Raw genomic sequence first — 71,772 nt, 5'->3', positions numbered from 1 at the left:
TACCTGTCTCATTTTGGTTTTGAAAAGTCATACTGTGAAAAACCGTTCTTTGGAATTTTACCTTTTTTCCCCGTCATTATTGACAGTGACGATCTTCATGCATTTGCGTAACTACATGTGAAAATATTACAAGATCAGTTTTCAAGGCACGTCCCATCAAATCTATGAACTCACAGCCAAGAATCATTTCTATGGGATGGTGCAATGTTTGGCAAAGGTGCCCTGATTCCCTGATTTGGAACTGTAAAGGAACTACTGAAACACCAAACATCTAGTCAGATATTACTATGGGAAAGAAAAACACTAAACTTGCTACTTCATAAAACAAAGACAAACCTCACTCTTCCTACTCTGTAACAAATCAAAGAACTAAAGCTTGATTCCACAAGCAATCCAGACGCTTCCTTTCCACCCTCCAAAAAACCCACCCAGGCACTTGCGTTAATACTTATCTCAGCAAACGATAATCTAATTTTCTTCCATTTCCATATTCTTACTTTGCTGATCCACCAGTAGAAATACTGTACTATTGTGTTTGACCAGTGGTAAATGGCTACAGCAAATCTTCTAAACTGTTGCTGTCTAGGGCTGTATACACAAAGAAGAAATTTCAAAGGTCAGAAGGGTCTTTTCCCTAAGAAGTACACAAAGACGCATCCCCAGTCCAGAATTAAAAAGTTCTATTTTCTCCATCTTCACTGGTATGTATAAGCTGCACCTGTCATTGCACCAAGGTCCCCAAGTTACAGACAGATTGAACAAACCACCCTAAACTGTGTCCACTATTTACTTTGGACTCCGCTTTCTCCCGACGATGGATAACTTACTTTTTGTAAATGGTTGCCTGTGCAGATTTAAACGCCACCTTACCACAGAACCCTCTTCTTCGCAGTCCATTTCTTCTCCAGCTCAGCTAGGGAAGAAGAGCAGCTTGGAAATCACAAAGCTTTTTGTCATCTCGTAAAGACGCCGATAGAACAGCAGGTGTTACAACTCTCCCGGGCAATCCACCATAATCATCTCAGAAGACCACAGAGCTGGGTAGGGTTCCCTTGTGTATCTACAGGATACTGGCACAGCGAATGCCAAGCTCTGCATAGCCATGAAGGTGCTTCGATGAACATCGCTCATGAAAATTGGAACAGTCATCAACTTCTACAACTTGATGGTATCTCTTAACAAGCTTTTAGTAAAGAAGCTGCTGTTGGTTAATCTTAAATCTGCCTTCCTATTTGCAGGAAATGCTGCTTTCACATTTAGTTTTAAAAAAAAAAAATTAAAAAAATCACAAAACTTATTGTAGCATTGAGACTTGTTAATAACCTGAATTCTTTCCACTCGCTAATTCTGAGTAACAGGCCTTCGCAATTCATTCATTAAGCACACTCTTCTACTTGACATAACCCAAACTCAGCCAATCCCACTGCACAGCTACAACTTTCAACCTACTTTTTCTCCCCTGTCCTGTTCAGGAAACACAGGAGAAGTGCTGCTAAAGAAAACAGCAGTGGAGAAGCCTAGCTTTGCTAATTCTAGTAAAAAATACTTTCTAACCTCACCACACTTGTAAGGACTTCTCATACCAACTCCATTATAATTTACATTTTTTCATGCAGAGCTTCTGTTTGTCTTGTTTCCTAACGATGCAAAGCTGGACACCCTACCTTTTCTACATTCCCGCTGGTTTTCACTTCATTTCAGACACATACAGCAAACAAGATTTTTAATTATTTTTTTTTTTTAATTTACAGTATTGATTGCTCCGAGTTATGCCTTACTGTCGGTATACAGTAAATACATTCATCTGAACAATTCACTTAGTATGAAAAAAAAAAAATGCAGTTAGAACATTAAAAATACCGCTTTACACTGTGCGAAACAGAACCTTCAGAAGTAATGACATCAGCTACAGCCAGGCACAGAGGAAGACTGTTTCCTTTTAGTCTACCAGAGCATTCATTCCTGTACCCCTTCATCTGAAACAGTGGATTTTAGGTGAATGCTTCCGCTGAATTAACAAGATTTAATAACTCTCAGTCGGTCTTTAGCACTTGCATTTCCAGAACAGGATGTTTCTCTGTTCATTACAACAAGAACGGCTGGTTTTGGAAGATTTACTGAAGAAAAGGTTTCAATACCATGTAAAAAACTGAAGATGTTTCTGAAGGGGAGTTATACTCTACTGGTGCACGCAGCTGTCAAAGGCTGGATAAATCAGGTAACATGCTTCCCCAAGATAAAAGAAAAGTGGCTGGGCACAACTGCCATTTCACAAATAGTAGTGAAGTCAGATGAAATGAATCCTTATCGCAAGCTTTAGACAGATTAATATATACCACAACACCTAGCACTGATTAAATTTAGAAAAATATTATCTTGTTGGGGTGGGTTTTATTTTGGGTTTTTGGCTTTTTTTTTTTTTTAGCCTTTGTTGTTCCGTTTTTTTTAAAATCTTTAAAGTCATGTAACAGAAGATGTATGGTGGAAGATGCCAAAACCCACCCTGCTTTTTAATCTGGAAGAGCTGGGCTGTCAAAACTATTATGCTGTTGATAATTACTCATTTGATTATTAATAGATATCTTTTTAAACAATGAAGAGGCAGGAAATGCTTATTTATATTTTTTTTTTAATTTGTGATCAAGAATGACTGAACATTATAGTAATTTGAATCAACCCAATTACATAGTTTTCATTAAGTTAATGGCTGCCAAACTCCAGTGACCCACCACATCTGACAGGTGAGACAGATTTTTAGGTAAGACACAGTACATGTAAAAATAGAAAGTTTAAAAACCAATCTCATCACAGACATTTCCATTGCCATCTCCTTTGTGAAATAAATAAGGCAGCAGATAACTTTTACTTTGAAGTGGCATCTTTGAGGTATGCTATTAAGTCTGCTCTCTCAGACTTCTTCTTGATACCCGCAAAAATCATCTTTGTTCCTGGGATATACTTCTTTGGGTTTTCCAAATACTCCATCAGAGTATCCTCACCCCAGGTGATACCTAGAGAGAAGAAAAGAGTAGTTAGTGACTTATAAAATAACAGACATATTTATATTCTTTTCCTCCATATTACTTCACTTTTGGGCAGATCCCAGTACTTCCAGAACTATCACTGAGGACTGAGTATTTTTGTCCATAGTAACCCATAAGAACAGCTTTAAGTTTACCTTTATTCTTATTAGCGTCCGTGTAAGAGAAGCCTGCAGCTTGTCCAGTCTTGCGTCCAAATAGGCCATTCAGGTTGGGTCCAGTCTTGTGCTTGCCTCCCTTTTCAACTGTATGGCACTGGGAACATTTCTGGACGAAGATCTTCTTGCCCTTCTCAATATCTCCCATTTTCAGTTCTAGACCAAGAACACACATAGAGGTCAGCATTGCAATTTCAAGGTCACCTATTCAAAGTGTCCTGTCCTGTATATACGGCTTATGAATCTAGGAATTCTCTGGCACACTTTCCATCCACAAGCTATAGCTCCTGGGTTTGAGTATTAGCATAGAATCATTAGACTATGTAAGAAGTATCAAGGTGATAAACATGCTTGAAGAGCAGGAAGAAATCTGCCCTCAGCCAAAGCAATTGCCCCACAGCATTTAAATAGTGCAGAGATAGTTTTTGAAGAGTAAACTGAATTTCCATATATAGCTTTTATATCTATAATAGGAAGCTCCCTAGTCACGAGTAACCTTGTGTGAAGGGTCAGGGCTCTTTGCACGTTTTTCCTTTCCAGCTGGAGAAGCCCACCAGCACATCACCTCGGAAGGGGCCGAGGGCTGCAGGCACCGAGCCGGCCCGCTCCCCCCCAGCCGGGACGCCCCCCGCCAGCACCAAGGCTGTTTGCACCCGGCGTGGGGAGAGCGCCCAAGGGCAACCGCACCCGCGGGCTCCGGCTCTGCCCCGGCGCAGGCTGACCTTGGGCGGAAGAGCGGGCTCCCGGCGCCGGAGGGGACCCTCCAAGCGAGCGCCGCGACCCGGGCCCGACCCCGGAGCGGGGACCTGGCGCACTCACCCCGCAAGGGCGCGGGGATCGGGCCCCGCCACCCCCCACCTCGAGCGGCCGGCAGCGGAGCCCGGGCAGGCCGCCCCCTCCCTACCCCGCGCCGTGCCTTCCGGCCGCGGCCCCCCGAGGTGGGACGACTAGGCCCCACCGTGACCTTCCGCCGCGCCCCGGCCGCCTCCTTAGGCCGCGGCGCCAGGCTCCCCGGCCTCAGAGGCGACAACCACGGTCTCGGGACAGAAGAGACAGCCGCCCGCCCCCCCTCGTCCCTCACCCTCCCGCCCGCCTCACTCTGGCCTAACGGTCCCGCGGGCCGCGGCGCTAGGCCCAGGCCGAGTCCGGCCCAGGGCCGGGCCGAGCCGTAGCTGCCCCGCCGGCTGCTGCTCGCACCTGTCTGACCGGCCGCCCCACTGACACTGCGCCCGCGGCGGTGACCGCAACCCCAGCAACTCCTGCACCGTCCGGCGTCTGAGCCCAAGGACACGCCGTACTCCGCCCTATGTAAGCCGGTGTTGACGCAACCAACCCGCGCCGGCACCCGGCCCGCCCCTCCCGAGGCGACACCCAATCCAGTGCCACCCGGTGGACCTCTGATTGGTTACGACGCCTGTCCGCCATGGGGGACGTCACGGCGCTGCCGGCTAGCGGTGTAGGTTGCGGTCGGCGGGCGCCGGGTTGCTTCCCCCCACCCCCTCCCTGCGGAATGACGTCAGACGTAACTCTGTACGTAAGGGGCGCCGAGGCGCGCGGGAGGTCGTGTTCCGTGCGCATGCGCAGAGCGGAAGGCGCCGCACGGGTTAGGCGGCGCCGCGAGCGGGCTGCGACCTCAGCGGGGGGGTGGTGCCGGCCTCGTGGCGGCGGGGCGGGGCGGGATGGGCGGGGCTCGGGCTGTGACGTTACGTGCGGGAGCCCCGCCCCTTCCCCCCGGCGCGTGCGGCGGCCGTTGCTACCGGGGGTTTGTGGCACCTTCTAGGGGCGAGGAGGGGAGCCGTGAGGCGGCCGGGGGCAGGTGTGGGTGGGCTGAGCGTGGAGTTCTAAAACCTTCCTGAGGGGTAACGAGCCTAGGGTCCTGTGAGGAGAGGCTGAGGGAGCTGGGGCTGTTCAGCCTGGAGAAAAGGAGGCTGAGGGGAGACCTTATCGCTCTCTACAACTCCCTGAAAGGAGGGTGTAGCCAAGTCGGCGTCCGTTTCTTCTCCCAAGTAACAAGCAATACCTCAAGAGGAAACTGCCTCAAGTTGCACCAGGAGAAGTTCAGATTGGATATTAGTAAAAATTTTGTCACAGAAGGTGTTATCAAATGTTGGAACAGGCTGCCCAGGGAAGTGGTGGAATCGTCATCCCTGGAGGTATTCAAAAGATGGGTAGATGCTGCATTTAGGGACATGGTTTAGTGGTAACTTGGCAGTGCTAGGTTAACAGTTGGACTTCATGATCCTAAAGGTCCCTTCCAACCTAGATGAGTCTATGAATCTATGAAGGGAGCCTGGAGAACAAAAGAGGTGGAAGCATCACAGGTATAAGAGTGAGGCTAAACCCTTCCAGAGCTGAGAAGGGCTGGCCCCGAGTGCCGGCCAGTGTGTGGCCACAAGGAGCTGGAGGGGCTGCAGATGCGTGGCTGGATCCCACATCTATAGGATACTAAAATCTTACAGTTTTGAAGTAGATTAGAGTGTTATCAAAGGGATGCTCCAGATGTTTTCCCAGTAGACTGGGCAGCGTTGTGGTGCTTGGAGAGGATGTGTCAATATCCATACATTGTGGACATTAAACAGAACTGGAAGTAGTGAATTTCAGATGTGACCACCATCTCATTCTCCTTGGCAGGGAGGAAGAAGAGCTGCTAAAAAAGCAGTAGTGATTTGCACACAATCCATAAGAATATTCAGCAAATTACCACTTCCTAGTCTGGAGAGAGTGAATTGTTTTCCAGTGCTCATGGTGTCTAGAGCATGAGACCTGTGTTTGTCCAGTTTCTAACGTTTCATCACACGGTATATACAAAATATTTTAGTAATACGCTCCTAAGCTTTAACAATTAACACTGTAATCTTGACAGTATGCTTACCACAATAAAACGAATTTGCTTAGGATATACAGCTAAATTCATACACTTCATGGGGAGTGCAGTAACATACATGCAATGGAGCCACTTTAAAATGGCACCGTGACTTGCCCTGTTGTTGCCCAACTCAAATCTCAAATCATGTCACACCCCCAGAATTATGAGGTTAACTGGAAAGATAGTAGTTTAAACTGAAGACATTCTCTGTTTCTTTGATTTGCCATTTGGTTTTGAACCTTCAGCGTGCACTTCACTCATGTTTTTAGATTTTTTCACCATGGTTGTAAAGACTGTAATTTTTTTTTAGTAAGGCTTCTGTGTCTTACAGGATTCCAGGAGCCAGATATATGTAACTTAATATCACAAGACTCACAATAAGACCCGTGGTCTCTCTTGTCTTTAAACAAGGAAGGAGCCGAAAGTACCTTTTAAGCTGCTTTAAGAAATTACAGTAGTGTAAATTCTTAACCCTCTTCAAGCAGTTGATACGGATGCCCACTGACATCCATTCAAAGGTTCTCCCTGTCTTCACAGAATGCAGACTTCAAGCATCTGTAACTCTCTTAATTTCTGTTGGGTTTTGCCTTCTAAATATGTATGCTCCGTACTGAGCATTGCATGTTGAACTTCACAGTTAACCCTTCTGATGCATGTGGAGGGATATTGTAGCAATGTTATTTTGATTTTTCTCCAGGAAGTTGTTTTTGAAAACTGTGTCCTAATTCAAGACAGTCAAATCGTTTTTTGTTAAGCTTTTGAAATAAGGAGATAATGCTCGCAGGACAAATACTGAACCCGTGAAGTTTTCAGCACTGAAGATTAATATACTAAAGACCAGTCTGTAAAATGGCCTGTTGTCTTCTCTGCCTGACCACACAGATGTCTGCTGTGTGAGTGACTGCCAGCAGTCACAATGCAATACCCTTTCATGAAGGTGTAAATGATACAGGGTAATTGTGGGTTTGCATTACTGTATTGTTAGTGGAAGCAGAGGTTCTATCTAATATAAAAATATACTAGTTTAGAAGACTTATTTTCACCAGTAAGAAGAGGTATCTCAAATGGAGAAGACTTGACTTAATGTGTTTAACCCATTTGGGCATTACTGAGTGTGAGTCTGGAGCAACACAGTGGCATGAACTGGTCTGTAAGTAGATGGTGCAGGAAGGGGGATTGTTGTTCAAGGTACCCAGTGGTTTAAATTTTGAAACATTCTGCAACAGGACAGAGCAATAGTGAAATTTTGCCCCTGTCTGCTAATTATAACATCTGTAGTGTATGTTAGCACGAATTCCGCACATGTTGTATGACTTCCTCTGTAGGACAGAATATGTTGTGGGACTTCTAGAGGCAAAGCTGAAGACAGTCAGGGATTTTGTGGGTTTGCATTGCTGGAATAAACTGAAATGACTTGGGGCACATATTCAGTGCGCTATTACTTTCCTACATGTATTAACATTAATTAGAATGTTTGCCTTGTTGTGGTTTGCCTAGAAGGTTTGTATTTTAGTCTTTCAGTTATTCACTGTGGTTACACCTGAAATACCTTTGTCTTTTTACTACATCAGGCCATTACACACTAGAATAACGATTCTTTTGTAATCAGAATTATGGCTGTGTAATTCTGTCCCAAAGGAAGGAAAAAGAAACCAAATATGTGCTGCAGTCCAGTACTAAAGGAAATGTGGCAGAATAGCCAACCCGTTCTCTCTAAGAGGTACACTGCAGATGAAAGAAGAAAGATGGCCTTGTGGGCCTAGACTGGAACTCAGACAAACATGCGTTGTTTTTTTCTCAGTTCTGTGTTAAACTTCTTGTCCGGTCTTTGACAAATACCTTAGAACCTATTTCTTGTGTTGAAATCATCACGGATTAGGTGCTTGAGTACCTTTTCATCCTGTTACCGCATGGAAGTGGGCCAAGCCTGAGCTGCTGCTAGCTACCACCAAACTGTGCCAGTGTTGGCGAGACCATGGTTTGTGCTGCAGTCATGGTGCTGTGAACTGGTTTTAGGGAACAGCTTTACCCTGAGCCATCTTACCACATCACCGTTATGATTTTTGAATTGTACAGAAGCTGTTCAGAGGACCTGCTTTTATATATATATATACATCTTTGCCTTTGAAAATGTTCGGGAGAAAGAAGTATCTCTCCATAGTTTTTTCAAAGTCTGGTTTATCAACAAGAAAGAACAATTCTGGGCTGGGCTTCACAAATTCTTGATGCTAGGATCCTTCAAAAATATTCTGCAGTGGCAAGTGTCTGCTTTGAGGATTACTTTTCAACACTTTTAGGGTGCAAGTCCTGTCATTTGGAATATACTGATGGCCTTATGTTTATTATGTCTTTTACAGGGCATTTGAATGGAAGACAGGAACTGATTCACCCAAACAGGTGAGGAACAAAGATGGAAAACATAGACTGAAGAGTAAATGAAAAATCATAGAATACTTAGAGTTGGAAGGACCTTAAAGATCATCTAGTTCTGACCCCCCTGCCGTGGGCAGAGACATCTCCCACTAGACCAGGTTGGTCAAAGCCGCATCCAACCTGGCCTTGAACACTTCCAGGGATAAGGCCTCCACAACTTCTCTGGGCACCCTGGAAGTGGAAAGGACACATAGAAAGGACCCACGCTGGAGCTGTTTATGAAGAAATGCAGCCCATGGGAAGGACCCACATTGAAGCAGTTTGTGAAGGACTATCTCCTGTGGGAGAGACTCCGCACTGGAGCAGGGGAAGAGTGAGGAGGAAGGAGTGGCAAAGACAACATGTGATGAACTGACCACAACTTCCATTCCCCATCTCCCTCTGCCGCTGGGGGGAGGAGGGAGAGAAATCAGAAGTTGAGCCCAGGAAGAAGGTGGGGCTGGGTGGAAGGTGTTTTAAGATTTGGTTTTATTTCTCATTATCCTACTCCGATTTTGATTGGCAATAAATTAAATTAATTTCCCCAAGTTGAGTCTGTTTTGCCCATGACGGTAGTTGGTGAGTGATCTCCCTGTCCTTATCCCTACCCACGATCCTTTCATTATATTTCCTCTCCCCTGGCCAGCTGAGGAGGGGACTGATAGAGTGGCTTGGTGAACATCTGGCCTCCAGCGAAAGTCAACCCACTATAATTAAGAAGATCCAGGGTTCCAAGTCACTCTTCATCAACCTAAAACATTGACTCGATGCTGCTCTTTTTGGTGTTGAGGCACTGGACTACCCTGCTCAAGCATTTGTTCTAGTAGCTGCTTGTAAACTGATAGACGTCTAGTTATCTGTAGACTTGCAGAAGCATATAATGAGGCCTCGGACCTCAGTATATGATAGACAGAAGTGTGGGATACAACTTCTCTGTAATCAGTTCTTGGTTGGAGGCAGGTAACACAACAGCGGCATCTCTTTTGGATGATTATAGAGAAGTAGTGGGTACAAAACATAAATACATAAAATCAGGTAACTTGCAATGAAGCATGGAATAACAAGAAAGGACTTAAAAATGCAAGAGCTGTCCTAGGATAGGACTGCATCAACTTCTCTTTTACTATCAGAAAACTCAGTCTGAATCCTAATAAACCAGTTCCCACAGTGAAAGTAGGCTAAAAACACAGGTGATTCAAGAAAGTAATTTTTAAAGAAAACATTTTTGGACTGAAGGTCAAAGTTCATTAACTTAATTCACAAGGACATTCACATTTGAAAGATTCGGGACCTAGAAATTTTTCAGAAGTTTAGCTTTTCTTAAAAACATAATTTTGTTGCTTTTGAGGTTTTGGAAACAAAGTTTAAGGGCTCAAGAATTAAAAGACAAATAAAAGGGTATGCTTTTATTAAGTCCACTATGTTTTCAACTTTAAATCTAGTCTCATGCTATTGTGAAATCTGCCGCAGTTTACTGGAAAGCTGAAAATAATAGAGGTATAATAAATATCCTTGAGCATTGTCTGAGAGGCTGATTCTATCTGACAAAAAAACCACAATAGAAAGCCAGTAATTTCTACTAGCCTCGATTTCGATTTTTAGGTGTCAAGTAATTGGTCAAAGCTACCACATTTTCAAGTTATTTTAAAATTATTTTTCTTTCTAATGAATCAAACAGATGGAACAATTTCAGCCATATCCTGTTTGGAGGGGCTGGCAATTGCCTACATTGATAATATGTTTGTTTTGTGTATCTGTGGGAGCCAAAGATTACTGTCCTCTCATTTACATGATCAGATGGGACATTATCTTTTGAATAATCCAAGCTATAGAGTAAGAAGTACTTCTGCAGCAGTTTAAATGAAGATGTTGTCAAATTAGCTTCCAAAGCATCAATTTAGCCCTGAGAAAAGCTCCAAATTAAGACTCCCTTTGTAAGGAGATTTGTATGGTTAGGTCTGCTTATGTCATGATGGTATGCTAATCTAATGTAATCTGGTAAAGCCTATACAGTTCTTGTATTTAAACTATAGGCCAGACAGCAGGACCTTTCATGAAATAAGAGCACCAATGTGCATGAGAGCTTACCTTAGTATTTTCAAAGGAGAAACCATCTATGACATAAGTAGAAATAAGGCCATAAAGTGGTAAATTTTGCTGTGCTCTCCCATAGAAATAAAATTAATGTGCTATGGCAGGTTTCATGCTTTTAAGTGTATATCCAGTTCTCCGCAGAACTACAAGGGCTCTGTGTATAGCAGCGGGAAGACCTGTTGAATGTGAAGTCTGACTAAGTCATGAGATATGTTCATGATCTATAGATCTACGGCCCTTTCTTCATTAAGAGGAAATCACTGCTGCAGGTGGTAGCGCCCATGGGGTTTTTCTGTCAGTGGAGAGGTGGGATTCCTCCCTCCAGAGATCTTATGCTAGTTTTGCTGCTTGTTGTGTCAAGTTTTCAAGATTTTTGTAACCAAGGAATCGCCTGGCTGGTAATTCTAGAATCAGGTTTTAATATCCCAGCTTGATTGTCTGCTTCTTTTTACATATGACTTTAGGAACGTGTCAAGTGTTATATCAGAGCAGATTAGTGGTTTAGCACTGTTTCTGACAATGATCAATGCTGGATGCTTTGTGGACGCTACAAACTGCCCAGGATGAGTTTATTATCCTGAAGCATGGAGTCTCAGAGCACTGAGAACACTTAATCCAAACTACAAGCATTACAGATGTTTTTCTTATGCTTCTAGGATATGTCTCTAAACCTCTTTTTTCAAATTATATTAAGCTCTTTGCTTTTGTCATATTCCAAACAGAAAACTAAACAAGTAAATTAGAGTGTACTTTCTAAGTTTCTTTTGTCTGATGAATTTGACCAAACAAAGTCCCAGAGCTTTTTTGTTTAGGGGCTTGATAGATATGTGATACAAATGATTGATGAAACTTTTCTGTAGTAAATGTGTTATGTACTCATTGCTAAGTTGTAGTTTATAGCTTTGGGTTTTGGGGTTTTTTTTTGTTGGTTGTTTTTTTTGTGTGTGATTGCTTTTCTTTTTAGTTTAGTTTTGGTTTGGTTTTTTTTCCCCCAGAAATAGCAAGTTCAGTTTTAACATATCTTTCTTGGGGTGTAACTAATCCCCTGGTTTTAGTAATTGTTGGTTTTTTACAGATTTTTTTTTTTATTTTTTTTTTTTTTTTGCTTTTTATTACTTACAAAATGTGCTGGACAAAACTAAATGCAAGATACACAAGGATTCTGAAATAACATAATATTCTGTCTTCTCTGCAGTTTAAGATTAATCTCTCCTGAATGGTGCAAGAGGCAGAGCAAAAGGCAGGAGTCTGCACTTTTTTTGAAATCCAGGAGGTAAAAACTATTTTAAAACCCATTTTTGGCTGAGTTTTCAACAGTTCTTTGCAGCATGTTTCTTCATACTTCACTTTTAAATTTCATCTGTTATTATGCTGCCCAGTTACTTTTGTGCTAAGTTATCTAGATACTCTCCTGGACTCTTCTTGTGTCCTAGTAAATGCATTAATAATCTCTGTTTTAAGAACCAAAAGTCTAATTGTTTCTGAGATGTATAAAGTTGGAATAGAAAGTGAGTATCCTCTCCTAATGGAAAGTAAGCTCTCTGACTCCTGCCACATCATTTTCCTTATATCCTCTTGGTAGCCACTGAGCCCTTTGTACTCTGAATACTTGCACAGAAAATAGTGCGCTGCTGGGGCACTGTGTCCTGACTGGCCTCCAGAAGATCTCACACATGAATACAGTAATCAGGGATTTATGTTTCTGCCAGGATTCTTTGCTAGTATCTCTTCCTGTAAAGGGGAGTCCAGTGGATAATGACTAGCTGGAAGTATGGTTCTGTTTCAGCTGTATATTCCGTGTATGATCCTGGCAGTCTCCTAAACTCTGGTGATTTGCCTGACGGGAGAGGGGAATATATCTGATCTCTTAATGGGACAGCTTAGAAGACTTCAATGAAAAAACTCTCAATGAAAAATACAATGGCATTTTGCTCCCTCTTCAGGTCTTTTCTGGGAAACAACTGAATAATCCCTCATTTAATTAAGCAGTTAAAAAAAACCCTGTGAATGCCCATGTGCTGTTTCTGCTTCTCTAATCCTCACTTGGCTGCAGCTCCTTAAGAAATTAATTGAACGAATATTAGCTATGTTCCTGAATTCTGGGTAGCAGCAATATTAATCTGTTAACACACAGCAAATTAAAGCTTATTCTTTGCATTCCTCTTGCAAAGCCAGTTACTAATCCATGAGATAGCTTTCCACTAAAGTTTCCTTTGCTGCTTTCTTATCTTCAAAAGGCTTTAAAATTATTTAAGATGTTTAAATATATTCCATTTGGGGACTTTTTTGTTTGGTTGGGTTTTGCTCACACTTTTGAGGAATCCTAAACAGCTCAGTAAGCACAACACAGCAGCGGAGCTGTTCTATCCCTATCTCTTGCTCTTAACTATTTTTATAACCACTAAGTTAATGCCTCCTATTAATCCTTAGCTACTATATTGACCATTTGCAGCCATCTAGGGCTAGCTTCTAATAACAGATTACATGTTTTCTGCAGCTTACCTGCTTCATTTTAAAGGGAATGCTAAGTCCCACTCTCCCTCTACCAGTCTTCCCTGCACAGTTTAAATACAGTCTCTGTGGCCTTTCCTGTTCTTTTAAACATTTCTGTCTTAGACAATGAGTGAAAAAGGAGAGAGAAGAGTCTGAAATGCAAGCCACGATAGATCTGACATAGGAATGTAGGCTCGGAGAGGCCACGGGTAACCTTAGAGCATGGAGGCTTTGGGAATACACTGTGCGCAGGCAAAGAGACTGCACAGCTCACGACCCTCGTGTTCGTCCCTGTGTGTGCGTGGTAGTGCTGACGTTATTGGAATTTTCCTTCCTGCAGAGTAGAGAAGGGTCCTTTAGACCTGAAAGCTTGGTGCCTGTGAGGGCCTGCAAAGGTCCTTATTGGGTCACTAACTGTAACTCCCAGCTGTTGCTGACAACTGTGCCATAGCTCCTTCCGTGAACCGTCCAGGTCCATTCTAAAGCAGCCTGTGTTCTGATCCTCTCCTCATTTACTGAAGAGCTAATCTTCTTTCAAGTGACAAGTGATAGGACAAGAAGAAATGACCTCAAGTTGCACCAGGAGAGGTTTAGATTGGATATTAGGAAAAATTTCTACACTGAAAGGGTTATCAAACACTGGATACTTAGTTATCAAACCAGTTTGATAACACTGGTTATCAAACACTAGGCTGCTTAGGGAGGTGGTGGAATCTCCATCCCTGGAGGTATTTAAAAGATGGGTAGATGTGGTGCTTAGTGCATGGTTTAGTGACAGTTTTGTCAGTATTAGGTTGATGGTTGGACTCGATGATCTTAAAGGTCCCTTCTAACCTAGACAATTCTATGATTCTATGATTCTAATCCTGAACCTCCCTTCTGTTACTATTAAAAGTCCTCTTGTGATGCCCAGCTTGATTTTATTCTCTATCAGACTGTAATACTCATTTGTGAATCCATTTGGCCTTTAATGAACCAGCTCTTTCACTAACCAGTGTTTATCCCACTAATGTCTTTCTCGAGAAGTCATGTTTTCACTTGTAGACCAAGACAAGCTCTTCTAGTCTTCTCTTCTCAAATAGGCTGCACATGTCCTGGGCTACCCTAGCTGGTCTTCTCTTTACTGTTTGAATTTATTGAGGAAGGGACAGACAGTTTGTATTGAGGTACTTTTTATTTGTTACTCTATTTTTAAAGGAATGTGTCAATTAAAGAAATAAAAAGCATTGAAACTGTAGAATTTGTCTCTCATTCCCTTGGTAGTGTTATCTCTGAGGTCTTTTGTCTCTCCTCGTATGGTATGAAAATGTTTTTGTGCTGCTGTCTTAGAGAAGGAACGCTGCAGCTCCAGCAGGCTTGGCTGGCACCGAGGAACCTCACAGCTAGGGATCCATTCAGACAGTGCTGTCTCTCTTGGCCCATCCGCTGGTCTGCATGCAGACCGACATGTTTCTTGATGCTGAACCTTGTGCAACAACATTCTGTTTTCCTTAATCTTTACATCCAGCGGTAAGCCTTGCTGCTGACTGAGACTGGCAGCTGTATTTATTCGACTCAGCATTGTGTCCGAGTAGCTGGCTACAACAGTAGGGACTCTGCCTGAAGGCAGAGGCATCTGAACACTGGAGGAGTGTTCTTGCAGGATTGATTGACGGGGACGTCGACCTTGAAGTAAGCATGCAGTGCGCCCTTCAAGAGGTCTCACTTGTGAGAGACTAGGCAGAAATGTTTCTTTCTGTATGGAGGAAGGAGGAAGATTTACACTGTCGTCTAAGTCTCTTATTTTAGCAGGGCCTGGTTATTTTAGCAGACCATTGTCTGAGACTAGTGAAATGGCTCAGTTAGGGGTCTCCCAGGCAAAGGGAAGCAGCCCATTCGTTACTGCCTTGCCACTTAGGGAGCTTGGAGTCGATCTTTATGCTTTGGAAAAGAAAATATTCTGCTCCACCCCTATGCGTAAGATATAAATGGGTATAGATGTACTCTCTTCTCCTTTGTTCTATAAGCATAAGTCTTCTGTTTGTGGTCTCATAAGCGATATGATAGTATAAATGGTGGCTTGCGTTAGTGTGTTTTTAAATTCTTTTAGGAACTGTTGCAAGTGGGACTGAGGATGCTCACCGGCACGTGGCTGTTTAGCGCTCTCACCCACTGCTTGAATCCTATTGCCCTGTAACCATTTGTACTGTTGAGGCTTCAGGTACTGGTGCAGAGTCAAAGCCGCGTTTATAGGGACTGTTTAAACATAAACTACATTTGAGTCCTATAGCCAAAGAATGGACTTCAGCAGTTACTGTGCTGAACAATCTGAGTGTTTGATGTTTAACGTATATATGTTTTAAACGGAATAACGTTGTTCAGATAAATCAGCGTGGCCCAGGGTAGGCCTCTGCCAATCACATTTTGGAAGCTAGAGGGCAACAAAACGGCCCAGTTTTGAATTAATGTAAGATGCTAGTTTGGATTTCCATTTCCAGAGACCAGCTGTTGAAACTGTTCTTTAAGGTGTTCATCATCATAAAGTGAAACATTGTTTCTTCATCACACTAGAAAAAAAGCTAAACAGCTTTTCCATTTCAGATACAGGCATTCGATTATCAGAAAATTGTAAATGCTATTTCAAAAGGGATTTCCTTACTTGGATTTTTTGAATCCAGTATTAAAAAAGCAGAACAATTTGGGGACTTTTTATCCAGGACTGCTTTTGGACTATAAGAAAATGACAACATCTTACTTAGTTTCCCTGCTTTTTATATGTCTGTGCAGTTTGAACCCATAAGTGCTGCAAAGCCAGCAGGGCTGTGGAAGGGTGAGCAGGAATCCATTCCTTCTGTTTTACCTGCAGAGTTGCTTAGTCAGTTAGAATAACTTAGATGTTGTATGTATTCTGTATGACAATGTGCAGGTGTCACTGAACAGCTTAAACCATTACAGGTAACGATGCATTAGCAAAAAGCAGCTCAACTTGATTTGCTATGCTTATATACCGTGTTATGCTTTGTTTGCATGAGTAGCATTTAATACAAGTAGTATCTTTTCACTTTTATACAGAATATAAAAATTGTTGAAGACAATAAACATGGAGTTTTCCAATATAGTTTTATACATTCTTTAAAGTAAATCTTTGCATTAAAATAGAATCTGATAATGTTACTGATACACCCTTAAGGAAGAAAGGCAAATCACTCACATAAATGGAGAAGGATGAATCATAGAAACTCTGCCAAACTTAAACTGGTATAGTGAGTAAGGAGGCAATAGCCTGCAATGATAATGGGTCACTTACCAAATAATACAATGTGCAATAAAGACAGTAAGTTAATGAGTTCAGTGGAATTGTCCTGATTAACATGAGCTGAATATGTAGCCAATGTTTTGGTCTCTGCAGTGCTGCACCATTCACATGAGAGCTGCCAACTCATTTTATGGAGACTGTTACTCATACTTCTCAAGGCAAAAGGTCGTTTGAATTGCTGTCATGTGTTGGTGGCAACTTTAAATGATAAGATAAAAAATAAGCAGATAATCACAATAACTTTCCCCTCTGCAAACCCTGAACAAGTGATTAATCCATTACAGAAGTTCTGTCAGTCAGCTGTGTCAGGACTGATTTAGTACACTGAATTTTTTCTTCTGTGTTAAAGGGAGCCTTGCTCTGTGCTTAAGTATTATCAAAGCTTAATTCAGCTAGCTGAATCTGGTAATCTCTTGCCAGTATTACTTGTGGTGGAAGCATGAAATTCTTAGTAAATGTAATACTTACTAGTTCCACGTCTTCACCTAGTTCTCTAGTTAATCTGCCAATGGCTTTCAGGTAATGGTTATCCAGCATAAGGGGATTCATAGGACCTCTTCCTTAATGGAGACAGATTTTATTGTCACACATTTTTATTGCTTAGGAAAATCAGAAGTAATGCACAGTCCCCCTGAAAAACCTCAGATAATTTGCAGTTTGTGTGGCCTTTGCTACTGACAAAAAAAAATGTTTTCTTTAAGAAATTTAGTGGCTAACAATTTGTGGTCTTTCATTGCTATCCCAAGTAAATTAGTTTAACAAAAAATGCTTGCCTGTGAACTCCCAATTATATGTTGTGATCCCCAGAGTCCTTTCAGTGTTCCGTAGCATATTGGTTGTTCTCCGAGAGAGATTATGTTCCAGCCCTTCAAAAGTGGAGTTAGGGGCCACTGTTTTTGGTGGATTCGGATAGTATATTTGACCCTTTTCTTCAGCAATCTTAGGAAGCTAAAAGATAAGAAGAAATAGGTAAGGTATAAGCCATGTGTGTGCTGGATGGAAAAGACTATTTTTAAGGTTTGAAATAACACGTGTCGTGTTGCCCTCCCCTCCCCTCCCCCAATTATATCTTTTGTAAATGGTGATAAAATAGAAATGTGGTGGAAAAATTTCTTCAGTAGAATATTACTACTCAAGTAGAAGATACAACTGGTACATACAATCAGCTGAACTCAATTCAAATAACTTGGAATCAAGTTGTCCGTGGTAGCTACACCTAGGCAGAACATTACCTGCTATATAAGCTTTCTTTTTAGTTACGATTATAGACTGCCTTAAAATGGACTGGTGCTTATTGTTTCCCTTGCCACATGGCTAAGACTGTGTGTCTGCAAAGGATGTATCTTTCTTTGTTCACTGCTATTTTTTCCTACGCTATTCATGACTTTTATCCGTCATCAAACTTCAGGCTACATCCCTTTGGAAAGAGAACTAATGTTTAGCCAAGCTGAAGAAGAGTAGAAACATGATGATTCATGAACAAATTCATTTTTTTATGGACCAGCCCAGCCTCCATCATTACACTGGGGAAGGCAAGGTTGGAGTCAAAGACCATCCACAAAGAGGACATCTATTTTCTGGAAGACATGGAAATAGAGACACCAGCCTGTCAGTGTGTTGGCAGGGCTTGTGGGGAGGTTAAGGAGGACCAAAGATCTACTGCTGCCCAAAGCCATTTCTTTGAAGGGCTGGAGAGCGTAATCTGGGCTTCTGAATGAAGCCCCCCCTTCCCCTCCCCAAAATGGATGGTCAGCAGCTATTATTGCTCCTTCTTGCTCGTCTTATCTCCAGAGCTACTTGGCTAGGTCTTGTGAGAGCTAGTTACTGCTTAAAGGATTCAGTCACAGGACAGCCTGCTAGCTTCTCATCTTGTTTATATTTTGCTGAGGTGGCTGGAAACTGTCTCCAAAGCTTTTCACTCTTTGTATGTGTGACGCCTAATTCATGGCCTGCAAGTGTTTGGAACAGTACAGGAGCTCTCTATGTAGAAATGTCTCCCATGAAAGAGATGCAGAGAAGTTTAATTAAAAAAAAAAAAAGGGCATTTTTTTCTTTTCTGTATGAACTACGTACTTGGAAGTATGTGTGCTGTCCTGGCCAGTGCACAGCCTTCTTCTGGGAGTCAGAGGGAATACTGACAACTTCATGCCTATACGGATTACCTATAGGGGAAATATTTAACATGTTCTAATGGAACATTATTGATCAGAATGACAGATGGATTAGCATTTTAAGCTGTAGATGTACACTCACTATAAAGTCAGCTGTGCTGGTGGAAGAGGTTCTTTCTGTGAGCTGTTGCTTGGGAGACTGACCTCATGGATCTGCAGACAGAACTCATCTTCACTCTTTTGGCACAAAATCAGCAGGGTTAGATCAGATCATTCATTAAACTGGCATAAGTTAACCCAGCTGTCTTTTTGGAAGCACTCAATGTGATTAGATGCACCACCAGACTTGCAAGGCTAGTTGTCTCAGGCAGAGAGGTGGTGACAAGGAGCTGAGGGCTGGATCTTGCACCAGATAAAGCTGCCTCTGCAGCAGGCCACCTGCCCATGGCCAATTGCAGGAGCTCTGGATTCATTCACACACCAGCAGGGGAAGATTCTTACTGCATTTTCTGTGCATGATTTTTACAATCAGCAACAACAAACAGTAAAGCTTGGTGAATTGTGAAGCTGGCTCTGTACTCATAGTGTCACCATCAGAGAATAACTGAGTGCTACTAGATGTCTTATAAAAATGAAACTGCAGTGCACGCTTGGAAGAGCTTGATTTCCAACTCTGGTTCTATCACTGCTTTTTCTCTCCAGCCTCAGTTTCCTTATTTACCTCACAATAATGCTGTAACATTTGCTACGTAATAGCTACTCTGAGTTTTGCAAAGGTGAGATGTATAAAAGACATAAAGCCTTTAAATACAACCTTCCAGTGGTAAAAGTCACCAGAGTGTGGTCTGGGTTATCTGGACTTAATCAGAGATTTCTCTTTCAGTCACTGGAAGCTGGAGTGTCCTGGTCTCTGAGGAAGTCAAACCATATGGAGGGAACAGCAAATGAAGTTCAAGTACTTTCTAAGTGCCAGTGGTAGCTGCTGCCTTAGGTACTAATTCTGAACCTGCTAAGCTTTGCTGGAAATAGGCCTTGGCCTTTGATGGACCTCCTGTGTTTGTAAGCCCACCTCCACAAATGATTAGCGTTTCTTAAATTGACCAATGATCAATGAATACTGACTAAAAATGTCTGCTCCTAGCATTACGTTTTCTTTGGAAAGATTTTTGGTTTGGATGGACAAATACTCCCCTAAAAATGGCTAATGTACCCAATTATATACATAACTGTACAGCACAGTGCCCATGACTGGGAATGGCAGCTAATTAATGCAAATTGACCTCCTACGTAACATTATCAGCTTTTACTTGCTGAAAAGCTTCTTATCCTTGCCAGTGTATGCTTTTTCTGTTTCACACAGTTATTGCCAAACCCTTCCTAGCAAGCACTGCCGTGGTACACAGACATGCTGGCTTTTTACTGTCCCAAATTCCCCGTAACCCTGTGTGGTCAGCAGCTGCCAAGGACTCCTCATCAGTTCATGCAGGTGATCTTTAAAGCCTTCCAAAACAAAGTACCTGTCAAAATCCCAATGTAGTAGAATGCCTCCAGGAAAAAAGCAGAAAAAGAAAAAAAAATTCATGCCCTTTTCCTCCAATATATTATGTAAGCCACTCTCAGGGTAAAATGATGCTGGGATTAAAACCAAACACCTCATGATGGCTTATATGGTGTTCTGTAAATAATGAATCTCTAGGGCTTCATCTCAGTCTTCGTAAGGGATAAGAAGAGTTGCTTTTTCTCCCTGGACCTTGTTCTATCATCTGTGTAAGTCATTTAGCTCTCATTTCAGGGGTCCCTCTGTTGTTCTCAGCAAAGCTATAGCAGGCGTTACTTTGGCCCCCAGATTGCTAGTTCTTGATCTCACCGATGCCTTTTTTTTCCTTTCTCTTCCACTCTATTGGACTGTGAAGAATTATTTGCCTGACAGAAGATATCAGATACACTAAATGATCCATCTGGCTTTTGTGGGGAGTAGCAGCTATGTTAATAGCTCTGTTGGCTTCTGAGGCTACAAGGTGTTCATGTGAGTTGGCTTTATTCATCATTCTTAGTGCTGAGGTATCCTCCATGGAGACTGCAACTATCAGCACATAGAGCTCTAATTTAAGCCAAAACGCTTAGCTTGACCACTGATATATTCAGATTCTGGCTCTGTTAAGCTTCAGTAGAAAAGAGTGTAACTTCAGTAGTGTTTCTAAGTAAGTTTCAAGAATAAATAGTAAACCAGCAGAGTACTGCATTACCTCTGGTCTTTCCCAGAACAACCACATCAAAAGCCTTGGTGGGGATATTGGGATGAAATGGCTGATGACTGCTTGCATCAGTCCCAGTGTCTTGATCCTCAGGTGATCTGAAGTTTGGGAACATGGCGTACCTAGAGATGTGTGTCTGGTAGGGATGACAGATGGGAAATGGCAGGCACAGTGGTCTTGGGTTGGTTTGAGTTGGCAGGGAGAAGGACAGAAAGAAAGAAAATTTCATTATTTCGCATTTGACAGAGTTTTAGCATTAAATATAACACTTTGCAAGAACTGGGAGAGATGTGAGAATCAGAAAGGAGGTATCTTAGTTCTCTAATTCCCTCTTGCTTGCACCCTGCAAAGAATTCATGATGATGATTCCCTTGCACCTTTTGTACATAATCAGTCATACCAATTCGTGTTTACTTTTATGTGGCTTAATGGAAGGAAAATGTGGACTTCTTATTTTGGCACAGCTCCAATTAATAGTAGCTGAGTTTGTGCTGGTGAAATCAAAATTTGCCTCTAAGTGGATGTTTATTTCTGGGAGGAAGGAGGATAAAGCTAAACTGGAGAGTTTTACTGAGAACTGGGATTTCATGGAGTGCCGATGTTCCTGTGGCTGTTCTTTTCGGCTTTCGGTTTTTGATTATAGAATAATTAAAAAACTTATTAAAATCAGGGGAATCCTGAAATCTTCTGAGGAAAATGAAAGCAGCGATTTATTCCAGTACGAGAGACTAGCATCCTGTCTGGATTCTACTAAACTTTACCACAACTGCATACAGCGGTTTACTGAGAGAAAATGCCTTTCCCCAATTGCTTTATAGAGCAAAGTCACAACCTTAAGCAGGAGTCAAATTCATTGCATTCCTGAGGCTGTGCATCATGACGTAACAAGATGTCTTACCAGGCTGGACTGCTCTGAGGCTTCTCTCTCATAAATCTGCTTTATACATACTTTAGATCCCTTAGTTGTGCTTGGTAGATGCTCCAAAACACTTTAATTCACATTAGGTAAAGAGGCCATGAACAACACAGCCGAGAAAACCCAATTAGCCCATCGGCAAGTCGACAAGATGAGCATTTGTTAGGAGTGTGGGTGTGCTGGGCAAACACTGCTAACCTGATAAACCTATCACTACATGCTTCATTTGACAGAGAATTTTTTGCCTATTTGAGTTGCCACCACTTATTACTGAGGAGCCTGCACTGTGCAGTTATGACTTTTTATTTCATTAAGGACAGGTAAGATATAATATAGGAGAAATGTACTTACTTAGCCAAACTGTTTGGTGGTTTATGAAGCCTGTATTAGGGAAGAAAAATAATAAATAAGTTACCTGAAGTCACCCATGTTCATTTGCACCTCCCACATCAGTGCACTCAATATACATTAGGGACAAATCAATATGTAAGCAGCGCAGACAATATACTTATTGATACCACTCATTCCATGAGGAATGTTTTGTGTTGCCAGGTGCCAAAGGCTGAAAAGGCACTGGGAATAAGTGATGTGCAGAATGTCTTTTTAAAAGAAGTGAGGGAAAAATCTATCTTCTTACACTTTTGTGTAATAAGCTCTATATTAATTAACAATGGTATGTGCTATTAGTAAAAATAAATCCTTTTATCAGTAATGCAAAATAGAAAACACATCCCATTCCTACTTGCAGAGAAAATACTTACTCATTCCATGGTGATAAATTATTTATATTTTGCCATGGAGACTTATTTTATGCTTCAAATAAATTTAAAAAAACGTAATCAAAAGAAAACACTAAGTTTAAAGGGCAAAAATTTCATCACTGAGGCGAGCTAGGAGTCTCTTGGCAACTGTATCAAGTCAGCAAAATGTCAAAGATTAAAAAATTAATTAATTTGCTTAACAGTTCTTTGTGGTATGATGAAAAAAAAATAAAAAAAAGATGCCTGAAAGACAGTATTACTGGACTAATCTAAGTGGTTCACCTGGAGCTCCAAAATCTCCTGTATTTCATGAGGAAGCCTTAATTACCAGGTCTTGCTTAAAAGGGTCTTTACCGTATATGGGTAGGGGAGGTTGTCTGCTGATAAGTCTTTTTTTAAGCTTTATTGTTTTTACAGTGATCACACAAAGTTTCTCAATTCTCTACAGGCCATATACCAAAATATTCATATTGCCCAAACCCCTCGTTTTTCTCAGTGAGGAGAGGGATGTCCCAGATTCATTCCCAAACAGGAAATGATAGCGGTAACTTCTCAGGGCTCCTCCTCTTGCTCAGTTTGAGGACATAGCCATGTGGGATGTTAGTGGGTCCCACGTGGATGCCATCCTTTCCGCCTTAGCAGTTCCTCTGGGAACACTCTGCCTCCCACCACTGGGGGTTACTCAGTAGCCTGGTTAATGACACAGCCGTGGCACGGGAGCTGCACCCAGGCTCTCTTCAAGTCACCTGTGATTCAAGAGCTGCAACTTGGCCACTCCATCATTGAATTAGCCTCCATAAAAATAGGTGTTGCACAGTTACAAAGAGGAAGGATGCCCTCTTGCTCAAAGAATAAGTCCTGTGCTTATTTCTTTCTATACTGGCATGGGTGTTTTGGAGATAAATGTCAAGTGCCAAATCAATTTTGCTCACACGTTCTAATACAAGATGCAGAAGTCATGCATTTCATTGTGAAATCTGTGCTGTGATGCCATGGGACTCAGTGCATTCAACATGAGGTGTGATATCTCACAAATTACAGTGCCAGCATAACTCATGCCTCAACTGAGTTGAACAAAAAATGTACTTTTAATGTGTGATGCTACAAAGATAACAGCGATTGATCAAAGTGTTGGATTCTGACAAAGATAACAGCAATTGATCAAAGTGTTGGATTCTGACAACTGTTTGTATATTGTTACATTTATAACGACCTGGAACTCTGATTGAAACTTTGTGTCTGTCTTGAAAATGAAAGCTTTTACAGAAATAGACATATTTACAGAATACCAATCTTTAAAAGTTTGTTCCACAGATAGTTCCTTTTGATTTTTCCATTTCTACAGTTAGAACTGGTGCTGTATGTCTACTGGTGCTGTAGACATGAAGGAAAATACTTCTAAGTGTTTCTTTTCATTTCACATTGTGTAACAATATTACAGTTGTAAGATATAATATTGTACTATTGTAACACAATGTGAATTGAAAAGAAACACTTAAGAAGTATTCTCAGTTTCCATTTCCATTCTAGTCCATTGTGTTACATTGTGGATTGTTACGTTCTTCCTTGCATTCATTGGACATATTCCTGATACAAATATGCAAAAATAAGGACAATCAGTCTGCTTTGTGCTCTGGTATGGCAGAATTACTTAAGTACCTCTGTAGACCACTTTTCATTATAGCATCTAAACTTAAGGATGCAACAAAATAAGGATGAATATGCATTTTCATGTCTCTACTATGATTTAGAAAAGCTTTGTGAGCTCAGGTTGTAACAGCCAGCAAAGCTTTGCATTTTCAAAGATGTTTAGAGTGTTCCTTATATTTTTGAAACTCAAACTGAGTAAGCCTGAAGTCGCCCAGAATGTATAGAAAAGTAGAGCTCTGGCTGGAAAGGAAGAAAGGAATAGCAGGTTTTCCAAATTTGGCGCTGAGATGCTTTCACTGAGTTCTAGCAGTCTTTTGCTGGAGTCTGCCAGTATCACACAAGAAACAGTTGCTAAGTATTATGTTATCTGCCCCTTTATGTTCAGTCCACAGAGGATATGGACTTTATCAGTCTCTTGAAAAGAAGTCAGACTTAAGCTGCATCTTAAGCTTAAGATGCTCCCAGTTTGGAAAGCCCCAGAACAAATCCAGGCAGTGGTTCAGATGGACACCATCCCATTTCCCAAGCAATGAGTGTACTGTGGGCACTCAGCCAACACTTCTTGATAAAATAGCTTCACTTGAGAGAAAGAATCCTCATGGAAACACTGGCTTTGCCAGCAGTAGTTCTGTGGCTTCCCTCCTGATGTAGTGCCGAGCACTGCGTGCAGGGACACACTTGTTTAGTAATGATAATAAAAACCACATTGGAACCTGGGTGACCTTCATGAGGAGCTTCCGCTTCCCGCTATTTTTCTACTCTCTGACACGTGGTTGGAGCCTCTGAAGAGCTGTTTCTTCTCCCAGGTGTGGTGTTGGCCTGAGAGTGATGCAGTGTGGGGAGCCTCATGACCTTCAGCTTCTTTTCTACATCAGGCCAGAGAACTTTTTGCTGCTCTTTCCTGTTAATTTCCCATGTACTCAGTAAATTATTAAGAGAATAAGATGTCTCACTCTTGCCGGTTTTAGCAGGAAGGAAATTATGACTGAAGAATAAAATGTTTCACATGTGTAAATTGACTTTCCCTGCAGCCATTTGTTCTTTCAAAGGGAGGCAATCGCTTATCTGCCTAACCTTAAAATCTGCTTGGTCAAGGAGCTGCACGTCAGGGAACCACCAGGGGTTGGGGAGCTGGTGGACAGCCAGAGGAATGCGAGCACTGTGTGGCATGATAAACGTGAAAACAGATTAAACCCCACATGGAAAAAAAAGCCAGTTTTCATTCATTCTGTGCTGTCACTGAACCCGCCGAAAACCTTATTGGTGTGACTTGTCTTTGGAAGGACAGCTGCAAATGCTGTAGCCTGAGGTAGAGCGTGCATGTGTATAACTAGGGTTCTTGGCAATGGCTGAAGGGTGTTTTTCAAGGCCTTTCAGGATTTTGCAGTCTTGTTTGATGTGAACTTGAGAACTCATTACACATTTAGATGGGTGGAGGTGACTACTTTTCTCCAGTACATTTGACTGGGAGGGCATATGTGTGTGGCCCACTGCTAATGCACTTACAAAACCACATCTGCACAAACTCAGTGATTCATTCTAGTGCAGAACTGCACAAGGATACGTAGTGTGCATACTTAAGGCAAAGGCATAGTTGTCCCATGAAAGTGTACAGAGTTATTGCAAATGCCTGGTAATTCATTTCCCACAAAAGACAGTAATGGCTCAAAGGAGCCCTCACAGGCTATAAGGTAAATAAACTGAGTGTTAATAGCTCCCAGATAGACCCGCAGAGCACCACTCGGAGGGTATTTTTCACGAAAGGTTCCATTTGGCTGTCACCGCTTAATAGTCCCTGAAAGCAGGAAGAGTATTTGCTCTGAAAGACCTTGGACTATAAATGTGGAAGTTTTTGTGTGTGTGTTTCACTTTCTGTTTTGAAGGATATATTATTTCCTTCAATTTAAAAGTCTTTCAAAGACCGAGAAAATACAACCTTATAGGAAAACAAAATGCTCAAACTAGGACAAAGCGTAGACCATAAAATATTTTGAGAGACCTGGAATGTTTCAGGTGAAGATGTGAGTGCAAAATAATGGAGAAATATATCAATGTCCTGTTGATCAAATACTCAGAGTCCAAGGTTGTGTACTTTTCAGTATGTGTGGGGGCAGAGTTTGATCTGCTCCTGTGTCAAACCTCCTTCCTCCTTATACAGCTAGCACAAAGGCATAGTGTCACAGTAGTCCCTGGTTTCTTCCTCTTAAGGAAGCAAATCCCCAGAAAGGTGTTTTGAGCTCTACTTCAGTCTGTGTACATGGATGATCCAGTCTGGTGAACAACTGGCATGAGGAACACTCTTGCTGTGAAATGAATGGGTCCCAGAACATCCTTAACCAAGAAGCATCTGAGGTTGGCCAGACTAGGAAGACCTAACCCATGCAAAGCGCAGTTTTTAATTTTAGTCCACAATTTGCCTGTGTTTCTGCTGTTTCAGGGACACCAATATAAATGTCACATAACAGGACACGTATTTGACTAGCAAGTCACAGTGGGCCAAATTGTTGTCCAGCATCATTCCGCTGCGGTCAATGGAGTTTTCTTGAGGATGGGTTAGGTAATAAAACAGAACCACCCAGCTTGACTGTGTGACATGAGAGTGTCACTTTGCATGGATGTTGGTTTTAAAACAACTTTAAAAGTGCTCCATTATCTTACAAAATTGTGCGGGCCAGTTCTTGTCACTTGGTGCTTAGGAAACTTAGACAAGAAACTTGCAGGGAAACTTGCTACTTCCTTGTAGCTTGTAATCAAATTCTGCAGAAGCAGCACAGCAGCACAGCCAATGCCTCTAATGTACATTGCTGGTCAAAGGCCACATGCTGTCCCAGTAAAAAGGGATTTTGGCTTGTGCATTCTTGTAGGTAACCACACTCACATCTGCTTGTGCTGCGTGCTCTAATGAGATAATAAAGAGAGAAGCCTGCAAAAGGCAGTGGATTGCAAAGAGCAGAGTTGCAGGTTTCCTTGCGTAGCTTTGGTAGCCTGTTTACAATTAGCTGTCCTGCTTTTCTAGAGTGGCTGGGTTTACACAGAAAGGGGAGCAGGTGTTTCACGTGCAGGGAGGCTAAAGGAGAGTGGTGGGGTTGATGGGGTTGAACAGTGCGCCTCACAGCCCTATAAAGATAACTAAGAAACCGTCACAGAATTATTCTCAGGTTTCTAATATGCTCTAGTAATCAATGCTAATATGAGAGGTGTAACTTGTTCATTTTCTGCTTTTGAAGGATTTACATTTACGCTTTAAATTACCTTAATCTAAAATCTCTGTAGTTTGATCAAGTTTAAGCGTTTTGCTGTTGCCATCAAGTGGCAAAATGTTAGATTGCAGAACTCCAGCAGCATCCAAATTCAGAGTCTGATATCTCTTCAACAGCAGCAGTGAGAAAAATAATCCTTGCCAAGCCTCCTCTAAAAATACATCTACATGTATATATATCCACACCAGAAAACCAGACTAAAATACACGATGTCATGGTTACTTCAGTTACTTCAGTTTAATCTGGATTCTAACCAGTAGAAAGGCTAATATTTTTGAGTATTACAAACTGATAAATATGGACAACCTATAAAGCAAATTCAGAGACCCTTGTTGAAGGGGTACAATGCCATATTCTGAATTTTCTTCCCAACTGTGTTTGCTCTCCTTTGTTACTAGCAAATCCCTTTTTACAGAACACAGCGCTTCAGATTTCATATCATATCTGCACTCCATATGTGCATAATATCACCGGAGTGGAGTGAATATTCAGTTTGCTGTTATAGTCACTAAATTCACAATCTGGTCAATGCACAGTTTAAACTTACAGTTCATCATTCATACGTGTATCAATTTTTTTCAGCTGGGTGACATCACGGTACTGCTTGGTGGGAAGGCCTCTGTGCAAAGAGAAAGCATAGATCTAGACAGTTTATGCTCTATTTGCTTATAAAAATCCACATCAGTTGGTATGTTTTTGTCTTGATTTCTCAGATAATATCAAAACTTATTTTGATATCAGCCTTAATCTAAAAATCTCAGCCTTAATATCAAAACTTTTAGATGCTGCTCTTAGTCATATTGTGTAGTTTTAGGTAGTCCTGCGAGGAGCAGGGAGTTGGACTCAATGATCCTTATAGGTCCCTTCCAACTTGAGATACTCTATGATTCTATGATCATTTTACAGAGAGGCTAGTTCATGATAATGCAGAGCAGAGCAAGGACAGGAAGGCCACTTTCCAGTCTTTGAGTCATGTTTTAACCCTTGGACAGCCATGCAGAAGCCTTCCATTCCTGTTATCCAGGGAAGCCTGCAGGGCTGAAGGTTATTCTTGAACTTCTCCAAGTCAGCCCTAAGCAGCAGCATGTTCTGCCTTCAAAGCTTTCCTGTAAGTCAGTAATTGTGATTTGAAGCCTACCTCAGTGTCTCAACAAGAGATTTGGCATCATTGTTTGCCTGTCTATCTATCTATCTATCTATCTATCTATCTATCTGCTACTAAGTCTTTTGTTTTTCTTTTGTTTTGACTTATGCCAGCATGATGAACAAGAAATTTTGGAACTGGTTTCAATGGAAATGGCACCAACCCCAATATATTCTAAAGAAGAAATCTGTTGAGGTAAGAGGCTAGAAGAGGGAGCCCTGACTTAGAAAGCATACACCAGAGCTCTTCCCCTCAGCTGCTGTCTAGACACATCTCTTCTGAAAATACTGAGCACTGACTTTTCATGTTTATGCCTATGGGATTTGTGGATGCTGAGCATCAGTGTAAGTTAGTCCATTAGTGACATTTTTAAGGTCAGGGAGGGTGTTTAGGACAACAGCCACAGTAAATAATTATCAAATGATGAGAAAAAAAAAATATGGTCATTTGGAACTTTAAGTGTTTCAGTGAAACCACTTTGCAGTGGTTTGTGGGTACTGATATATTTCCACATTAATATTTAGGGCAATGTGAAAAGGGTAGAAGCTTAAATTGCCCATTTTTTTGAATGCAGGTATTTGCATGTCTCAGCCTACATTGCTGTCTAACCTGTTAGCTATATGTTGCTGTTGTTAAAAACCCGTCACTTAAACATTTATTTTGACTGTGAGAAGTATTCCTGTAGCCTACCTTGGCCAAGGGTCTACACCACTACTATAATGTTGATGTCTTTTAATAAATGTACATGGAGACTTGTCCTTTTCCCTGTGGTCTTCTGGCAATACAGGTAGTGCAATTGCTCCATGCTCCTTTTCTACTTCCCAGGGAAGCTTGCAGCAGTGAAAGGATTCCCTGAACTCTTTATATCTGGAAAAAAACCAAAACAAACCAACCCAAAATGTCCTTTAACAGTGATGGTTACTTGAAATCTTTTAAACAATGATTTAGCTTTATTTTCTTGGTTCTGAGTAACTCAGTCTTATTCTGGGTAATGCTATTACAGTGAACTGGCACTAGGAGAAGTAAGAACAGTGACTGGCAATTGCTTAATGAAGGTTGAATCAGGTCTATTATGTTTTGGTCAGTGAGAGGAAGAAAGAAGCTGATTGATTAGTGCAGCATGTACATCTCACAGGGTAATCGAGTCCCAGCTGCCAGCACATAGATACCTGCACTGTCCCTTCAGTACTACGTAGGTGGCATATGGACAGCAAATATATGCAATGGCACAGATGGAAGCTTTAGGATCTAATTCCCACTGATTTCAGATTTGCTATTTGTGGCTTTGAAAACCTCCCCTCTCCATCTCTAGAAGAGGTGAGAAATCTTACTGTTTGGTAGCTGTAATTCCCACTGAATGCAAGCTGTGTCAGGTACTTCACATGGATGTGCTAGTAGCTGAGGATATTCAGTACATTTCTATACATCTATGTCATGTGAAATCGAGCAGTTCACTGTGCTATAATGCGTGTTCACCTCATATAGTTTTGGCTTACAGTGTTGTAAAGATGGACACCAAACTCAACTGAAAATGTAAAGCTTCCTTTTCGTTTGGGTCTAAGCAGTTTTCCAGTCAGGAGAACACATGCACAGCCAATGGTCTTATTAAAGAGATAAGTCCTGCAAGGAGCAGGGAGTTGGACTTGATGATCCTTATGGGTCCCTTCCAACTTGAGATATTCTATGATTCTATGATCTCATCAGAGCCAAAGTGATTTAAATTTGACTTAGTTGTCCAGGATTTTCTGAAAACCTTATCAAAGAAGTAATGAACTGTCGTGGTTTGTGATGGGGGTGGTCACCCTCGAGATATTTTACTGGTGTGCTGTCTTCATTTATATGAAACCAGGGAGAGTGATGTTTAGGTGAGTGGGTTGGGAACCAGCAGCGATGTCTTTGTTTGTTGTCAGCCCTTCCATTATCGAGCGGCCCTGATTCTTGCTTTAACTAGGCCTCATCTGTACTACCATCTTTTTCTGGTATGGGGTGTTTATTTACTGATGAGTGAAGCAGATGGACATGGCTGCAGACCAGTAGTAGTGCCCTTGCTGACTGTGGTATAGCCACTGCTGTCACAGCACAGGCTGTGGTGAATCATGCAGATATGACAACTTGCTCCCAATAGCTTGGATTTCTCTGCCCTGTGCTCCAAAGTGTAGTGTTGCTCTAGGTTTCTGGATGTGTGATTCCTAATGGAGCGATGGGTATCAGCTAAAGAAATCCCTGTTTAAGCAGAGATGTTATTAACCTTTGCTAGTGTTGATCATTATTTTGGAGATGGAGGGATAGGGTGTTTTTTGTTAAGCTATACTGGGAAAAAGTGCCATTCTGCAGGTACTAGCAAGATTCAGGCATATGCTGTATTTCAAGTGTAAGGTTCCCCTAATTCTGACTTTATCTTACATTGATTCAAAGTAGAATAACATCCCTGAGCCCACATCTCCTGAAACGTGAAGGGAAATAGGCTTCTTATTATGTGGCTATGAGCATTTCCATGAGCATTACAATCCTGACCTTCATTAAGAGTATAGGCTTTTAAGGAAGAAAAAATAATGGCTATAAAAACTTTTTCTCAGAGTACATTTAAACTCAAACTGTGGCAGAGTCCTAGATATCTAAACAGATCTTAGGGAAATCTATGGGAGAGACCATGATCTACAAGACAGACAGTGTTGCTGTGTTGTGTTTTGTTCTCTCTGTTTTTTTGGCAGTGCAGTGCCCTCCTATCACATAGTCCTTTGTATGTGGTTCAGCACCACTCTGCTGCTGCCTGATGCTGTTTCCTTTATCCATTTTGCAATATGTTTGTATTGTACGATGAATCAAAATAAGAATCTGATGTCCCATAGATTATCAGAAAGCTTTTCTGGTTTTAAGTTTCTGAAGGAACTCAGTCATCCATTTCTTACGTTCTGTCCAAAGCCTTGTTTCCCCTTTCTGAAAGCAGGCAGGCAGACACCAAGTCACCTGCATGGCTGCGGTGTTTGTATTCATTAAGCTGACTCTCACCGGAAACATTAATAAATCATTCCTGTTGACTGCTATTGATAGGTTACTAAATTGCAGAATAACCACTTTATCTTGGACAGAAAAGAGAAGCATTGCACACAATCTGATCATCCATTCAGCCCAAGCAGGACTTTGTTAAGCTTAAAATTTTTCCAAGTCTCCTTATTACAAAGAAACATTTATAGGTGATAATACTGATCCAGTGATATTGAAAACCTCAAGGACACAGAAAAAATGACTCTGTCCAGAGAATATCAAATGAGGGCTGGGGTGAAGAAAGGTTTTTTTAAGAGTGTGTCATGAACAATCCTTGAGTCTCAGCAATATAGTCAATGATTTAATAGAGACTATCACCGTTTCTAACTTGCACTATTGTAGATTTATTCTGAGTCCTGACAGCCAACTTCCAGCTTTCTGTCTCTTTTGTTCTGACAAAAAAAAAATAATTAAAAAAAAAAAAAGATCTAACGTTCTGGAATCAGAACATTAATTCACTAGTGCCTCTTTTGCTTTTAAAAAGTTACAGTTTTCCATTCAAATTTGTTTTGTTGTGGGGAGTGTATGACTACAGTGTCTTAGATCATGAGCTTATAAAGGGCTCCAGTAATTGATTTGATCAGTGCATGAAGTCAACACAACTGATGGGGTATGTTGCCAACAGCTTCCAGAAGGTCTGTGGAAAGAGAGTTTTTAGAAGGACAGGATTAGGACCTGCCTCTGTGTGAGTTCACATGGGGTGTATTCACTCTGGCATTTTAATTTGGATGAGTGCACTTTTGACATGAGTCTCCTCATGGTCTCTATTTTGCAGTGCCTTGGTATTGTAGTACACGTACTGGGTTCCTTCTGGATGAAATTAACTGGAAGATGTGCTCCCAGAACGCATTAAAATTTACATTCACTAAAATTTGGATCAGGCCTATAATTCAGTAAACTTTCAAGTCTGTCAATAGTTAAAACAGTTCAGATGGAAATTCACCCAAATTCCTGTAATGCAAGGAATAAAACAAAAACTTGCTTCGGGGAAGATATATAAGTGGGAGGCATCAAGACACAGTTTGACAAGTATGATAATCCAATAATATCAAAATACTCTGACTGGAATTCAGATGTTGGATATGAGACATTACAAATAATGGAAGAAGTTAGCACTAGTAGTAAATCAGAAGGCTGTCAGTAAGATGGAAACTAAGAATTGGTTTTGCTAACAAAAGAGATAAAATCTCACATAAAAGAACACTGAAAGACTTGAGGCTAACTCTGGATCTGTTATGTATGTAAAAAATAGAAATTTAGAGAAAAAAAAAATTTTCATGAGTACTGAGCAGCACGGAGGTTCAGCTTTCCAGAATTTGAAAAACTGCAGGAATTCTGCTATACCCTGCCCCCTAAGTAACGGTATAATTGGACCTGTAAATTATAGCAAAAAAGCCTTAATTCCTGAAACTTCCTGATTACACACTGATGGTTATGAAGGCAAAATGCAGGCTTCCTGTAATTTTAATTTTAAAGTTTATCTCAGTAATTCTAGGTGAACCTGTAATCTAGGGGAAAAAAATGTTCAAAACGGGAGTAGATCAAAGAATAACATAATAAATGTTAGTGATTGGTTTGCAAAACATGCTAATTTTTTTTCAAATTTGATATACAATATAGATGTTGATTTTATTCTTTATGAAGTTATTTCAAGAGATTATGAGCCATAGAGCCACAGTATTAACAGTCTTCTTCTCAGTTGTAATCGTCATGTTTCCCAGGGTACTGACAGACTATTGCATAAAGTAGAAAACATTTTGTTTCATTAAAACAAAAAGAAAAAAACATGTGTCTTGAGGGAAAAACATAACCATTAGAAAATACTTTACCAAAAGTAAATGGGTATCAAATACTTTTAATGGAATCATTTACCTTTTTGAGTTCTGTTCTTACCTGTCTTGTGAGACAGTTGGCCGAGAAGGAATTTGAAGTGGAGTTAGTACCTCATTGGACTCAAAGGCTCTTGATAGGACACAAGGTCCCTCAATTTGTCTATAGGAGCAGGGCAGGTCATGCAGCAGCATCATGTTTCATATTTGAGCTTCTAGGGGAAGATACAGGGATAAAATACCAAATATCAAAGGTTTTGTTAGTGCATCTGGTTGCTAAGGAGGAAACATAGATGAGTGTCAACAGGAAACAATGGTTGCTTTTACTACTGCTACTGCTTATTTGTACCAGATTACAAAATAGAACAAAAGAAAGAGACAGATTAAAGAGGTGTGATACTGTTGCTTTGTATTACTGATGAACAGAAGCTAGAAATAATTTAAAGTAATGAGAGGAGAAAGTTTGGTCTAGCACTCAGAAGGTCTCACCTGTGAAAGTCTCACTTGGTGACTTTGCATTCAGTGTAAAGTTCCAGTCCCACTCTGAAAACGATGATATTACACCCATGATACTTTTCATGGCAAATATTTTTTTCCTTAATTGCCATGATTTTTGTCTTTCTATCTCTGTGTGGAAGGGAAATGCTTTAGTCTTCTTTTCCCTTGAGTGACTTTGTATTTCAGCACTGGTAGATTAGCTCTTTCTGAGGAGGGGTGCTATATTAGGTCAGTATAAACCCCTCTGCTCTCTCGAATGCCATGCAGGCATTTATACCCGAACAAGTTGCCTCTGTTCTGAGCTGCTCTGTTGTGCAAGAGAAAAGCACCAGGACTTGTACCTTCTACCCAGTGAAGCTCTGGTTCACAGCATCGAGAGTCTTTTTTCAAAAAACACAAGCAACTTCTTACATGAAGTATATGAACAAGGGCAACTGCTTCCTCCCCCTGCCCCACAATTCAGCACAGAATTTCTGTGTATCTATCTGTTCCCTGCTTCTTCTGGGAGAATCCTTGGTTTTCCAAAGGAAGCCCTCAGGAGCCTGCTTGCTCTATGACAAGCCTGGTAGGGGTGTCTAATAATGTTTAGAACCTCACAGGTACAAAGGGAAGCACTGAATTCATTCTGCTCTCCACAAGCTGGGACAAGGCTCCTTTTGACTAAAACCCAATGGCTTGTCACATGGAGAAGGCTGGGAGGTCTTTGTTTTACCTCCTTACATTTTGAGTTGTACCTTTAAGCCACTTCTGCATTGCTCTGCACTTAATGGTCTGCTAGCTCTTGGATATGGATCTTACAATGGCAAGAGGAGTCTGAGGCCAATCTCAAGGAGAAAGGAGCGATATACATTCATCTTACTGCTACGTTTGCTATCCTGACTTTGGTAAAGCTTTGACAAAAAGGGTACTTTGATCAAGCCGTTTTCTTCTCAGGCCTATGTCAATGAAATGCAAAACATTTTGCTTTGCCTTATTGAAATAGGAAACTAATTTGAAAATATTTGAAATATGTTATTTTTCTAGGATGTCTGGGGGGTTGGGCCACATGTATTGTAAGAAAAGAAGCTGATGTAGCACATTCAAGTGAAAAAATTCAAATGAACTTTGTCCTGCTGGCAGTTTCTAGAGTGTTGGGTGGTCTGCTATGGTATCTGCATGAGCGCTGTGGAAATCATATATTCAGGATTTCTCAGATTCAAGTACTACTGGCTTGCAAAGAGAAACATGTTCAGAGTTGTTGATTTGCAATCTGCAAGTGGGCAAGAAACAAAAGTGAGACTTTTCTTCCAGCAGGACTGCTGTGGTTCTGTAACATAATGCAGTTCTGAGTCCACACTGTTTGTACCCGAGCCGAATTTCCTCTCTATCCAGCCTGAATAACCTTTCTGGGAAATCTATTTCTGGCTGCCAGAATCACAGTTGGGGCCTATGACTAGTAGCTTTTTTTTGCCCCTGCCTGTTGCACATACAGGGAGGTGCCACAGTTCACAGCTTCTCTTTGCATCTCCATAACAGCAACTGCCCACTGAGGCAGGGATCTACACCACCAATTTTATTTCATCAGTTTCCTGGCATTTCAACTGTCGTCCATAGCACCAGACTGGGATCTGACTGCTCCCAATCCAGCTATGCAAATCCACAATGTACTTACAGACTTACACCCATCTGCTGTCCCACCCATCATACCAACACCAGCCCCACTGATAGGCAGCAGTCCATACCCCCTCATCAAAAGGGTTCTGAACATATACATCACATGTCCCTGCAGCTGCAGTAGCCCAAGGCCACTACACAAATCCTAAAACATGCCTTCAGCTCTAGAAACATAGTTCATTGCACAGCATTTCCAGGTGACTGGCTTGGGAACCTCAAGTTCCCAGCCCTTGACCCCTGCCCTTAGCAGCAGGATCCAGACCAAGGTTCAAGGCATCCAATGAACAATGCTCCCTGGGCACAGTCCAATGCATCCAAAAGGACACCTGCTGTCTGGGCAGACAGCTTGCCGATTCTCTTCTCTGGCAAACTGGCAGCTGTTTAGGCTAGAGGACTGGTGATAGGGGAGGATGACAGTAGAAGAGTGATGATGAAGTCAGGTGGAGCCGGGTACTAGCAGGACCAAAGTCCCCAAGTCTTTATTGATCCAGGGGAAATCACCCACAAAGGAAATCACTAGTTTCCAGGATGATGTCGCTCAAAGCAGGAAACATGATCGTTCACATTTCAGCCCCAGAGCTTTCAGAAATCCACAGTTAAGAGAATGAATTGTCTCACTATGAGCCTTTTGATGAGGAAAAGCTTCTAGTGGGGGAAGGCAGAAAGGTACAGGAAAACAATACATTTATGTCCTGAGGAATGATACCTAAGTAAAACTTAATTTCTAAATGTAATAGCCTTTCAAATATTGTGTTTACGAAACCCCAAAGAGATATTATTCCAAAGCAGGAGACAATATCTGGGGAGTAGCCCCTCTCCTCCCAAGCTTTATTGTCTGTTTGTCTGCAGAAGACACAGGAAACTGTGTAGAGCAGATCTGTGAGCTAAGCCTACCTTCTCATTCAGTGCAGTGCACTGTGAGTGTGCTTTGGCCCGTGTTCTGGGAGCGCTTGACATCACAGTGAGAGGGTGTTGGGTTCTTTTGGGGTGATACATAGAATGAGGCAGCTGGTGATGTCAGCAGATGGTTACCTAGTGCCTGAGGGGGGAGGATGTTCGAACACAGTTGGGAGCTAGGATCCAAGACACAAGTAGATGATGGGGTGCTTTACCTTTCCTGAATAAAGCAGTAAATTCAGCTGTGAGCCAAGCCAAAAGCTAGTTCATTACAGAAAATTCGATTGGGAATAATTGAGTGAAGTCGTTTGGGTGTCAGTTCAATTCTGGATAGATTGGCTGAGCTGAGAAGATTTCAAATAAGGCAGGCAGCACAGCAGCAGGACTTCTGTGAATTGCCACTTCTTATTCCCATTCTCAGAGATATCAATATTCTTTGCTTAGGTCTTGTGTGGGATTTTCACACCATCCTTCAAAACAGTTGGACTTGGCCACTGGTGGAGCTTGGATTATGGTTAGTTGGCGTGCTGGATGTTTCTGCCTTCCTGTGTTTGACAGACATGGTGATAGATTTTGATCTGTGTTACTCTCTTCTGCTGACCTTTTCTTTTCTCTCAATGTGGTTTTTGTTTGAGTTGAATTGGCGTCAAAATAAATGGATGCGTTTGAAAAGAGTGGTTTTGTTCTGTTGTTTCTTTCACCAGACAGGGTAAAATTAGCTGGAGGTCCTACTTTTCTTGGAAAAGCAGTGTGAAAAAAACAAGTCTTTTGGCAAGTGATAATACATAAATAGCTTTTCTGAATACCTATTAAATGCACTGTCATGTTATTATTATCCAGTGGAGCCGGTAATTGGTTTATTTTGATTTTGGATCACTGGTTTGTTTTTAACATGGATAGCTTGGCCATCACATTAAAGTGAAGTACACTTTCATGTTTGTGCCATGCACAAGTGATATAGCTGTATTAGTAATTCCCAGAGTTCAGAAGTTTAAGATATTCTGAAAAAAAAATACTTTCAGTGGGTTTTTTTCATGCTTCATCTTAGTCTAGAGCTGAATGTATGGAAAGGCCCAGCAAAACCTTTTCCTTCATTTCATTAATTATTCAGCTGTGAAAAACTCTGTTATTTCCTTCCCAAAAAACAGTATGGAAGATTTAGAGTTGTGGTTTTAAGATACTATGGGAATGACCTGCCTTAGTTATTATAGAGGGTGTACTGACTGGATGGAAAAGGCTTAGAACATCACTTTCTACCCTCTAAATCTTCACACAGAAGAGGTCACCCCACATGTAAATCTATCATACCTAAGTTGGATGTATCTCTGTCACCTGTATCTCCAGGTTAGTGAGTTTCTTTCAGAAACAAACTGGGAGGACTAAGGCCCCTGATACCTGACTGTATAGCTGCCTCACCAGGCTCCAGTGACTATTCTGTGCTGATGTGACAAAGGGGTCAGGGAAAGATAGATATCACAGAATCATGGAATCACAGAGTGGTTGAGGTTGTAAGGGACCTCTGGATGTCATCTGGTCCAACCCCTGCTCAGGCCTGGCCACCTAAAGCAGTCTGCCTAGGACTATGTTTCTAAGGAGGGAGGCTTCACAGCCCATCTGGGTGATCCGTGCCAGTGCTCAGTCACCCTCACAGTCAAAACCATTTCCTTATGTTCAGGCGGACCCTCCAGTGTTTCAGTTTGTGTCCATTGCTTCTGGTTCTGTCACTGGGCACCACTGAAAATAGCCTGGCTCTGTACTCTTTGCACCCTCCATTTCACCAGCTCAGCTAAATAGGGAGAAAAGCAATTTCTTTAATCCAAATTTTTCCCCTAATTGTGGTGGAGAAAATAGAGGGATGTGAGTGTTTCAGTGAAGAGGACTGAGTTGTCATTCTCTCAGAGAACTGTTGTGAGAACTACACGTGCATTTGGATCCAAAAAGAGCCGAAGCAAACTGTTTATTGAAGTGAAAAATAATACATATTCTTGTCCTTAAGCCGGTGCTAAAAGGAAAAAGTTAGAAAGCATTGATACACAGCTTAATACACACTGCAGGAAATGCTCTTTTCAGGCTTTACGTCAAATGCTATTGTGATTTATTGTTTTTAGTTTAGTTGTTCTAGGAATAGTTATTTAAAAATGGAAAGGTGAATATGACCAGCCTTTGTTAACGTTGAAAGTACACGAGATACTTTTGTAAAGCTAACTGTGTAGTTTGCATTTTCCTAACTCCTCCAGCAGCCTTTTATGGCAGTTTTCGGCCCAGGTTCTGTAGGGGAATACATGATTCTCCGCAAAATCAGGCTTTACAAGGAATGTTCTTTCTGCCCTCTCGTGGCCACAGGCCAGTTTTGCAGCGACGGGAATTTCAAAGACTTGCATTGCATTTTGGTAATCTAAAATGTCTTGCTTTTGCTTTAGAGAACAAACATAAAATTTTAGATCCCCGAGCGAGTTTTTCTGTATACAATTTACTTATGTGTATCTTCTATTTGAGTACAGCAGTTGACTATTTAGATTGTCAAGTTAATTACATACTTTTCTTACTTTTACCTTGTAACCCAGAATACGAAGATGTGGCTTGCATGTTAGAAGAAACAGGTAAGAATAATTTCTTTTCTAGCCACTAAGATAATTTTACCTCAAGGGTCTGTGCCTCACTTTTGGCCTGTTCACATGAAAACTGTTGCATAATTGCATGTGGCAGCTTCTTCACGCCTTCAGTGATTCTTTAACTTATAAATAAGTTAAATTGCACTCGGTTTCCATGTCATGTCAAAAAATCAATAAATAAATTGGCTCCAGTGGAGTTACTTTAGATTTATCGCAGACCGAGGGCAGGATCAGACCACAATGCCGATTTATATTTTACAAAGCTCCTGTACGGTTTAAAGGTTACCAAGTATGCCTTGTATGAATAATGCTATCAAATACAGGCTTATAGAGAGTTGTATAGTTTCAGTTAAGGCCCAAGTGAGCTGCTGCTGCTGCAGTTTATCACCTTTTCTGGCAATCAAGTATCCAGAGACAGGATTGGTACACATGCGGGCACAGTGGTGTCTCTAGGGCTTCTTAGCTGGTGGGGATCCCAACAAGGCATTTTGTAGCAGATGCGTGAGAGCATATAATGCAATAGTGATTTATGAGAACAGTATTATACAAAACAAGAATAGATTATTCAGTCAAGATAATACTAATGAGGTGAGAATATTTTGCTGTTATATGTTGTTAAATGCCAGGGGGAAGCCATTACTTTATACATTACCTGCAAACTTTCTCCTGTGTACCCCTTTTCCCAGCCAGCTCAAGTTATCATACCCTCATCTTCTGTGATTTCTGGGGTAACTAGGAAAATCAGCACTGCACAGATACAGTCTGCACTGCCGTTGTGCCAGTGCCAAACTGTGCACTGTCTGCCCTTAGTCCAAGAGGGAAATAAGACCCAGAAAGAATTTATCACGAGTTATAAATTTGAGATGGGGGTAGGCTCTGCAATCCCCTGCTCTTGGGGATTCATAAATTCATATGCAGTATAAATATGTGCAAGAATACATTTTTTAGGAAATGTCTTGAAATATGGATCTTTGAGAAGCATACAGTGGTGGCTGAGTCAGCACGGGAAGAGAGGAGGTACCTTCAGAAGGTACTTCTGAAGGCTGTCTGCTCCTTCCCCCTCCCCTGCTCTTTCGACACAAGACTGACACTTCTAGTTCAAAAGCAATCCAGAATCACCTGTGTTCGCGCTTCCTTATTTCAAGATTTCATAAGTCATATGTGATCCCAGTGTAAGTACCCTGATGTACCTTCACTAGTATTTAATTTCCTCACAGGCATCTAAATTAAACTTCTGACTTTTCTTTCATAGCTGCCAAACAAAATCAGCTGCTGAATTAGGCTGTACCATTTCATTTAAAATGCCTCCTGAAGGAGAGGCAAATTTGCTCTTCTCAGAATTGATGAGCCTAAGGGCAAGTAGGTCCTTAGTCAAAGAGGTAACCACACTCAAAACCAAGCTCAGCACCCAACATATGCTTTTGTTTTTTTCTTGAGCCTCTCTCTTCAACAGCAGGGTTCAGAGAAAGTTTGTTTCCATTCTTTTACAAATAAAATTCTCCATATTGGTCATATAATATAGTTAATTCTAAACACTTTTATTACCCCAAGATGCAGATGTATTTTATGTACCCACAGAGTTGAGCAGCTAAAAGAAGCAGCTGATTTTAAAAAGTTCCTCTGTTTTCCTTCACTAATTCATGCAAATGGCCCAGCTAAGCCCTGCTGGGAGTGAACAGCACATGGAGCTCATCAGACCTTACTGGCTCTGTTTAGCATTTCCACAAATTGTAAATCTACTTGTTTTCAACTGAAAAATTTACTATAAACTCCTCAGATATATAAGATGACCTATTGCATACTTTGAATCTCAGTGATGCAAAGTAATTTAATATGTTCTCTTTGATGTGAGGCAGGATGGCTTTAGGAACTGAGGGTTAAAACCCAAGCACAGTTTTGAGTTAGGATATGCCGAATAGTTGCCTCTGGTTTTGAACCACTGCTCATCTATCACTTGTTACCAGTATATGCACAAATGTGGTTTTTGAGGGCAGATACGATGACTTCATGTGCCCTACAATGGATGTATTGTATTGTGCACGTCTGTGCATTTGTGCTATGATATGCAAGGGGGAAGTTTAGCTCCCGTTTCTAATATTTAACCATTTCTTTCATTATGGCTGACCTACCAAATATATGTGAGGAAAGAGGAGAATAAATATTTTGCAAGAGGTAGAATATGAAGCTGTATTTGAAATGATTGAAAACATTCCTTATTTGGTTATTGGCTGCCTTTAGCTGTATGTGTAAGATCAACCCTTTGGGTCCCTCTGAATTGCAGGAATTCCTGGAGAAGTGAAAGAGGGAAGTTTCTGATACATGTTTTGCTTTCAAGTCCATTTATTGAACCATAAAATGACCTCTATTTGTTATCTGGCTTGTGCCTGTAATTTTCAATGTGTTGCAAAGAGACAAAGTAGCTGGATGTCACACTAAGGACGATGAACATGAGAATTGCTAAGTGTGGTCAATTGCTATGAGCATCAGAGATGACATGAGATAAATATATTAAGTGTGAAAGCTTCAAAACCAGAACAAGTGTCCTAAATATGGCAAAATAGAGGGAAAGAGCTAAGTGGTCAGCAAGTTCCAGAAGATGGGAACAGTTAAAGGCTCCTACCTGTCAGCACCATTACTGCTATTGACTAGGAAACCTGCTGTGGCAACTGACCTACACTTGATGAGGGACCTGGGGTCAAAGTTATAAAGATATATAAGGAAACAGAAATATAGATTCCTTTGTGAAGTAACAGTTTTGTCTTAGCTTTGTGTCTCCCAAGCTTGAGGAATAGTAGAATCAAAAAAAAGTCTGGGTTGGAAGGGTCCTATGGAGATCATCTCATCCAACCTCCTCTTGAAAGCAGGGCCTTAAAAGAAATAATTATCTGCTGAGATGCTGCTGTGTGAGTCAAAGCAGTACTTGGGTGCCTCTGAAAATCTGGGATGTAGCAAAATGAATTTTCCTGTGCCAGGTTTTTCTGATGTATGTCTGTCTTAATCATTTTTAAGACTTGCAAACAATAGAAGAAAACCTTCTGGTTTTGCTTTTACTTTATGCACTATTAGCAGGTTGAAGGATGGTCATAAAGGGATGGATTGAACTTGAATAGCATTTAATACCTTCTGTTTTTAGAAAACTGTTGAAATCATGTACTTTTTTTATAATACAAGTAAAACGGTAGCCTACAAATATATCTGAGTTTTCTGAAAGCCTATCTAAAATATTTCTCACACCAGTTAATTCTAGAGCTCTAAGTGGACAATTGGGATGACATTCATAAGATAAACCCATTTTTTGCTGTTTTTCACCAAAATTTTAATTAGGTGTTGTTCCAGGTAAGGCCATAGGACTTCTGGCTAATCACTTCATAGGTTCCATGTATATAGGTATGAAAGAAAAAAAAATATATTTTACACTGTCTGTCATTCTTTGAGATAAAACACACATAAGGGTATCTTAAGCCTCTTTTTCCCTTCCTAATAGCACAGATTTTTCTTTTCAATATTCTGTGCTACAAAAGATCTAAGTGGCGCTAGCTGAGGCCTTTCTACACCTGATGTCGTCAGGAGAGCAGCACAATTGGATATCTATGTGTGTCCATGCATCTGTGCTAGATGTACTTTAGCAGGTGCCACTAATGAAAACATTTCCAATTCGTGCTAATGGGTACTTTTCAAGAGGGGCAATTTTTAAAACGCCTTGTTTGGTGTTTGGCAATTTCTAGTGCTCTGTGATATCCAAGGCCAGCCCAGTTTTCATCTTTTGAAGAAAATGCAAAAGGCAGGTGCAAAAGCAGTTGAAGTGAATCTAAGACTGAAAGATTTCAAATGCCGATGCCCAAGCCTTTGGCTCCTTCAGAGGGTAAAACAACAGTGTCTCTTTACATTCCACTAAATCTGTCCAAATGATATATTGAAATCAACAACATGATGAGCCCTTGGACTTATAAATTTATCAGTAGATTGTCAGCTGTCTTCTCTCTAAGCTTAAGTCAGAATCTAAAATAAGCCTGGTGTTGTTTTTGCATGGAAGCTTTAATAACGGACATAAATATTATGTGTATGGCAGGAAAGGCTGGGAGCTCCTGAACCCTGCTAGAACTCATGCTGGTAAGCCTCGATAGTCTGTCACTTGATTTACTTGAGTCCTTTCCTTGCTTTTTCCCAATTCATGAATAATATCTGTATATGGATAATAAATAACCTGGTGAGTAATAGCTATAGCAATGTATGTTGCCTGTTGTGCCCCTTCTCTTCCCGTTGCACTATCCAGTGATTGTTTTCTTGGCTCACATGCTCTCAAACCAAACAGAAATTTTGCACAGCATAGCATAATTCCTCCTTTATGTACTTTTCACCTAGCTCTTCCTCTGCTGAGGGAAAATAAATCAACAGCCATCTCCTGTATCCATGCTGTGGAGCTTGCAATAAGAGGGCAACCTAATTGTACTTGCTGCTGGGCCAATGTTTGAGCTTCTGCTTTCCTCCCATAGCAGCCATCATTAATGCCAATTGATGTGTACCCTTTCCCTGTTGCTAGGTGATCTGTGCCTTAAAAAAAGCAGCTCCTATTGCTGCTCAGGGATTCTCACAAATCTTGTTTGCTCTTCGTTCACGTGATGTGCAGTGAGGTTTGCAGGACCAGAACACAACTCAAAGATTGGGTGATTTCTTTCTGCTGTTCATTTGGCTGTAATTCACTAAAAAATCCCAGTTTTCCTGACTATAGAAAGAATAACATCCTGTTGTGGTGGAAGACAATGGCAAGACTTTCTGCTTCACGGGCTGGGTTCTGGACTTTCCTCCACATAGATATTTTGTTGACAAGTGTCCTTCAGTATGGACTTGGCTGCAGTACCCAAGTGTTGTGCTGCAAGACCAGTGTTTCACCAGTATTTGTTAGGTAAAGTGTTCTCTGAGACTCAGAGAGAAGCCCAAATATTGATTTGGCACTCTTACTTTCAAAGGGTACATTCTCTTTGTTTATATGTCCCTGTTTAGATGTCCCTATCTCTTTGATATTTCAAGTCTGAGTGAGTAAAGAGACTAGATATTCTCAGGACTGTGGTCTCTCTACTTTGGATTGAATTAAATTCACTGGCCACAGGTTAAATAGTGTTGTGTTTCAAGCAGCCGCATTAACTGTAGAGGATTGGCAGCTCAGGCTCTGCCCCAACTATGAATTTACCTGATAAAAAGGATCAATTTGATCATTTTTTCTCTCAGGTTCCTCTAAACATACGTGGAATGTAAGGATATCTGGTTACTGGCTATTCAGCATAAAAGACTAAGACATGAGACAGGACAAGTAATAAATTAAACTCTCATATACCCATACCCTGAGGAAGAGGAGATAACAAGACTGTAACAAATAGCAGAACTCTTAGATCACTGATTGATGGGACCTTAAAGGAACCACTCAGTGTGCATCCAGGAGGTTCAGCCAGAGCTCTGTAACTGGTTATCATGGATCTCATGAGAAAGAGCAAACTCACAATGGGATATTTGAGAGGGCTTGTAGGATCACATAAAACTTACCATGGGATGTTTTAAGGGATGTGGGAAAGTGCTAAACTTACTTTGGGATGTGTAGGGGAGAGCCAAAGACAGTCAAACGGAGGGATCAAGATAGATGGGGGATGAACAAGCATGGGAAAATAGAGAAGAGGGGGGATAGAAGAGGTCGTCTGCATGCAGTCAAACTGCTGTCAGTATTTTTTGTCAGGCTGTGCCCTGTGCCTGATCATCACAGTGTGTCCTATCTTCTCATTAAAGGAAGTAATTTAATGTTTTCCTTCATGAGTGTGCTCTCTATTCTGTGTGCATGTCTTTATGATCTGCTGGCAAATTTCAAGCCAGGCTAGCTGGTGAGTAGAGTGAGTGGTCTGAGTGCCAGCAACTGCAGATAGAGACGGAGGGTTGAAGGGACCTGCAGGTCTGAGCACTAGCAACTGCAGAGACTGATTATCTGGATACCAGCTATTGAACAGACTGAGATTCCCACTGCTGCTGCTGAAGGGACCCATCTGTGTGTATGATTCCAATAGGAATTTAAAGCTGGACTAACTGGTGAGCAGAAGTGTGGGAGCCAGCTACCAGAGACCATAGGTTGGAACAGTGGAGGGACCAAGGGTGTGAGAGCCAGCTGCTGGAGAGACCACCGGTCTGGAACAGCCACAGGAGGAACCTGTGTGTGTGTTTTTGGGTGGGAGATCTGCTAGCAAGCTCTCAGTCTGTGAGTGAGAAGAGGATCAGCCCATTTGTACGTTTATGTGAGTCTTGTTGTTGTGTATATGGACACTGTAAAGATGCTTCTCTCTTGTCTGTCAGTAGTCAGCTGTGGCTGTATAGCGTCTGTATGTACGTGCGGTGTGGTTTTTTAGGGATGCCTGTCCCCACTAGTGGCCAGACCTGGTGTCAAGGTAATGCAGTATATGATGGCCAGAAGAAAGAATCCCTTAGTCCACCAGATGTGGTTTCCCTGCAACTGATGTAAATTCAGCTTCTCTTCAAAGCTTACTGAAAACTCAGTTTTGGAGAAAGCCTGAAAACACAGTATTCCACTTAGAAGGGAATGGTTTTCATAAGAAATATGAAATAGAAATATGGGCTTATAATGGAGTAGCCCCTTCTGTGTGCGTATCTGGTAGCTGTAACGTCATTCACATTAACAGAGGACTCGGGACACCCACAGGGCAGATCTTGTAGGACATTATGGAGGGCATTATCTCAGATATAAAACCCAAGATAATTGCATTACAATATGACTTTGGTTAGATGTTATTCCTCTGTGGGGGTCCAAGAAGCTAGGTTTTATTTGTGGCAAATTCTTGACAAGTCACCTTTCAGATTTATATCTAACATGACTCATAACCAACAGGAAAAGTGCTTTCTCTACATCTTACTTGATTTTCTTTAGCTACACATGACACAAAGGGTATCGGTGATTTTGATCCTGCTTCTGTTTGTTATTCACATCGTAGACTTCTTTTTATTTGTACTATGCTTCTTTATTCATACTATGCTTCTTTTAATTTTGCTTAAAATGCTTTCAATTATACAGCCATTGTTCTGAAGTTAGGTTTTACAACCAACAGGACATAAGTCGCACAAAAGTAAATAGAGTTTATGCTACACTGCCACTGAAGTAAACTACTAGAACAATAACTACAGTTATCATTGCCTTATACATCAAGGGTTTCTGCAGAATAAATACATTATTCATAACATGAAGACCGGTTTGCATTTCAGTTCTCATGTTTCCTTTTCATGACCTTTAGTTTTGAAAACACATTGCAGCTTTTCCAAGTCTTTCTCTCTTCATGATTTCATTTCAGTATTAACATAACTGTTAGACTTCATATCCCTAAAAATATCAGACAAATAAAACATAATCAGGTCAGACAGTGAGAAAGGAATGAAAGGAATCAAATTAAATAAGAAAAAAACTTGGCTTCTGATATATAAGTTATCTTTCCTGGCCTGAACTTCTGCTTTACGCATGTGTCAGATGGAAGTCGGGGGTAGCCAACTGAAACTTGGTTCTGAAACAAATGGACAGTTCAGATAAAGCAGCAGATATGATAAGAAGGACTGTTGTTGAAGAACTGGTTTAAATTATTCTTAATAATGGGCAGGAAATATTTTTCCTATCCTGAAAAAAATTCTGAGATGTCAAAAAATTTTTTTCATCTTATCTTGGAATGAAAAATCAAAATCTCAAACATTGTCTCAGTAAGACACTCTGGAAAAAAAAAAAAAAAGATTTGGATAAGAAAAACCCCAGCATTTTCAAAACCCTGCAATTCAGCTTGGAATTTTGTCTTTTTGTTAACTTTAATTTGCATAAATTTAGAAAATGGAAGAGTAATTTTTAGGTAGTTTTGCTTGGTCATTTTATAGTACTGAAATGGGATATTTTAATGATTCTGAACCTTTTTTTCCAGAGCTTTAAACTTTCCAAAATGAAACCTGATCTAAAAAAGTGTTGTCAAACCGAATCTTGTCATACAAATATTTTTGGCTTTGGCTAGTTGGCATCTTCTCATTAGAAAAGATTTCATAAAGAGATTCTTTACTAGTTATTGTGATGAAACTTTTTGATTTGATGAACTGCAAATCTTTCTTTTGGCAAATTGGACTCATATTGAAATGCTTAGGGAATATCCCTCGAGGAAGTGTGGTTGTGTTGACCATCACTAACCTGATTTAATATGCATTTTAATACATGGCTCGAATGCTTGTGTCGTATTACCTGGGTCAAATTCCTGAACATCTTGAGACAGAGACTTCCCAAATCTCTGTGGCAAATTTAGAAGTGACTGTCTGGAATTTTTAACAAGTGGAGATCTCCCAAGCCTGTATGATACCTTTGGAGCACGCATAGGTATGTTCTCTGCAAAAGCTCTCCCAAATCTCAGAGGCAAATTAGCAATTGGTTTAATGCTTCTTTCTTCTGGATAATTTCTTCCAAACCGAAGAGGTAAATTAGCAACTGAATTTGGCATCTTGTTTACTGTAGGAGGGTTCATTTTAATGATATTTTTTGATCCCCAGTCTTTCATGTCTTCAAAATTGAGACTCCTCTGCTTTTCTTCCAAGATATTATCTTTAATCTAAAGAAAAAATAATTTAAAAAAGGATGCTATCATTTTATAGGGCATTATTCCAGCTACCAACCACACAAAGTATTCATTTTCATATCTCCTGAGAAAGCTGCTGGGTAACTCTTTTTTGGATATTTAATGCTTTTTAGCTATATTGGCTAAGCTCCGTTGCAGTGTGAGCTACTCCAGATGGATTACCTCATAAGCAGAAATTCTCCTGCTTACTTTTTCAGCACACTGACCACAAGAGCACATCTCTGCATCAGTATCCACAACTATTCAAATGGTGTCAGTCAGAAGTATTTCTGGGCATGGGTGTCAGTACCTGTGCCATCAGTTAAGTGTGGACAGAAGTAATTTTCAGGTCCATATTTGCTCATATCACCAACTGAAGCTGTCTGGAGGGGAAGATGCCGACTATATTTAGTGACTTGACATAGGGCCAGCCTCTAAATTATGCAGTCTGGATGAAGAGGAGGATGGGCCAAGCTAACTGAAGGTGTAGCTCATTTCTTCCTAAGCACCAGGTAGATGCTTTTGACCCAATATCCTGCTGGGCTAACAGCCAGGGAAATTAATGGAAAGTGTTTAGGTCAAGTCCCTATCAAGCCTGTTCTGGCCTTGCAGCATCGAGATTGCCCTGAGCTTTAAGTTGCTTTAGGCCTCCACCAGTAAGCAAGATGCATTAGGAGTTCCTGGGCTCCTAATTTTTGTGCAACCAGCACAAAAGCTACTTTCTCTGTCTATGCTGGCATACAGTGAAGAACTGAGTCTAGTATGTTACCTGTCTCTTGATGTAAAGGGCAGCTGTTGCCTGAAAAATAGTAATATCAACATGACCTTTTCCTCTAGAGCAGTGTTTCTTCCCTGGGCATATTGAAAATCACTTGGTTTTTGTGACAAATACAAATATTTTTGTTACAAAAATAAGTTTCCAAGTCTTAACAGCAAATGTGTAGAAATATGTTTTTTAATTTCAGGTAAAGACACAAATGCTATTAATCCTAATTTCAGTTCCTTATCCCCATTTGGTGACTTTCCCAGGAGCTTCTCCAGCTACTGGGAGAGAAGGGGATGAATCATTCTAGTTCATACTCCGTGATCAAAATATTAAATAAACTATCCCTCTGATTGCACCTGCACACCCGCTCTGAAGTATATAAAAGACAGTGAGCTGAAGACCAGAGGATTTCACTAGCGTAATTAAAGTTGTATTTTGATTTGAAGGATCTTTATTACACCAATGATGAGGAATCAAAAAGAGAGGTTTGCTCTCATTTCCCAGGGAGTACTTGCAGGGCAGACAAGAAAAATAATACAGAGGAAGTGTGCAAATTTGATTTGGCATCTATTGAGACATAATAAATGTGCAGCCCTGCAAAGATATTTTTATAGTCAATTTCCCGAGTAGAATTTTAAGACCATTAACTATATTAGATTTATAATGTTCTCTGTTTATCATTATTCTTTGAGTATTATAAGTATGCCTTTATTAATTTTGGATTAATAATGTATCTGTTATATTATGTACATAAAATGCCTGACAGAAATGTTAATTGAGGCCCCACTGTGTAAGAAACATTTCAGAAGAAGTCTCAACCTGATCACAAGACTGTATTGCAAGAAAATTGAAAGATGAATTGATTTACACACTATGTGTGTCCGAGCAAGTGAATTTCCTGAAAATTCTTTCAACAAGCCTTTTTCATACTGCTAGTGCTGTAATGCTGAGTACCGTGCAATGAGGTTAGGAGAGCCTTTGCCAAAAAATTGAAGGTGCTCAGGATCTGACCCACAGTTTCCCCCCAAAATGTCACAGTAATGCAGATCTTACCTTGTAATATTTATCATCATCATCTTCTCTGCTCTCCAGACTGGACTTCATCGGTTCATCTAGGCACATGCTATTTGACGTTAGAAAGACTACTGTAGCTAAAGTAAATAGAATAAACTCCTTGGTTGAAATTACTTTCATTTTTCTCAAATTAAGCTTACTTAGAGAGCTCAGAATCTGTACAGCAAAGAAAACTGCTATCATTTTATATGATCAGAAAACAAAAAGATTTTGTTCCCTATGACATCAGTCTGAAAAGCTTCAATTCTTAATAGTAATTAGGGAAGTACTTTGAATATATTTGAAGAATGTTGGAAATTTCTTTTGTGAACCTTTTTAACCAACATAGCTTCTTGTACATAGCTGACTTTACAAACATTTTCTTCTGGTGAAATATGTCTTAATTAGCTAAATTTGAGAGCCGTAACACTAGGGACTTACGACAGCCACAACGTTCCATCCACTTGTAGACAAAAACACCTTGCTTCTTCCTTTTGTATCAGTGTCCTTAGAAGGACTCTTCTGCTTAAATGGTCCTTTTGGACCATATAATGCTTGTTTATAGTGATGTACAACCGGGGACATTTGGTCCATTGAATTCAAGGGCTAACTATTGAAGTGGTTGGTCAGGTCATAAGACATTGTGCATCAATGAGATCTATTGACATACATAGTGTCTCTGCTCTAAATTGAACATGTGAATTTGCGTTCAGACTGAACTAGGAATATGCTTTTAAAACTCTACACATAGTTAAGTTTTTAGAACTTTCAAAGATTATGTTAGATCTATATTCTTAAGACCAAATTCCCAACAGCGGTTTTTAAAAAGGCATCTGCCACTTTTCTGCACTTAGTAAAAACACCCATGTGTGTTCTGTCCCAGAATGGGATACAGGCTGCACACTAAATGTCCCCTTATTTCCCATATTCATTACAGATAAATAGTGTACCTGCATCAATGAGGTGCTGGATTTTCTCCCATGAGCTCTCTGAACTCTGGGGGATGAGTTCAAGGATCAGGAGTAATCCCATGCCCGAGATAAGGGCCACTAGACTTTTGGACACCTGAGCATTGGTTTGCCATTCCAGCTGAGCTAAGGGAGTGGGACTGAGACTAAGGGGTCAACCAGATGCAAGTGCTGAGCTGGGAGCCAGATGTAGAGATAACATCTGGAAGCATAGCTTTGTGAGGAGAGCTGGTGGGGGTGGTGTACCCAGCTGGCTTGCTACTGGTATCTGAGGTGAACCTGCCTGGCACAGTGTATGTGGGGAAATGCCTCCTTTCCCAGGGAGAGGGAAATCCCATTAACAGAGCTGGAAGTGAAAAGGGAGCAGTTTCTCTCAGGTGAACTTCGCCAGGTGGAGAGGATGTGAAAGTTTCTGCCTGTTTTTTATGTGACATGAAACCATTAAATTGTTAAAATAGATGAGAACAGTATTAGTAAACTAATTAGGAGCCCCTGTGAGAAAAGCACACGTTTTAATTAGTCACTGGCTTTTGCGTGCAGCTTTCCCTTGTTGTTTTAGACACTATTTACATTCATTTCCTCTTTGTTTCTTTGCTGTGTGTAATCCTTCTGGCCCTGGCTGACAGCAGAAAAGGTTGGGTTCAAAGATCTGGCTCTTCCTTCAGGAAACTGCTAGAAAAAATGAAGTGTGATAAACACAGTTCTGCATAGTCTCAAGGGACAATGCTTCCCATCTTCATTCTCTGAGGCAGATGGGGAGGGAAAAAGTACTGGACCAGTAATGATTCATGAAGAGTGGTTCTATGTGCATACATAAACAAATGTATATACAAAGTGAGAAAGCTTCATCGCTTCATCTGTCCTCCGCGTACCTTGGTAATAGCCTTCCTTTCAGAGTAGGTGATTTCTCTCTTTTTTTTTTTTTTTTTAAATAATAAATATTCTGGGCAGGGAAATGGAGTTTTGGGGATACCAAAATTTTGGTATTTGCAAATCTAAGTCAAATTATTTGGAAAACAGAGGGAATAAAAGGAAGATGTCAATGGAGAAGACCTCTAAAAGGAACCCATGTCCTCTTCGTGCTCTGGCAGGTCAGGGGCAGCAATTGTCTCTTTTCACCGAGGGCTGAGTGTGGGTTCCTGACTCTCTGGAGCCTCATGTCAGGGGGCTTCCATCTGTGGGAACAGATGGATTTCCCAGATTCCTTTTCTTTATGGTAACAATAAAGACAATAATGAATGCAATTCATGCACTAATATCTATCTAACATGTGGTCATTTTACCTAGTTACTGGTTTATGAACCTCTCTTGATCAATGGTCTTTCAATTAACTGTGTGAAGATATTTGCTTTCTAAATTAAATGGAATTGGCAAGGTCCAAAACCTCTCCTGCGTTGCTTGGCACAAGTACAAATTCTGTTTTCCCTAGACGGAATAGGAAAATGTGTTGCTGTTGTCTAAACCTGACAAGGTTTTATTGACATTCAATTTGTCTCCTATGTATGTTGATTTTCTCATCAACATAAACTGAAGTTTTTCAGGTGTTTTGCATGCCAGGCAGTCAGAGAGTTGTGTGTCCCTGTACTTTCTTATGGATTAATTCGCCTTTGATGGCTCTACAGCAGGAACTCTGGAAATTTCAAGTCAAGTAGTTAGGATGGTTGTGCATTATCTTTCCCGAGTAAGGACTTATCAGACCCTGGACCTGAAGTACCAGAATGTATAACGTGAGCACCCTTCATCAATGTGACTGCAAATTCTGCTGTGTTTAGCCTGTCTTCAGTAGTGGCATAAGCTGGCCCAGCTAACTTTGAACTGAGGCAGCTGAGGCATCCTGGCATGATCTATTAAAATTATCTATTTGGGGAGGGAAGGCACATTTGTTGGTGGCAACAGTGTTGGGGAAGAGGGCTGTCTGTTCTTGAATTGCTTCAGCTTGATCCACAAAGGGTCTGATGAAGGCATATGGTGGGGAGAGGGCTCTGAGCACTGTTGAAAACAGCTTATGAGGTCCTAGTCTCTTGTCCCATGCTTGTTTTGTCTTGTTATCTCACATCATTCATCAGCCAAGCTATTCAGAAGACTTGATGATAACTGAACTTCTGTTCTGAAAATTCCCTGTTTAAATAGGAGAGAGCCTTCCCATCTATATGTGAAACAAGCCTCACAGGCAAGGCCAATTTTAAGAGTTTTCCAGCAGGTGTGTGGTATAAACTAGGACAAGGCAGTGCTTGCTTCTTTTTTCTCTTCATTTTGTGTAGGTAGGCACAGGAAAGAGCATATTTTTTTGGCTTAGTGGTGCAACAGTAAGGTGGATCTGATCTATGATGAGTTACTGCAGTGACTTGATGTATACCCATTTTAAAAATCTGACATTAAAATGTAGTTAGTAGTAATGGCAAGAGTAGCTCAATTTCATAAGCAACTCTGCACAGTAGTTATTTGATTCCAGTGAAAGAAAAAGTTTTAATATTGCTTTTTCTTTATATAAGAATATACTGATAAATCCTTATCCATTATTAACAACATATTGTGTGAAAATTGCATGTTATATGACTCATGCCACCAATAAGCATCTGCACATTTCCATAATGATAAATCATTCATAATATATTCATTTTGCCATTATGTATTATATGACCTATTCTATGGCTCATTTTGAAGTACGAAGATTTAAAAATGTATCATTTTTTTCATTGGCAATCCATTCTGTTCATTTTTCACCCATTCCTGTGGCATGCAGTGGGTTGTGCAGGCTTTGCTGTCTTGTGCTTCAGTTCTGCTGCACAATCCAAGGTGTATTTGTCCAGAATATATATAGCTCTAAGCAGACAGTCATACCTCCACTGCACGCAGTATCCTGGCATTGTATATGGCTGTAGGCCTGGTGTCCCTCTCATACTGATAATAAATATTTCAGTGATCAGGGGAACCAGCGAAGCTCGGTTCCCCGTGACTTTGTGTTGAAGAGTAAATGACAGTATATATTTTCTGAGGTCCACTAAGGATCAACCTTTCTGCAGGACCCCTGCATAAGCAGTGCGTCTGTCCTCTCTCGCCACGCCGGTTATCATGGAGTGGAATTTCAGTGAGACCTCTCCCTGCAAAATTCAACTGAACTTGGCTTCTAGACTAGAAAGGTATCAAGGGTGACTGACAGGCACACACTTAAGCACAGAGAAACAGATTTGCCTCATTTCATTAGGAAACCAATACTAAATCAGGAATAACTTTGCTGAAATACCACAGGTATAAAGCCTTAACATTTGTACAATTACTGTGGGCACAGTGATAATTTCTGTCTTTATTAATGAGGCATTAGTGCAGCTTCTGGGATTTTGCAGAAGTATAGGGGAATTTCATCTACTGTGAAAGCCCCCTTGTTTGTGTGCTTCAGCTTGGTAAGGAAAAACAACCTTTATGAAACAGCCCTCTCCTATTTGCAGAATCAGAACTTCAGTTTTGCACCAGATTTTCATCTACATGTAGCTCTGAGCTTTCCTGTTAGCTGGCTAGTAGTAAACAAAGGACAAATGCATGCAAATATCATGGTACAAATAATCTTATTTTAAGGTTAACCCCTATGAATAGGTCTTCAGTGTCAGAAGACATTTTCCCACTTGATTAGCTGAATCCAGAATAAGAATGTGTAACTTCATATTTTAATATTTTTTTTTATTTTTTCCTTGTGCTTTTGGAGCAGCAGAACAGCATGAGAGACAGAAAACAATGAGAGGCTTGAATTATGATGGTAACAAGCTGAAAACGGCTTTATCTTCTTAGTAAATAAGGTGTGAACAATAATTCCGGGTTAGACAGGTTCTTCAATTATACATTTGTGTTAGTAATAAAATAAACATGTTCTCAATAACATTTGGGATATAAATACATTCTTCTTTTTTACTAACTACTCTGCAGAGTGTAATACTGTACTTACCAATCTACTACAGTGTGTAGCAGCTCTAGCCCATTCTTGTCTATTAAAAATTAAATCATTTTACCATACATTATTAAAAGTGCTTTGGTTGGCTGCAAATCAAGAAAGACTTCATAAAATCTTAGAAGAACGAGAAATCTGATTAAATCTAGGGTCCACAGGCAGCAATGGAAAGTGCCTGAGAAGAAAAATACAACACTAAATTATGTCTTAAAAACTCTTTCAGGACTTTAAAAAATCGTTAGCAGCTTTTATTCAAGTTAACTGTTAACCAAGGAACTCTTAATAGATTCATTATTCCCCCGTCCCTTTTTCAGTTTGGACTCTGTGGTAGTTATAGGTACAGATACCTTCGTTTCTTGCTCTCCCCTTTTTCAGAATGATATTTTTCTAGAAGTATTGTGCTCATGTAATAGTTCCCCTATGCCTTGTATATAAACACAGAGGAGCATGAAGATTACACTGTTTATTAGCTGAATTATAGGTTGCAGGGTCTGATTTTCACTTTAAGACAAATTGTAAGCAATTTGGGACAGGAAAAAAATTAAAGGAAAACACCTATGTTTCTTGGAGGGAGGAAGAGGCTGCAAGCATTTTACTGACAAAGCTGGAGAAGCAGGTCCAGCTTATTTGAAATAAAGCTTTGCTCTCTCTTTTTTCTTAATGTAGTTTTTTAAAGGGAAAAAGGGAGAGAAAAATCGGTTCTTTTCATCCTTGCAGTTTTACAATAGTGACGCTAGACAGTATCCTGGAATGGGAAGTAGCATTTCACTGGGAAGTCTGGGTTTTGCCTGTGGTGGTGAAGGAGCTGACTGTGCCATCAGTTAACCTTGAGCTGGGTGTTAGCCACGAGGCCTGCAACATCTCTTTACATCGTGGACAAGTAACAGGGAATGCGAAGCAGAACAGCCACCACCTTGGGGCCATGGTCCACAACTGGAAGTTATTTTTGATGCTTGCATAGGAATAATAATTCACAGTCCTAGCTCAAAAGATCCCCATCCCACCACCATGAGCATGGGGAGAGGCGGAGTGGACTTGTGCCTCATTTCAAGCGCACGTCTCCCTGCATCAGGGTCAGGGCTGTGCTCACCTCTGACAAACCAGGCTATCGAGAGGCAGCCTGATGTTCCTTGCAAGCTCCAGAGGCCTGCCAGCTCCTGCCACCTCCCCTTGCTGTTGATCAAATAAGCTGGAGCCAGAAAAAGTCTTGACAGACTTCTTTGCTGTCATCTCACCTGGGAGAGAAATGAGGACCAGCCATAGAGCAAGTCTCCTGCCAGGGCCACCTCCCAGGAAGAGGGTGATTCTTCTCAGCTGATTGAAGTGGGGCTTGGGATGAGAGGTACCAATGTGACTGAAAACAGGCAAGATTAGCAATGCAGGCAGTTGTTCAATTATTGCAGATTTTGTGCAGCTTTCTTAGAAACACGTGGTGCAGGGTATTGCTTGAAATGGGATGCTAAGCTTGCTGGGACAGCTCGGCTGCTTTAGCACTGAAATTTTTATGTTCTTGTGAAAAAAAGAGTCACTCTGCTACTTTCCCTCACTCTCAATTTATTTATTTTTTTAATGGTCTATGTATCCCTGTTCATCTGAAATACAGAGGACAAATTCTTGTGAAGATCTGATTACTGACCTCTTCAGCGTGACCATGGGATGAGTAAGTTTCTTATGGGAAGACTGGGAGTGGTAAGGTGCAAGTGAGTACTGGGGCTCATGTTCTGGAGCTGTTCTGCAGCTCTTCTGTGATATCTCAGGGCAGTTGAATGGGGAAAGTCCACAAAGAAATACGTAACAAGTGCTGAGAGGATAAATCTATTATCTGAATACAGGGTGGAACATGCCATTTTCAACTGAAAGGATCTAGAGAAAAAAACAGGATTGCTGGTGTGTTTTGAATTAGAATATGTTTAATTGCTGTGTTGATTTGGGGGGTATATATACTGAAACAGCTGTGTGCTTTTATTTGAAAGAGAATATTTCAAAACTGTTGCACAATGTGTCCCTAATTTATGGTAAAGAACATTTCTCAATCCTCCTAGGAGTTACCAGTAGTGTCCAACATTTCTGGGATGGGCTGGCAATAGCCTGGAAGAGTCACTTTTGAATTATTGATGTATTAGCTTGGACATCAGATAAACACGTGCTGGAGGAAGTTTTAATACCACATTGTTCCTCAAAATTCTTTTAAGATGCCAAGTCAGTTCATTTGCTACTCAGTTCCCTGAACCTTGCAGAGATTTTCTTAGAGACAAAATCAGGGAGTTTTAGTCCCAGAAGCAAAGGGACTCCGGTGGCAGTTGCTGCATGGTAAGGGAAGCACTAGGAGCAAGGAGAGCTGTGTGCAGTGCCTGCGAAGGAAAAGAGTAAAATTCAACAAAAAAAGCAGGAGGAGAAGAGCAAACCTGGACAGTCTGTGCAGGGCATTGATCCAAAACTCAATTCCTTGCTCTGGAAAGTGTAAGAACTAAGTAAATTGTGAGTTATAGGGCTATAATTCCATCGCTGGATTGTGGTGACTGTATAAGGCCACTTGAGCTTTGCTCTTATAGTTTATGGTATCACCACAATTCCCTGGTGGATTTACAGCCCTGTAATTTTTTACAGTAGTGAGGTGTTTATTTTTCTATTTACAACAGTACATCACTGGAGATATTAATAACAGTCACCTAGTTCTATTGTATAGCTACCTATACTCTTGCATTTGTTTTGCAGAAAAATTAAAATAATTCTTTAGGAGCAGGCTGCCAGAGATTGGGAGCAGAGAAGTGAAGCTCCTTTTCTGCATATTTTTGTCTCTTTAAAGACTGTTTAATTTAGCAACAATTTGTCCAGACACGGGAGGGCGTAATTACTACCAATTTCACATTGCTGTATGACAAACAGCTGTATGACTCCCACTTTCACATATTTTCTTTTTGCTTTCTTGCCCCCTGCTGTATAGTAATTTCTCAATTAAAGTTCATCTCAGCAGCCTCTGGCGCAGGATGTCACCGTAATAGGCAGCTGAGGGGAGGTCAGTGTGGTACATCACAGGCAGGCGCCAGGCCCGAGCAAGAGGCAGGTCTTGGGCTTGATCCCATCCTAATGCCATGCGATGGATTTTGGTTCAGAACAGGTGGACGTAGCCGTTAATTTGATTAGTTGTGAGTGTGGCAGGAAGGTAATCACAGCAAAAGGGGATGAACGCAGTAGGTAGCTAATTTAAGTGCCATGCGCTAGGCTGCTCTAGCATCACAGACGTATTCTGCTCCACAGGTAACTGTGCCAATTACTTAGTGCAAATAAATAAATATAAGCATCTAAGAATCAGCTCAGTTGGAAAATCTACCCGTTGTACCCTGAACACTGAGAGCGGAGGCATCACAAACTCAGCAGCTGTACTGGGGAGCTGCTTAGGAGAGTTAAAAGCGTTTGAACAGAGAGGTAGGGGATGCCCAGAAGCTTTTAGTTTTGATGGAAGTAACTGACCTTGGCATTGGGAAAAACTCAGGGTCTCTACTAACATCTTTCAGTACAACTTTCAGATTTTACTACAGGTCAAAAAGTATGCCTGTGGTCAAGGGGAACGGAATCTTTGTCTCCACATGCAGGCTAATGGGTATATTACAAACGTGTCTGCAGACCTGTGATTTTAGATGAACACAAATTATTGGAAAAGAGTTATGAATATTAAGTTATCTCTAATTCTAATGCAGAAAAATGCCATCGCAGAGTCATAGGATCAGTCCTATGGAATTTTTTGTTTCTTTTCATTGTAAAAACCAGGATGCTGGATGTGACGCATGGTAATCATTCTGTCATTCTTCAGTCTGGGATGTGAAGAAATATGCTAAAAATCTATCTTGATATATCTGCTTTGCCAACACTCCTAAGACAGGACATTTCTTTAGGAAAAAAGCCCACGCATCCCCCTCCTTGACACTAAATGTACTGATTTAGACCATAGATTGGTATTTTCAGGGTATATTTTTAATTAAACTGTACCTGAAAACCTAGAGACCTAGACATTAACAAGAGGATTTTTAGCTAGTGCTCTCCTAGGCACTGATCAATGCAGTACATACTGCATTTTCCCATGAAGCATTTTTTGTCAGATTTTTGTGCACTCTATCCTAGGTTAGACCATGGTAATGCCTAAAACAGCTCAGCAATTTCTAGATTTCACTTATGTGCAGACCTTCATTACTGGTAAAATATCTAAATCAGACTTTTACACAGTTTGGTTACCATTCTTCCTTTGGGCGCACAATGCTGTATGCAAATAAAAAGAAACAAAAGCAACTCCAAAGGATTTATTCTGTAGTCTCTCAATTTAGCCACATGGGGGCATGAGATATTTATTTAAGAGAGCTTTTTAGGCACATGATGGGGGAATACATGACGATAAGAAGCCTTACTGATAAACTGAGATCAGAATTGTCACTTGCTTTTTAGCTCTTTGCTTGCAATCAAAAATACTTAGCAAACAATTGTTGCAAATGACGTTAACTTAAAATATAGTAACAAACAAAAATACAGTGTGGACAGGAAAGAATATCAAACCAGATTTTAAATATCCCCCTTAGTTAACCTGGCCTCTAAATATATTGTTATAATGCTATTTTGGTGCCTCTGTAAATAAAATCTGAATTCTTCCATATAACCCTGTACAGCTGACTTAAATAACCTGAACATTTAAATTCAATGAGAAGGAGGCTGCTCTGAGATATAGCAACCTCGATCTGGAGTAAATCCATTTCATTAATTGCTTAGATGACATTAATTTTTGTCATTCACTTGCAAGATGAGTAATACTCTATACATTTTGGCCCAGATCCAGAAAAGCACATAAAATCATAGTTAATGATGTTAAGTGCTTGAGTAGTTTCCTTGAGCAGATGCCTTAAGTTGAGTACATATCGAAGTGCATTCCAACACAGAGAAAGTGGCACAATCAAACCTTTAATTAGTTTTAAAATGGAATTCAAAATGCAATGCAATTCTTTGCATTTTACATTGAAAAAAATGCATGCTTTGAGACTCTCTTGGGACAGAGATGACTAAACCTATTTATCCACTTTGGTTTCCAAAAGGAATGAATGCTCATTGTTTTCTGCTGTTGCTCTCCCCTAAATTTATAAATTTATTTTGCTCAGTCAACTGGTTTGTTTACAGCAGAATAGTTATACAAATATTTCTAAGTCTGTTATTTTATGGACTTTTTTTATTTATAAGATAATTCACGCATTTTATTGGTATTTAAAAGGATGGAATATTTTTACTTCTGTTTCTGTTATTTTAAATCAAAGCAAAAATGAGCAGCAGTAGCACCATATAAACAAGTGTTCACCATACCTGAAAGCTTGTTTCTTTTCAAAATAAGCTGAAAATCAGGATTTTCAACGCACATTTCTGATCCAAATGGTTAATGCTCGCACAGCTCAAAGGAACCATAAATTTAGGTCCTGTATTTCGAGCCATTGTGTGCTTTCCACTCTGCAGTTTTCGGCATGTGCCTTTGACGTACCAGTCTCTGTCCAAACAAGGTTCCTGCACACAGGTGAATTCTAAGTCTAGGAGGGAACACTGGCCTCCTGTTCCTTTCAGAGAGAAGAAGCTGAGAAAGGCACCTCTGAATTCAATCCATACTTCACCACATCTTGGAGTACTTTGTTCTTTGGCTTTGGTATAAACCCATCTTTGTGGTAAATATATTTCTACAGGGAGTCTAAATAATGCCTAGAGTCATAGCAGGCAGAGGCAAACTATTTCTGGACATAATGTAGCTGGTACAGCACAGCAGAATTTGATCTTGAACTAGCAGACTCCAGCTGTTGGATACTTTTTCCTAACCTACAAAACCTTCTAATTTCAATGCCTAGGTTTAAGTCTGTTTTGATTGCTCCAACAATTTCACCTTGACATCTTGCATTTTTATGTGGTCTATGAAATCTTGCCTGAAAATCCTTCCCAACAAATGCTAAAAAACTCGAGACTGTTGATCCACTTGTACAACAAAGAAACTCACATATCCCTTGACTGTCTCCTCACTGAGAATTAAAACAAGCAAATGCAATAAATGAACAGCAGATGAGTCCATATTGCAGCCTTACCCTGGCAAAATGTCCACTGACCCTAAGTGTGCACTTTCTGTCCCCAAAATAGTCTGTAGTACGTATGACTGCATTTCTTTTATGTTCCTTGATATGTCTGTTCCTTGCTAGCAGTGAAGCGCTTGCGTGTATTAATCTCTAAAAACTATCAGCTCATCTATATCCTCTCTAAAATGGATGAGGCAATGAACATGGTGTCAGATACTGTTTTCCGGTAAGTTTTTCTGATCCACTAATGGATCAAATATATCTGAATTTACTATTCACATAACTTTTTATGGAACACTATTAAGCCAATTTGGTTGATAACCACTGTAACCTTTTTAGTAAGTTACAGCACAGTGAGGTCACTATTCCTGGATGTGGTTTGCTGTATCATGCACTACATGCTGATGCCACGACATCCTTGTATGAAGGAGGAGAATGCAGTTAGTTGGTCTTTTTGTTGTTTTTTGTTTTTTGTTTTTTTTAAAGATTGCTTGTTCTTAACTGGAGAACTGATTAGAGTGAATGATTTAATATTGCTCAGCCTCAAAAGCAGTGGAATCTTGGGAAAGGATCAAACAGTCCCTGTAAGTTGGCTACCACCATCCTGACTTCATATTGTTTTTAAATGAAACATCTGACACATTCTCCAGCTGGGATGTTATTTTGTTCTTCTTGACAAAGTAATTCAAAATTCACTGAAAAACAAGCTGAATGGAAGAGGGATTATTTTTTTTTCCATAGACATCTGGAGCTTTCTTTCAAAGCTGATGTGATCTTTCATCTGGACAAGAAAGGCTTTGATCCAAACTCTAAGATCCCTCTATCTTCCAGTTAATTGGTGTTAGTGAGGTAGGTTTGACAGTTTCTAACGCAGTCTCTGGAATGCCTTACTCTGTTAAGACCTGTCTATTGTGTCTCGGTCAGCTCAAAGACATCAGCTTTCTCTCATTTGACTTCTGCCCCGCTGGGGATGGTTACAGGTTTTATTTGCTTTCATTATTTTCTCTTGTAAAACCATCGAATGCCAACAGAGAAAACCACTTTTGAAATCAAGCAAAAACAATCTCTTACAGACATTCCTGATAGGCTTTGGTTTTCTCAAAAACTCACAGATAAGAGAAGGAGAAAGGGGGATTGCACTAAAAATCGGGCTCTTCATTTTTTGAGATGTTGCCCACTTTTGGGTGTGATCATGTCTGTTTTCCTGAAATATATTTATGAATTGAAACAATAAAAGCAATTATCTTTGCTCCTACTGTGTGTACATCAGTTATACACTGTGCATATTAAAGTATTATTCTCTAAAAAGATGCTAAATTTTAAATCCAAATTTTAGTGTGATTTATTTAAACAAAATCTGTGCCCTTTCTTCATGGTAGGACACAGCAGAATAAAGGAAATCTTATCTTCTCCACTGTGTAGCAGTTGGAATTGAGGGTAATAATTTGGCAAAGATATCTTACTGTGTGGGGCTTTTTCTCAAGTTCCTGTAATAACGTAGACTGAACACAGTGAATGAATAGAGTGCTCACAGCCACACTATTATTAGAATGAGAGAAGAGACAGGAAAGAAATATATAAAATTAATTTCCTTTTCTGCTTTGGGGGCACTACAAAAACTCTTTTTGCTTCTCCATCAGGCCACACTGCAACTCCATGTTCCCATACATGGAGTTCAAGGAATAGTACATCTAAAAAGCAAAAACCATGTAGCACTTGCAATTTCCCAGGTGAATAGTCCAAATTTCTAAAGCTGAAAACCTTGATGCTTTGTAATCCATACCTTTTCCAATGGAACTAATTACTTTTTCTCTCAGACAGTCCAACAATTGCAATTATCCAGTTAAACTTCATATTTAAAAAATCATGTGCCTAAAAGTGTATCAATTTTTCCTATAACAGTGATTAGTCTCATAAAATATATTATGCTTTTGCTTAGACCTTGCCCACTTCTATACCTTTGCAACTACAACAAAGCTACAACTTCACCAGGAAATGCAATCGTTTCACTTGTCTGTGAGATGGTGAGAGTCAACATTCAATGAGATACTGTCATATTCCTAAGAATCCATAGGCAGTGACAATTTACCAGCTGTTCTTTAAGGTATAGGAAACAATAGGATAGAGAACAACTCTTCCCACTCAAGCGTCATGCTGAGCTGTTGCAGTATTGCTTTTGCTGCTGGCAGACAGTTCCCCAAACCAAAAGCTATTGACCAATTCCATTACTGAAAAGAGTCTCTGACTCCACATTAACCCAACATTATAGAACTACATTTTGGAAAGGGTGGAGGATCTTTGTGGTGTGTTTATTGTCTGTTATGCTAGGGGATAAGCTTACTCATGGCCCTGACATCTGATCATGAGAGCATATATGAATTTCAATATTGAAAATATTAAAGATGAAAGTAGAGATTCCTCATCCGCTAGACACAAAAAACACAAAGCAAAAATCATTATTAGCTGATATGTTTGAGAAACTATGTGACAGCAATAACCCTGCAGCTGTTATTGATCTTGGCAGTTAGAGGTTTAATATTGATTAGAAACTGATATACCACTGACATGCACATATCCATTTCTCTCAAAATATATGTCTCATCTTTTTTCACTAGGTTCATCTCTAGAGCAAAGATCTCAGAGTTCAATGAGCTACTCAATAGTAGCTTCTGCATCCCACAGCTTTTCTTTAGTGCAGCCTCTTCCAGAATGTTAGTGGAAAGGCAGTGCCTTTGAACTACAGTGAACATATATATCTGCAAAGTGTAAGGTTTGACCATAAGTAGGAAGCTTAGGTTTGGGGGGAAAAAAAAAGAAGAAAAATTAAATGAAGCTGTACAAATCATTTTTCAAGATTGGGAAAAAACTCTACACACCACTGTAAATAATAAGAGGAGCCAGCATGTAAATGGAGGCACTGACTTACGTTTTGCTAATCAGGGCCAAGACAAAAGACTGTTAAAAGAGCTAGTCCTCTGCTCAGCAAAAAAGAGACATTTAAGGATCAAACCTCTTCTCACAAGTAATGCTGACATGGCCAAGTTTAAACTATCTATCTGTGACAAATGCATCAGGGGATGTTGAGATTGTTTAACTGTGGGTGACCTGCAGGTTTTGAGGAGATGGGGAGAGACACATAAATCCATTGGCTTCGTGCTTGGGTGAGAAGGTCAGTTAGCCCATGCTGGGGTCCCTGGTCCTGTGCCTGAAGCAGCTTGGAGGGCTTGGCCTGCCCTGATCTGATCCGTTGTCCACACTGGGAGCTTCAGCCTCTGTGGAATGGAGCACCTGGTCTCTCTGTACGTGAGATTTGCAGCCTTCGAGATTTGCACACTGTTCCAAGGGCTTCCTGGCTTTTTGAAACAGCCTCAGACTCCCATTTTTACCAGTCACAGTTGCAGAAATGAAGGACTTGAGGATCATCACTTCATGTCTCCAGCTATGAGTAGCTGCTCTAGAGTATGAAGAAGAAAACATACATAACCACGTGCATTAAGCAGCCACTGTGTAGTGATTGCCACTTGTTTTGGACTGGGGACTTTTGTTTGTTCGATTGTTATTTAAGGGGTACAATAATTTATTTTTAGCACAGTAGTGTTTAATTTTTCCATTGACTGACTACTTTAGGAAAGCGTAACAAATGTAGTTATCATTCTCTGGCATCTTGAGTCAAGTTCCTGGCTGTTTCCATATCACTACTGGAATCTGAGACCAATGGGAGATTTGGGCCAGTTGTTAAGTTACACACATAAGCTCAAAATCTCCTACACGAGCTTAGGGGTTTTCACATGTTTAAGCACCCGGGGTTGATTCAAAGTGACTTTGATGGAACAACCAGGCTTTCTGCATTAGACATGAAAGGCATTTGAATAAATTCCAGTTCAGTATTTAGGTCTGGCATTTTCAAGATTTACTCGTAGCTCACTTCCTTTCAAGAAAATTGTGACTGTGCTTTACCCAGCTTTTCAAGCATTTCCAGAGAAATACCTTTGGAGAAAAGAAATCTGGCTAAAGAATGTACTTGCTTTCTTTACTTATTCACAGTTTCAGCAACAAACCCAGGCAGCTTTTTATTTTTAACCTCTTCAGGGCTGAATTTGTCAGAAAGTTCAGTCACAGCCCAAGGAGTTTCATTTACTTACCTCTAACATTTTTGACTGGCATAGATGTAATCTCATTAGGGTACCCGGGGAGACTGACATGCAGAGGGAAGTAGCATCTATTGTTTACTTGTACTATATGTTGAGATAATCTGTGAAGCCCTAGTGGAGTTGTAACTCTGAACATGCTGATCGGAAGCATTAAGGAAATTAACATAAAGCTCTGTTAATAGCTTAAGGGAATCTGACTAAACAAACAAGGCCACACTGAGCAATAAATGTGTGTCTCAGACTGCATGACTTTCCTCATAACTACTCTAATTAATTGCTACAAAAGATTAATTTTGTAATACAGCATGGATATCAAAGGGAATGGCTTAGTGATTTAAGTGTTATGTGTCTCCCTGGGAGATGCAGGTTCAGTTCTTCATGCAGCTGTTGTCAGCCTTCCAAAATATAATAGCTAAAATGAATTTCTTGTATTTTACTGCTAGAATTTCTATGGAATGAAGACCTCGGCCATTCTTCCGCTGATGTCAGTGCCAGGGTGTTATGAAGTAGGTCCACAGACATTAAAACAAAATTCTGCTTTGAAACTATCTTTGCACTTTTTTATACATTTAAAACCATGTCTTCACATACAAAATATCCTTGGCAAAACCCTGCTTTCCAGCGATGGTCCAGCTATAAATGCTTGCATGAGCTCTGTACAACTTCTTTACAAACTCACAAATTGGATGTATAATTAGCTGAAATTGATTGCATTGGTTTCTGAATCAAGAAGTGGCAGAATTGTGATTTAGCGTGCTTGGAAGTGTGGCAGAGCCGGGTCCTATCTAAACTAATAAAACGTCTTGTGAAATATGTTAGAGCAGACGACAGTAAAAGACTGCCTTTGCACGGCCTCTCCTTTGGTCACTAGTTAATTCTGCCCTAGCCCAGAAAAGAAAAGTGAGCTGGGGTTCCCTAGAGGAGTTTGAACACAGTAAGCACTTTCATTTTGGACTGAACTAAAGGACTACCATGATACTTTTTTATATGCTGCTCTGTTGCTGCATATAATCTTGCATATAGGAGTCCAAACTGGAACCTTCTGGTTAGAAGACACAGCAATTGTCTGAGAGCTCAGCCACACGGGACAGGACTTGTACCAGGTCACATTATTTGCTTCCAGTCTGGTTGTTTGTCTGAGATAATTGACTTGGCTCCCTTCATGATAAGGAGAGAAAAATATGCAATTTTCAGGTGAAATTCTGACTTTAAGACTCGCACTTGAGGAGAAGGTGGATGTCATCCAGACTGTCTCAGGAGTAGTTCTGCTTTTGGTTATATGAATCCCAACTGCAATCAATCTGTTTCTTTAGTGCCACAACCGTGAACGGTTTTAGTGACAGCAAATATAAGACAACGTGACTTTGATTAGTCCCAGTGAAGGACGTGAAACTAAGTCACATAATTTTATATTTGCAAGGCCACGGACATAGGAAGTGTGCTAATAGCTCAGCTGAGGTGTGATACCCTAACTGTACATCTGAGCCCAAAGGGTCATCAGCCAGGCTTGTTAATCACCTCAGTGAAGAACTGTCAAGCAGAACGATGTCCCTCTGCTTGTAGATCTTGGCTAAAGCTGTTATTATTTGATGGCTGGCCTGATCTTTCCTCTCCAAAATCTTGTGAATGGAATCCAATAATTATTCTTGGTTTATTTTGACAAGTGTTTCCATTGCTTCCCCCTCACTTAATATTTATGTACATGAGCCAAGTTGGAGGCTTATGTTTTAAAGAAAATGAATGGTAAAATAAGACTCTGCATTCAGAATTAGGAACCTAACTAGGTGACCTGATTTTCAAAAATGCCAATTGCCCAGAAAAGACTTCCAGCTCTAGAGACCATTAAAAAGATCTTAGCTTTTTAACTGTTATTACAATTATTATTTATGGTATGTATTGCAGTAGTACCCTGGCAACGGACAAAGACCCATTGTGCAAGGTACTGTACGACCACAGACACGAAAGTTACATGGATTAAAATTCCAACGGCCTGTTCCGTGCTGGAAACAAACTCCGAATATGCACACCTCGCACAGCCAACCCCTTTGGAAAATGTCTGTCAGCTATTCAGAGATCCTACTTTTAAAATGAGTCAGTCAAGCAATAGCCTTCACAGGGCAGAAGAAGAGCCAAGAAGCTCTGTCCTGTCCACCCCATCATTTCTGAGACCCCTCTGGACACTCTTTAGGGATCCTCTCTGTTGCTCTCCATCCCTGGGCATGTCACACGGCCACTCAGTATAAGCCCAGCCTGTTCTCACCACGCAGCACTAAGGGCTTTGGCTGCAGTGACAGGTCCTCTTATTTGCGGCTGTTTCTGTGCCTTTCACGCCAGATCAAAAATGTTTACAAAGGTGCAGTCAGGAGATGAAGGTGGGGGGAGCAGAAGAAAAGAAATCCAATTTTGTTTGGAAACAGTTTCAGGGCTTAATTAGTAAGGAGGGGGGCAGGAAGGGGGGCTGAACAGGTGGTGTATTATTCTGCCAGGGATCTTCAAAAGGGAGGGGGTGCATATTGTTAGTTTGCTGCAGAATGAAAAACGAGATCTTCGACATTACCTGGATACTTAAGAGCAGGTGAGCTCCCGCAGTAAGGTCAGAGCTATACACACATACACACTCAAAAAATCTGCATAGGAAAAAAATAATTTTTCCTTTTTGCCCACAAGGGGACAGATCCCATCTCTGCATCGGAGATTTACATGGATTCATATTCATTACATTAGCAGTAGCCACATTTAGCAGCGATTCCCAAAGGAGCAGGAAAATTATGGCCTCGAAGAAAGCTGCCACATTTCAAGCTCTCCAGCTGTGCCTTGCCACCATTGCTACATTCCACTGTCAAATGCAATAATTTATGAATTTGTCTTTTTCATCTGCAAAAAATGTTAATTTACAGAATGAAGAGAAGAATAGGAAAGGACTAACATGCTTAGGAAAGAAATGTCTGCATTTTCTTTTAACTGCTTTATAACTATTTCTCTGATGCTGTAAATGTTATTTGTGTTCACAAGATCATTATTATTTTGCATTAGGTGCTTAAAAGAAAGCAGGGGTGCCAACAGATAGAGCATTCCAGCTTACAAAAGGGTCTTTCTAAAGAGATGGTAGCCCAGCAAGACTACTACAGAGTTTGAATAAATAGAGAATGAATTATGAATGGTAATGATTTTTTTTGGTTTATTTAAGTACTGAGCATGTGCCATAAAAAAATAATAGATATTGCAGTTGTTTCAAAAAAGCTATTTTATGTTGCATCGGATTGAACTGTGTACATATCAAGGCTCAGTAGGAGCCCTACATTTTTTTTGGTGAAATTACTGGAGTAAAGGAAAGTCCTTATAAGTTCTCTGACACCAAAAGGAAAAAAAGATTATTCCTAATTAAATATTTTCCCCTCCCTCAGCATTATTGCTGAAAAAATCATGCAGAGCTATCTATGGGACCGCTGAGAGAGTTGACTTTTGCAGGCTGAAAAACACGTGCGTAATAGGCTTACTCTTGGTTAGATTCTGTTTCGCAGTGTTTCTGTTTCCAGTCTAAGGGAAAAAAATCACATTGCATCCATTTTTGGATTTTATGGAATTCCTTAAGGCCAGAGATTATAAGCGTAACTTCCCGTAAAAATTTCTGTACCTTGCCAGGCACCAGCTTGACAGAGTCCAAGAGCAGCTCTGCCAAGGCTTTCTTACATTACAGTTTAATAAGTAAGTTCAGCACTATCACTGAGATGCAGAATTAGCTCTTTCTAATTCAAAGAGGTTTGCTACTGTGGTGTTGAAAGGAATGAAGATCCTGCTCAAGTGAGAGCGGTTCACATCCAGGAATATCTGCCAGCAGATCAGCAGGTAGAACTGTATTAAAACCTTTACGTGCTCCTTTGTGAAACCAGGCATTTATAATGTTGACTAATTCTGGTATCTTCCCCCTGGTGCTCAGCGATTCCTGATTTTATGGGCTACTTAATGAAGCAAATTCTCCATTAGTTTTAAAAACGTCTCTACCTTTTAATGCCAGGGGCTGGCTTTTCAAAACGATGCCTGCCTGGACCAAAGGCTCTTGCTCTGTTGACAAAATGAAGGCAAGGAACTCACAGAAGGAAATACTCAGCTCAAGCCTCCAGGAAGAAAAGGTACGTTTTGTACCTTGCTCGTGGAAAACAAACTATATGGAGTGGAAAAATAGCTCTTTGTGGAGACTGGCCACCTTGTTCTGCACAAAGGCAATTCAGATTAACAGTCTGAGAGGAGCCAGGATCCTTCCTGTAGTCTCTGTCCTGAGGCCCCTGGCAGCACAGATGAGAGGAGCCAGCACGCTGTCCCTGCTACATGCTGCCTGAAGCTTAGCAACCTGGTGGCATCTAGGAGCAAGGACCTCAAGTGCCCGTGTGGGCAGGCAGAAGGTGTTTTGTTGTGAGTCAAGGGGAAGGCTGGCGTTGTGGACTGCCTCATGGGGCTTAATCAACACTGAGTTCTCTAAATATCTCCTAGGCTCCCTGGCTGGTAACGAAGGGAGTAAAACAAATGTAGTTTTGTGTCCTCCCTCAGCAGGTCATTCCAATATCTCAGTGAATATTTTCCCCTTTATTTCACTTCAGGGTTTCTTCTGTTCACTTTGTGCTATTCCCTTTCTTTGCTCCCATACTGAAAATAATGATCTCCTGGCCTTCCGAGTTTGTTCCTGGTAGTATTTAGGGACTGTGAACCAAAGTCTACTTTTACTTATAAGCCTTTCATAGTGCCCCTGATTTCAGTCACAGTATGTAGCATTTACGCCAGTGTAAATGAAATCAGTACACGACCCATGACAGGGGCTCCTTAGCGGTCTTTTTTCTAGGCTGTGTGAATTAATTTTTCTTGAGTCTCCTCTCAGGATAGCATAAATTATGAGGCAAAAGCCTGTAATTCACTGCTAGGCGAGCAGCAGTGACTCCCCCTCTACCACTTTCCTGCCAAAATTATGGGAGAATAGCTGGTGATCTCAGCTCATATTTGCATGGCATGAACAAGAACCAGACAGAAAAACGATGGCTCAGGTGGCACAAAGTACACATACCCATTGTTGCCACTGCCTTGCTTCCAAGGTGGGGAAGCGCATTGGAGAGCAAAGGGGCACTGGCTGTGCCCTCTTACTTCTTGGTCTCTTTTAATGTGCAAAGGGGAAGTCTATTAATGTCACATAGAAATTATGTGCTGATGAATGCACAAAATATTGTGCTGGGTGTTCCTGGTTGCTGAAATTACATCATCAAGGCTTCTTTTTTTCCTTCCTCTTCTTTGATTCAAGAGCTCTCTGTGTAAATATTAACTATAGCTATCAAGAGGCAGAAGAGAGTTTCAAGAGACCTGGCCATTGGATGTCAACCCTTTAAATCATGATAATATTTCTTCTTGCACTGTGTTCTAAATGTTATGCCTGTGCTCGCCCCACACAGAGAAAGCTGCCTGATGGAAGCCTTAAAAACCGCAAAGCTCGTCGTCCCTTTTGGTCTGAGGGCTATGTCTGCAGATGCTGAGACTGCCTGTGACTCCCGCTGGCTGCTCACCAGCCATGCATCAGCCACCCCTTCAGAAGAGCTGGAGTGGCTCAGGTGTCAAAGAGCCCAGCTTGAGAGACAAGAAGCCAGCAAACCCACTCCCCATTTCACAGCAGCAATGTGAAATTCCTAGGCTGCTGGATCAGATGGTAAAAGCGAAGAAGCTGGCAGATGACTGTGTTGGCTGAGACTGCTTGTGTTGAAGTCAGACCAACCCAGCTGGCTGAAGATGCTCCTGGCTTCTAGCACAAATCCAGTAATTCCTTGCATTATGCAGGTGGAAGTTACAGCACCCTGGATTTTGCAGTTGTTTTGGCGACTGCCTGGCTCCATTTCTATTTACTAATGTATCATCACACATTTGAAATACATTTAGCCTTCTTTGTTGGCTTCCCAGTGTAAAATTATTATAAGCCCCTTCATATTGGCCAACAACTGAAGGTTTTCGTGTTGAGATTCAGCCCTCACTCTCTGCTGAACTGTGAGAGTGAGTTACTACCTTGTAAGTGACTCACAGGTATTTATTATCCTGTGTATAAAGGTCAGGTTTTAATGTTCTGGGTGATATATGGACATGGCTCAAGATCAGGCAGTCTTGAATGATAGATCTTAAATTATGATCTAGTGGCAGAGGAGAGAAATGAGAAATCACAACTTTTGTTAAACAAGCCTGAAAAAACACTTGAACATATGTGAACGGGTGGTGGAAACCTGCCAATTTCAGAGGCTGATTTGCTAAGCCATACTATTGTGGCTCACGGAGCCCAGCTTAGAGAACTGTGATGAAATTTTTAAAAGCCAGATTTGTGTCTTTCCTTGCTTTCTGCTAAGTTCTCTTGCTGTGGAAAGATGCAGCGTTAATAGAATCATAGAATCATTTAGGTTGGAAAAGACCTTTAAGATCATCGAGTCCAACCATAAGCCTAACACTGCCCAGTCCACCACTAAACCATGTCCCTCAGCACTACATCTATGTATGTTTTCAATACCTACGGAGATGGTAACTCAACCACTTCCCTGGGCAGCCTGTTCCAATGCTTGATAACCCTTGCAGTGAAGAAATTTTTCCTAATGTCCAATCTAAACCTTCCCTGATGCAACTTGAGGCTGTTTCCTCTTGTCCTATTGCTTGTCACTTGGGAGAAGAGACCGACCCCCCCACACCATGCCCTCCTTTCAGTAGTTGTAGAGAGTGATAAGATTTCCCCTGGTCCTAGCAGAGCTGTTGGCAGACCCTAAAAGGAAGCTTCTCAGATGCCTTCTCCAATGCCAGAAAATCCCCAGATACCCTTCTGAGTGAGTCTTGACATTCCCACATCTGCAGGGGACCTCCAGGCCACCTTACCTACACCTTTGCGACAGGGCTGTCCTCAGGCATATTCCTCCCTTATGTATGCCTAGCTTTCAGGAATTGCTCTGTCGAGTGTGTCAATAACTGCGTTACCTTTGTGGGAATTAATGCAAATGCACACCCTGTGATAGAATTTTCAAGAAGAGCTCAGGTCCTAGGGCCCGGTTCAGAAGGACATAGAGGTGGCAGAAGGCCAGCAGTGGCACTTCTCCGCTCTCTGCTGCCCGCCTTCCCACAGGGAGACAGGGCTGCGGCTACAAGAGGTGCACGAGGAGTGTGGCTTCCAAGGGCAGAGGCAGGACTGGAGCATAACAC

The 71,772-nt window shown here is 40.8% G+C and overlaps 3 protein-coding genes across 4 annotated transcripts in view; all 3 read right to left on the bottom strand.

The window, feature by feature from the left end:
- CYCS (cytochrome c, somatic) overlaps window positions 1-4,536 on the bottom strand; it is a 4,911-nt gene extending 375 nt beyond the window's left edge. The window contains exons 1-3 of one of the 2 annotated variants that reach the window (XM_074150968.1): window positions 4,397-4,503; window positions 3,179-3,355; window positions 1-3,011 (exon numbers count right to left, since the gene is read on the bottom strand). The exon at window positions 1-3,011 is cut by the window's left edge and continues 375 nt beyond it. In XM_074150968.1, the coding sequence (XP_074007069.1) occupies window positions 2,863-3,011; window positions 3,179-3,347 (318 nt within the window). In that variant the 5' untranslated portion in view covers window positions 3,348-3,355; window positions 4,397-4,503 and the 3' untranslated portion in view covers window positions 1-2,862. Of the gene's footprint in view, window positions 3,012-3,178; window positions 3,356-4,396 lie in introns of both variants that reach the window. The other variant, XM_074150967.1, reaches the window with a different exon arrangement.
- Window positions 4,537-14,268: 9,732 nt separating this feature from the next.
- Window positions 14,269-33,528, bottom strand: SPMIP4 (sperm microtubule inner protein 4). Its single transcript, XM_074150899.1, has 9 exons — window positions 33,395-33,528; window positions 29,147-29,323; window positions 27,860-27,931; window positions 21,993-22,022; window positions 20,717-20,901; window positions 18,426-18,521; window positions 17,133-17,225; window positions 16,828-16,919; window positions 14,269-14,799 (listed from the first exon to the last, which is right to left on the bottom strand). The coding sequence occupies exons 1-9, from the start codon at window positions 33,526-33,528 to the stop codon at window positions 14,269-14,271; spliced, it is 1,410 nt and encodes a 469-aa protein (XP_074007000.1).
- A 12,820-nt stretch (window positions 33,529-46,348) lies between these two features.
- On the bottom strand, window positions 46,349-49,571 carry NPVF (neuropeptide VF precursor). Its single transcript, XM_074150898.1, has 3 exons — window positions 49,431-49,571; window positions 47,245-47,605; window positions 46,349-46,356 (listed from the first exon to the last, which is right to left on the bottom strand). The coding sequence occupies exons 1-3, from the start codon at window positions 49,569-49,571 to the stop codon at window positions 46,349-46,351; spliced, it is 510 nt and encodes a 169-aa protein (XP_074006999.1).
- Window positions 49,572-71,772: the final 22,201 nt, after the last annotated feature.

Source organism: Numenius arquata, chromosome 7 (assembly GCF_964106895.1).
Source record: "Numenius arquata chromosome 7, bNumArq3.hap1.1, whole genome shotgun sequence".
Taxonomy (NCBI): Eukaryota; Metazoa; Chordata; class Aves; order Charadriiformes; family Scolopacidae; genus Numenius; species Numenius arquata.
This window is presented reverse-complemented; position numbering and strand designations above follow the sequence as displayed.

Bases quoted from the DNA above. Each gene is read 5' to 3' on its own strand.
- NPVF (XM_074150898.1), bottom strand. From the start codon at position 49,571: ATGAAAGTAATTTCAACCAAGGAGTTTATTCTATTTACTTTAGCTACA. The intron at 47,606-49,430 runs GTAAGATCTGCA...TTTTTTCTTTAG, and splicing joins ATGATGATAAATATTACAAG to ATTAAAGATAATATCTTGGA.
- SPMIP4 (XM_074150899.1), bottom strand. From the start codon at position 33,528: ATGATGCTGCTGCATGACCTGCCCTGCTCCTATAGACAAATTGAGGGA. The intron at 27,932-29,146 runs GTAGGCTACAGG...CTCTTTGCACAG, and splicing joins GGTGTAGACCCTTGGCCAAG to AGGCCTTCCCACCAAGCAGT. The intron at 20,902-21,992 runs GTAAGTACATTT...AACCAACCCAAG, and splicing joins CCACCAAACAGTTTGGCTAA to ACCACTGTGCCTGCCATTTC.